Below are 72,089 nucleotides of genomic sequence, written 5' to 3'. Positions count from 1 at the left end.
GGTAAATAACATTATTTCTGCTTCAAAATAACCTCAGAGGTAGTCAAACATGGGTATAATTAACCAGAATGAGACACATTGACTTATTTTCTTATCAATTTTCTCTTCACTTCATGCATGTTTTAGACTCAAATTCTTCCTACTCCTCACTGATACTGATGGCAATTTTGGCAGAAAAAATGAGAGCAAGAGCAGTAAGTAAGAGGAGCACCAAACCAGAAAGTATCAGGAGGCAGGAGTGTCTGTCCTACCTCTGTCCTGACAGGACATGAGTGTGGCCATAAGCCAGTCAAGTCATGGCTGTAAGTTTCATTTCCTTAGCTGTAAGATGGGCTACTGGTAACAGCTCCTGTTACTGAGTCAAAGGGGTTACTTATATGTGAGAAAGCTTTGAAAAGTCTCCAATATAATGCAAATATGGGCAATTATATTAAGCAACTTCATATAGTCACATGCAACTAACTTTACCGAAGCAAACTGAAAAGGCATGAAGACACAAGAAGCCAATGGCCATTGAATCTTCTGCTAATCTTGTGAAACACAAAAAACTCCTCTAAGAAAATGCACAAACCTACAACATTTTGCAGAAAAAAAAAGTAAGGGTGTTCACAGACTTCCTGGTAGCCCATTTATGGAACATTAGAGAGCTTGTGGTCCCCATTTGGAAGCTGTCAGGTCGAAGGCAGTATCTTCGGATCTCAGTAGGCAGGACCAACCTAACCTAACGAAGAAAACCTCCCACCCACCTAGAAATTACCGAGCACCTAGAGTCGAGCCCCTTCTCCATCCTCACTGCTGTGTGTATCATGTGTATTTACACCTTACCGTTTCTTCTAGTGAAACAAAAGAACACCATCTGCCCAACCACATTCCGCTTCCAGGAAACTGAAATGAGAGCGGATGTTGTCTTTCACTGCTTGTTTTCATTTTTTCTTTATCCTTTTATGTGTACCTCTATTTTTGTTATCGCACTCTTAAAAGTAAAGATATACTTGGAGCAATTTTACCTCACATTTCTCCCTGAATTTTCCTAAGCCTGGACATCCTTAGGTGCCAGATGCCAGCCGCACAGGAGAAGTGGTGAGTACTCCTGTGGCCATTTACCAAAATAAGCTTTGAACCACCCAGTAAACACTCCCTCACACCCCTCCACAGCAAGGGCCATGTCTTATTCCCCTTCTGTCTCCATTCCATCAGTTCTTAGCAAGTAGGGGTTGAGAATTTGAGACCAGGAACAGGTCAGGAAATACTGTGGGTGAGAGGCCACAGGAGACAGTTCAACAGAACAAGGGTGCCAGGGTGTGGCCTTCAAGAGGGCCTTCCTGTGAAAAGCTTATTGACAGAGGTTCTTATGACAGAGTCCCTGAGAAGAAAGGTCCATAACAGGGCAAATAATTCCCCCAAGGCCAGAAGGACTTGGGATTCTGCCCAGATTAGAAGCTCAGTCCTACCCAGAAGAACAACAGCAAGAGATTAATTCATGAGCAGCAGGTTTAGGAATCAAAGTAGACAGGCAGTATTGCCAGAGTGCATCAGAGAATCGCCTATGAAAGACAGAAGCCACAGAACATGGATAGAACTTTGTCACTGTCCTCCATTTGTCCATGCAATGCTTTAGTAAATGAACTCCTTGGTGGATAACCACTTAAATGAGAGTCCACTGACTTATTTTCGAGGGACAATGAGCAGGAAAAAGCTGGCAGACTGTGTCTATGAAGAGAAAAATGTTCTCTTTCCATTAAGCCTCAAGGTTGAGAATTAAATTAAATAGACAGCAGAAGAAGAAAAACCCAGTTCTATAATGGTGAAAGAGCAAGACATGTGAACCCACCAAAATTAGGTCTCAAAGAGATAATATCAAAAAGAAGGCCAAGGGTTGCAAATAACAAATTTAGTCTTCTCAAAAGTCCACAGCAATGTATCTTTTTTCCCTCCAAGATGAGCAAGAATTTAATCATTCAACCAGTGGCCTGGTTCTTGGGAAACACTGCCAAAAATTAAAAATTAAATGGATCTGGGGACTGGGTCTTGCTCTTCAAATTAACTTACCTTTTAAATGACCATTTATACCTCACAGCATGTGAGCCTATTTTTACCAGCAATGGAAACTTCCTACTGCTAGGTGTTTGGGGTTACATTGATGAAGAAGACAAATTTCCTGATTTTAGGATGCTCAGAGTCTCTGACAAACTTCCAGGCTAGTGTGCTGGACTTCCCAAGATCACAGCAGATAAAGGCTGACGTTTTGTGTGCATGAGACTGTTTTTGTCCCAAGAACACCCCTTAAAATATTCAATACGTTCTTTTCTTTATTGTTGGGGAAAGCAAAGCAAAAGGCTGATAGCTCAAGAATAGAGAAGTTCAGCTTTGATAGACTCTTATTTTCTCCCTTGTTTACTGAACATATCTAGGTGAAACAAACAAACAAACAAATCAATCAGGGGCTAGATTGTATTAGCCAATGACTTTCTGGGAGAAAAAGAGGGTGCCGAACTATTTTCTGGTGTTTATGTAGCTATTAATAACAACTGCTTGGTTTTGCTAGGATTTGACTTCAAGGCAAATTAGGAAAAAAAGACATTTTTCAAGGAAGAGGACACTTTTTGTGGTAAGAGAGGTGATAAAATAAAGATTCATCTAATGTAGGGTAGCAAATAATTGACCTCCAATTCCTTTCAAATAACAATGATAGTAAATGTTTTCTCTGTGTTCAGAACTCTCCCTTCTGAGCACTTCCCAGACATTAACTCATTTAATCCACACAGCACGCCTGGGCTCCAGCCGCGACTCCACCCCACAGTGGACTCCTGGGTTGACGTGTCCAGCAAGAAATCCAGGATGCTCAGCTGTCCAGGGATATTGAACTTCCCAAGAGGATCTCCCCACAGAGATCTTTATATCCTCCTAGTTATTTTCATCAAAGTTGTATGAAAATCCATCCAAGGTGGAGGAGGGGAAGAACGAGGGCAGGAAACAGGTCTGGTTTTGTGACTACATGTGGTCTTAGCCCTAGTTTGCCTTCTTATGAAACAGGTGGGGAAAGTCACAGAATTGCAGAGCTCATGGGTGCTCATGGGTGTTGCAGGTTTGCAGGAAAGGATCCCAGAAGAAATCTCCCCAGGAGTCATGTAGCTTCTTTTCCTGGGGGCAGGTGGGTGTGCCATTTGCCACAGACAACAGTGTTTTGATTGTAAGGAAAGAACCTTTGAAAATATTTTGAATTAACTTTTTTCTGAGTAACTGTGCTTCCCCAGACCAAGTGGAGAGGTGAAAAAAGGCAGAGGTCCTAGTTCCATAGCCTCACTCGTCACATCATTCAATATCTGTCTATCCTCAAGGAGAGATTATTGAAAATTCTTTCATAGCTCATGCTCCACTCTTTTACATACATATCACACAAAACAGAACTTTTCAAAGAGTTCATCTCTAGGTCAATTGTTCACTCCTCCCTTTAAACACCATGATATACAAGAAAGCCAATGTTGTTTGAGAAATGAACGCCTAGCGCAAGAAATGCACTCTTGATAACAAAGCTCTCTTTTATCAGACTATAATTAGTGAAACTTCTTTCTGTCTTATGGAGTTACCTTGTTAGTCCCCATAAAACTCCGTTAAGTAAAGACATATCATTTTTTGTAGCATCAAGACAGGATTTCACCAATTGGAGGCTGGTTCTTCACTTTATGACTTGATTTTTTTTGGTAGCACTGTATGTATCCTCTCATTGGGTCTAAGCATTTTTTTTTTCTGGAATACTAAAGTATATTTAAATGTAAGAGAACAAGTCTCTGAACAAGAGGCTTTTTAATAGTTCAAGTTTTATATATGAAATGGTCCCAACTTTAATCCATCATTTTTATTCTAAGGAAATGTGCCTGGCAAGGACACTAGCGATTCTGGACCTAGCTAGAGGGAAGAGATATTCTAAGACACTCTAGAACTATCTTTTTTCTCCTTTCTAGAGAGCCTTGGTAAATAGTTTATATAAAATATTTTTATGTTCATTGAAATAGCAAACACCCTGTGTGACCACATTAGATAAAAATGCAGAAATGCCCAGGAGAAAACCTCCAAGCATGTGATAATATGACAAATGCCAATGACAAGTCAGGACGCATTTCAAAACCTGCTCAATCCTTCTAAAGTCCATCTGAAACCTCAGTTTGGTTTTCACTCTCATATATATGTGTATATACATACATGCACATGCACACACACACACACACATACGCTCACTCCCACTCCTTTTCCAGTAGCACAAGGGTTTGTGAACATCAAGAATTAAAGACAAAGTGACATTTCATACATCAGATGGGAAGTCCACTAGCTTATGTAATAAAGAGGGAAAAAGGTCCTTAAATTGCACTAATATACTGATTTTGTTAACCTGATTTGAATTAAAGCAAATAATCAAAATTGTGTTCAGCTCCTTCTATCAGAGGCAAACCAAAATTGGCTGTAAACTGTTTTGAACAATGCATTTCAAGCCTCAGCAGAGGGTGTCTTATGATGCAGTCAACCAACCTCCTAAATGGGGCTCTGAGCTGCATTTCTCCTTCCACTACCTGTCCAATCTGTGAGGCAGGAATAGCCCCTATAATCCAGTATGCCAGGGTCTCTTTGGGAACAAACCTACCAGGATTCAAATTCCAACTCTGCCACCCTCTCACTGTGAACCCTCGGGTATGTTTCAGAGCCCCTGAGCATCTCAGCATCCTCATGAGATATGTAGGGCATGATGTGAAAAGCTTGCTGTATAGGTGGCCTTCCATAAATGTGAGCTATTACCATCTTCAAGTTTTTATTTTCCTGGAGGGATCATAATATCAAAATATAAGTTACCTGATTCATAATATCAAAATATAAGTTACCTGATTCAGGTATACATGATTTGATTAAAATATATGCTATCTCATCAAAACGAGCTCAAATGCCACCTCCTCCAGTAAGGTGTCCCAGATGCGCAGTGAGGGGAAATCTACTCTACCCTCTTTGATGATAACAGTGGTACCATTTGCACCTCTCTTGTAGCTCTTATCCCACCTGCCTTCTTGAGTCCCGGGAGTGTTGCCAGGCTCTCAGGGCATTCCTGACAGCGTGGGCTGCACCTGCTCACCTGTGCATCCCCCCAGTCCCAGCACCGTGCTGGGCACAGATGTTCCACTCATGTGCATGTGTAACCTCGACAGCCAAGCAAAAGCAAAGCCAGCCCTGGGTGCAATGAATGGTCGGCTAATGTCCTGTGATACAGGCAAACCAGCATGTTTCTTCAGCCCGTTGAAATGTGTGCTTGTTTTCATAACTGACTTCCTGCTGGGGGTAAAGTTCTTGCAGGCAGAGTCCATGGTTGAAGCCGGGAAGGGCATTCATCTTTTGGACCCAGGGCCTTCTGTGGCTTTTTCTAATGGATGGTCACTTAATCTGCCATAGGCATCAACATTACAAACAACCACCACAGACCTCGTGTTTTCTTTCAGTTAGAGTTACAAAGAAAAAAATAACAGAACAGAAAATAGATTGTCACCTGCCATGAATATCATAAAAAAAAATATTGGTGGAGGGTGGTGGGAGAATCCTCAAATAACAACCCCAAAAAGAAATTTCAGCTTCTAGTATGAACATGATTTAAATTTTCATGAACAAATCATCTGATTCTCACAAAGGCAGCAGTGATGAAAAAAAAGTAATAAACCACGGGGGGTTGGGGGAGAATCTGTGACCCAACAGGGTCCCCCAAAGGACCCCTCTGACCAGGCTTTGGTGCATGCTCCTTGTCTCAGAGAGCACCTCCTGCACTGGGCTAATTATCTTTTAAAATTCATATCTGGAGCCACGGTCTGGCTCGTGGGATTAAGCACGGTATGCTTTGCAAATTGAAAATAAGATAGCTGTTAGGAATATACACTTGCCTCTATGATTACCGCGGCAAACAAAGGCAAAACATTAATTTACATCTATTATAATAGAGAAACAAAGCCGGAGATATTCCTCATATCGCAGGCAAGAGATGAATTTGCAAAGGTGATGTTCCCGGAAGATGAGGCGGGTGATGGGCTACAGAGGTGTGGGGCTTTAGGGACAGCATTGAGAGACCACTGAGTCCTTTGGAGGTCATTATGTCCCCTGCACTCACCTTTTAGACAAGGAAACGGGTTCAGACAGAGAAAAGACAGGGTCATTTCTACCCAGCCGGCTAGGGGCAGAAAGAACTTGATCTCTCTGAAATCCACGCTTGATTTTCTAATGAGAGGGTAGCCATTGGATTGTGGTCTTTAATCAGAAGGCTGTTAGGATCACATTGAAACTCCTAAGATAATGTATTTTACCCTACCGAGGCTTTCTTCGGTGCTTCGCATGTTTGAGCCACTGTATCTGCTGTGGTGGGTACTATTATTATTTTTCCTTTTTCACAGATGAAGATATTGACATGCCTGAGGTTAAGGCACTTCCCTACATCCAGTCAGTCAGAACACAGCAGTGCCTAAACTGTCCCACAGACACTTGATCCCAAAGCAGCTGGTGCCACGGTTCCTGGAAGACCATTCCCAGCTTCTCATTCTAGATGCTCCTCGTTGGGTCAAATCACCTGACAAAGAGCATTTACCAATCTAACAGGAAGAATTTACCTACCCCTCCTCTGGGTCTACCATCTCCCTCTTCACAAATGCCCCATGTGGCATGAGGCATTACTGCTGTGTGTTGAAGAGTCCTAGGGACCACTGAGCTGTGAGCCCCTGAGGGCAAGGACCGCCTCTCTCTACCAGAGCTGCCGTGTCTGCCCTCTGTCAGGACTTAGGGCGTGGCTCTGGAAGTGAGACTGCCCGCTTTATGGAGACTTCCCCCTGCTGCATCTTGGCAGTTCTCCTGTTGCTCATCATCCAGACCTTTCATCCTTTCATCACTACACATACATGGTGCCATATTCTACCCATGTCGAATGCCAGCTCCTCAAACACAACCTGTCCACAAGACAACACCAAGTGACTCTCACAGAAAGCACGATCTTAGAGTCTTACTGGATATTGATGAAATTCTAGTGGCTGGTTTGAGGCGGGCCTTACAGTATGGTTCTCTCATTAGGAATCAAAGTGGGTCCAGAGATAATAGTTAAAGATTGATGGTGGGTGTAGCAAGGTGAAGATTTTGAGGTGAAAATTTTCAAAGAGTTGTGGGGTGTAAACTCCAAGTTTACCGCTACTTATTGAAGAGTTAGAATAGCTTGTTATTCTTTTACATGGGTTTTCTTGGAAGTTTGTAGAATAAATAATAAAGGTGTTTACAAATTTTTTCTTCCCAAGCAAGGATTTCCTGGAATTGTGAAATCACATTGATGTAGCCAGGAAACTGGGGCGAATGGGCCTGGTTCTCCAACATGTAATTTATGTAACCTCTTATTGAATGTAATGGCGGGCAATTTCTCTGGGGATTTCTATGCCACCCAAAGGACTTTGGACTTAGGAGGGACAGAGCCTGAATTCTGGTCCCAACAATGTTACTCTCTCATTGCAAGACCTCAGTGAGTCACTGGCCCTCTCTGACCCTCAGTTTTCTCCTCTGTCCAATGAGTCTTACAGGCAAGACTACACTTCATTCCACCCCTTTATGACTAAGTTTATTTGCCTAAGGGGGAGGCTTGAGTAGTGACCTGACTTCCCAGCAGAGACAGGAAAGAGGAGGAGTGGGGTGGGGGGTGGGGGGGGCATCAGAACAGGAGGAGGTAGAGAGGCAGAAAAGGGCAGGTGTGGAAGGCTCTAGAACAGCAAGGTCACTTTACTCAGGTCTGGGATTTTTAAGTGTTTTATCTGGTAGAAATGCATACAGCATTTACAAATTGGAAATAACTCTGTAAGCTCAGATAAGATTGTCGCAGTAATATTGTAGCCAGAAACAGCTCACCACGGCTTCCTTTCAATTAACCATTTAAATCACAGCCCATACAAACCCCAACCCCCACTGCTATATAATAAAAAAAGAAAGTTAGACTAGAGCTGAAGAGTTTTGATTCATGCTGCTGAATATGGAAGATCTGCAATCTTTCTCTTGGAGCTTATAGTCTAATGTGACTCTTTGAAAGAACATTCCTTCGGCTGCTGGCAAAGATATCTTCCCCGCCGACCCTTTCCTCCTGAGCTGCATGGTGATTCATTATAGATAACCCCTCCTGATTAATTTTGTTTTGACTTTAACTTTGACATTAAAAAAAAGAAAGAAACATAAGAGGTAAAATTCTCCCCTCTAACATTCACTGTGTGACTATTTTTAGCCAGCTTTGGTGTTTGATGCAGAAAAAGGAAAAACCTAAATTTAGAAATAAATTAAATTGTTGATTGCCATCAAAAGTCCCAGCTGTCAGATTAGAAAGTCATTGTGTTAGGCCATTTGTGATAAATAATAAATCAGTGATTTCCTTGAATCCCTTATTTGAGTTCTTTTTCTCTGTCAACTGATGCATCAGTAGATGCCCAGGCTGGTGAGGCACAGGCTGGCTGATCTTCACCAAAGCCCTTTCAAAGGTGCACATTTGCAGAGGAGTCAGTGTGTTCTGGGCCCCAGCAAAGGGACTGGCCAATTATCTGTGTACCTGGATTGACAGAGGGGGCCTGGCCCAGCTGCCCAACAAGGGTTACACAAGGCTGAGCTTGGATTCTGGTTCCAACTAGTGTGGGAATCCAGTGATGTTGTTTATTTCCAGGAGGCTCAGTTTCCAAGTCTATAAAATGGTTTGAACAATGTACATTACACAGGGATGTTGTGTGGAAGTTGTGAGCACAGTATGCAACATATGTAGGTGTCAGGATTTGGAAACAGTTATAATTATAATAATTATTAGTAGTAGTGTAGACAGCTACAGTAACTCAATAGTGCAGACGCCACAGGGAATCCGCAGGGAAGTCTGAAAGTGACTTTCAAGTGTGTTCTGTCCATTTTGGCTCAAAGCAAATGACTAAACCGTCTCCCTTACATACACTAAGCTGTGCAAATGCGTGCGAGATCAAGATTCCACTCCCTTTCGTGCTACAAGGCACAGCTGTGTTCTAAATGACTCTCAAACGTCATGCTCCTGGCTAAAACTCGCAGTGGAGGACTGAAATCAAACCCTTTGAGGAAAAATTAAATGATAGAAACTGAACTGAATGTGAACCTTGGCCAGTTAAAATTAGACAGAAATGTTGGTGAGTGTCTTCCTCAATGACCCTTCCAGGCCCCTGTGTCCTCAGCCTCAGAGACACGCACGCCCTGTGTTAATTTCTCTCTTTTTTGAAGCCCTGTGGAGAGTACAGCGCCTGGACAAACGTTCAGGGAAGAGCATTTAGGGCACTGCATTGTTGGAAGAAATAAATGAAGGAAGAAGGAAAGAAGGAAAAGATCAAGGGAGTGAGGAAGGAAAGAGGAAAGGAAGGGAGGGAGTAAGGAAAGGAAGGACAGCAGAAGAAGAGGAGAGAGAGAGGAAAGAAGGAAGAAGGGAAATGTAATAAGTCTCTGTGGTATGAGCAGTTTTACAGTATAGAGCATTATTTTGCAGTTTCTAAATTATGAAGACCTGAGTGTAGACTACTCTATACATAATATTATGCATATAGAAGGCAGCTGATAAATATCTTTGATTAATTTGGGGGAAATTTTACATTTAAGTTGGGAAAATAATAGCAATTCTTACCATTACAAGCAAACTATTCTGTGTACATGTGTATACAGCAGTATGTAATTGTTTTCCTCAGGCGATTCCAAAGGTTCCTTTAATTTAATAAAATTTTAATTTTAATTGTAATTAAAATTTAATAAATAGGCCAGGTGCGATGGCTCACACCTGTAATCCCAGCACTTTGGGAGGCTGAGGCAGGCAGATTACTTGAGGTCAGGAGTTTGAGACCAGTCTAGCCAACATGGCGAAACCCCATCTCTACTAAAAATACAAAAATTTGCCGGGCGTGGTGGTGGGTGCCTGTAATTCCAGCTACTCTGGAGGCTGAGGCAGGAGGATCGCTTGAACTCTGGAGGCAGAGGTTGCGGTGAGCTGAGATCGCACCACTGCATTCCAGCCTGAGTGACAGAGCAAGACTCTGTCTTAAAACAAAACAAAACAAACAAACAAACTAAATTAATAAGTAATAAATGAAAGTAAGAGACACTGGGCTCTTTTTAAAAATTTTATTGCTTACATCGAAAGAGTATGACTTGATGAGTCAGTATATGTATGCCTGTGAAATAATCACCACAATCAAGCTAATTAACACATCTATCACTTCCCATAGTTACAATTCCTGTGTGCATGTGTGTGTGGTTAGACAATGTGGAGGGGCCTGGAACATGGAGGACATTATACTAAGTGAAATAAGCCAGACCCAGAAAGACGAAAACTGCATGACCTCATTTAAACATGGAATGTAAAATAAAGGTGTCGGTCTCTATCCGTGCTCTGCTCTGTCATCAAGTCATGCGCCTCCTTCACCATCATTGGTTCTGAGTTTCACAGAAGTCCATAAACATCCTAAGCTAGTGAAGAATGGGCCCTGGAGCTCACTGAGAACAGTGGCTTTGGCTGAAGCCACTCGGGACCCTTCCATCAGATGTGCCCACCTGAGAAATCTGGTATACTGCTCAGCTCAGCAACCTCAGGTCTCTGGTTCGGGAAGGATCTCTGAGCCTTCCTTCTCTAGACTGGGGTCGGTGGAGTGAGTTCCTCATGGACAAGTACTTTCCATAGTGGTTGACATTCTTGTCTAGGGTCACTTGGCAAATTAGGGTCAAGACTTGGTTTAGAAAAAAATTGTTCAGAATCTGTGTTTGTAAGTGGGTGGACTCTTTTGATCAGGTTGCTTCCTTTTGATTATAAAATAAGAACTTTGGGCTAGATCTCTTTGGAATATGATCACTCAGTCATGATGTCTGGATACGCACGTTTATTTCTAGGGGACCTCATAGTATATGTATCTAGGCCAACTGGAATTGGGCTAAACAGAAGTCTAGATTTGGGGGAAAGTTGGTAACCCAGATTCATTTCGTTTTCTCAAGAGGGGCAGGTTGTGCAAATCAAGCTCCTCTGGGGGTGGCCCAGAGGCTATGTCTTCAAAGATGGGGGCTGGCAACAGTCCATACAGTGTCTCTGCTTGACTGGAGCTGATGCTCATGTCAGTCTGCAATGTCGGCACCTGCTCTGTCCAGGACCAATGGACATAGGGGGGCCTCTATCCATGTCTGACAAGTGGAGAAATGAGCCTTTGCGCTTGAAGATAGCATCAAGTCCATGCTTTGCTTCTTGGTGTTAGGGCCCACTGTGGGTATCACTTGCTTGGAACAAAAAGTTTTTCTGCTTTTGATCATAGAATCAGATGTTTTGCTATAGATATGGGATGAGCCCAGAATAGTCACGCTTATTCTCAGCTCACTAAAGTCCTTTCAATTAGCTATCCTCTCTTTACCTGACTAATGTCCAGAACCGCAGTCCCCTATATATATTTAGACAGATTTGTATCAACATTGCATTGTTACACTTCACTTCCTCCTTTTTTTTAATTATGTAAAAAAACCCACATTAAGCAGAATCTAATTACTGCAATGTATATTAGAAGCAGGGCACCATCAAAATTTTATTTAAATTAATCAGGTTTTGATTTAAGATATTAAATTCAAATTAATCATGTAAAAATGGAAATGATCCTTGACGTGCTTCCAGCTGTGACTTCAGTCTGTTTTCTCGTGAGTCACTTTCGGGATGTCTTGGGGGGAACATTACAAAAATTCACGCCGGTGCTATTTCAATTAGAGTTATTTAGCAGGACAGATGTAAAGAATATGGTATAATTAAGAAGGAGTTGACGACATGGCTACAGATTTTCAGGATTAAAAGGAAAAAAAAAATACATGAACTAGAATGAAAATTGACTACTGGCCATGATGCCCAAGTTCAAGTGCAGGGAGGTTAAGCATTCATTAAAGACAGAAAGAAGATTTGCAGAACCACAGGACTTTTTCTCTGGAGCAATCTGCAGATCCCACTTTGGTTTCAACTTTGAAGTTTCATTAACAAGCCGGTACTAACTGGTATTGCAATTCTTATCATTCCTAAAATTATCTTTCCCTGTGGCAATCATGGCCTTTGACTAATTTGATTCCGGGGCCATCAGAAAGCTACGAGAGTTAAAATAGTACTTCAAGACCCATTTTAAATCCAATTGCATATGCCAGCATATATAATACTACATATAGATATCCAAATATTATTTATGCTCATGAACATATATATTAGGTGTGACTATGTCAGTAAATTCTTAAGATGATGCTACTTTTTCATATTTATATATGACAGACTACAAATTGCTTGAACATACCCCGACTCATTTTTAATAGCACTTAGGTGGAGTGAGTAATGGTCCTCTATTCATGGAGAACTAAGACTGGACTTAGAATGGTTATGTAATTTGCCCAAAGCCTCTTATCTAACTGGACACTAGAGACCAGAACCTGACCATTCTCCTGATCTTCGCACAGCAATTTGTTACTGTGATCTGTATACTCCGTAGCAGTCTCACCTGTAGGTGAATCTGGTTTTCAAGTCTTTAGAAAGCCCCAAGAGTCAGAATACAACTTCAACGGTCTGTATGGGGCACACCTGGTCAGAACAAAAATCCTGGCAAGTGTGATCACTGTGCTGGGGCCCCTCGTCTGTTTCCAGTGTTTTGGCTGAACCCCAGAGAGGGACTGGGGCAGGGGCTTTCCTACCAGAGGATGTGACTCAGTCTGGGTTTCAGAGTCTCAAATAATCAATATTTCCACGCAAAGAGCAATGCATGTGTCCTTTCTTGCATCCCCTCTGACAAACACTATGCTCTGTCATCTGGGCTCTCTGTCCTGCTCCGACCCACCTGAGCCCCACAGACCAAGGCTGTACCCCTACACCACAAGGCAGCCCACTGAGGTCTGGGGGCAAGTAGAACCTTTTCTCCACTCATGTCTTCAGGTCCCTGTTACAGAGCCTTGACTCCTCCCATCCTACCTGTGAGTTGACCCTTACCTCAGGCTGGATTCTAGTGTCTTCAGTTGTCCAGCTGCCACTAGAATGTGAGTTCCCTAAGGAAAGGAACCCAGCCTCGTTTCTCATAAATAAACCCAATTTAATAAAATGCAGAGACTGTAGTTTGTTTGTCTTTGGATGCTCCATAGGCACCAGGGGACTCAACACCCAGTAGGTACACATTAAATTGTTTAATGAGCAAAAGTGGAAGGAAGAGAAAGAATAAAATAATAAATTAGTGAATGAATGTTTCTATGACTGAGTTTATTGTGGATGTTCACTGTATATTGAAGGTGAAGGTGCCAGAGACTCTCCTCTCTCCCTTATGCCAACACACCTTAAGTGAAGATCCAATCAGGGAAATGGTCCCACACCATGGACATCAACCTGACATGTGTCTGGATTGATTTGAGAGTTGTAGAAAGGAGATGATTCATTGACGGCTTCTGCTTCCCACTCATGTGATATCAATGTATGTAATTCTTCTTTCAAAATCACGTTTCACTCTTTTTAGAAAATGAATGAGGTGGGAGGTTAAAATAATAACCCTTTTTTTTTCTTGGTGGAAAATAGTCTTTGTCAATGAAATGCTGTTGCTGATGGTTCACAAATCCATTCAACCCAAATTAAAGGCGTGTTTCAAATACTAGGAGAAAAATGGTATTTTTCTCTGGCATCTTTTTGCTTGAATTTTTCAATCTCATTTTACACTTGTATGCTAGTACCATGCAACAAGGTGAAGGGAAAGGATTTGAATTTAGATCTCACTGCTTACAGGCTGTGGGCCTTGGATGAAATGCTTGACGTCTCTGAGCCCCAGTTTCCTTAGTTGTGAGTGGTCAATTGTTTTGGGGTTCAGATTTCAACCTATCCTCATGCTGTTTCTCACCTCCTCCTAGAAGCCGGAGTTTTCAGGATTGTCACTTGTGGTAGCTGTTCCTGACTTTGGAGGCTGGGACAGTTGCTCTGTCCCTATGCCACTCCATTTGAATAAGATCCTAATAGCTGGCTGCTGCTTACAGCTTCATTCTAAGTCCCCCAGCTCTAGTAAAGCCTTGTGGAAGGCAGTTTGTTCTTTGTAGGTTTTCGTTAGAATCTCACCTTAGTAACTAACTTGAAATTTCTGTGATTTGTGTCCAACAATTTCTATTTTCTGATCCACATTTGGCTAATGACCTCTCTCTAGAAGAAAGATTGCAAAGATCAAATGGGAAAATATTAAGCTTCTCTGGCTCTTTATTCTATCATCTTGCGTACTCTTGGCTAATCTTTAAATACACCCAGCAGGTTTCTGCCGCGGGGTCTTTGCACTTTCTCTTTTTCTCTGTCTGGGAAGCTCTTTCCCGGTTAGCAACACACTTTGTCACTTCGCTCAGGACACCTCAAAGCTCCCTTGTCAGTGATCATTCTCCCCTGCCCCCAGCATTTTCTATCCCATCATCTGCCTTTATTTTTCTTCAGAGCACTTATCATCTCCTGAAATGCCGGGTCTCATTTACGTCTCTATATAATGCCTTTCCCCAGCCCACCATTAGAGCAAAGACTTCCTCTCTTGTTCACTATTGCATCCACAGTGTCTGGCAGGTGATAGATGCTCCATAAATATCTGTTGAATAATTATTTCTGTTTGAAATATAATAGAACTGTCACCCAGAAAATGCCAGCTATCCTGTGCTCTATGAATCACCTTCTCTTTGGAGAGAACCATGGGCTCAGTGGAAGAGTAGGGACCATCAGCCGCCACGTGACTTAAGCTTTATGCTCTGAGGGTAGAATGCCCTGGAGTATGCATGTGAGAAGAGACAGCCACAGAGACAGGGAGAAAGGCCTAGAGAGAGACCGACAGGGACCAAACCGCAAGGTCGTAGACAGTGACATGTAGAAGGAGGCAGGTTAGAGAGAGGCCCAATGCAGGAGAGAAACAGAGAGATCAGAGCAGAAACCAAAAAAAAAAAAAAAAAAAAAAAAAAAAAAAGAAGAAGAAACAGAGAGGAGAAAGACTAGCCACATCAGAGTGGAAACAGGGAGGCTGAGCATGCAGGCACCAGGCCCCAGTCCTTCCACCCACTGTCCGCACTTCATCCTTCCAGAGTCTGCCTCTCACCTGTGCACAGACAGATACTTCTTGCATCAGCCCCTGGCCCTTTGGAAGCCAAGCTTCATCCTATTTACTCAGCTCTTATGGTCAGAGCTGAGCTCTTTTGTGAGTGGCAACATCCCTGAGGGCTCTCCAGAGGCCTGGAAATCCTCTGTAGCACCAGGGCAGGGACAGCTAATTAATACTGAGAAGGTCTTGGTGGCTCCTTCTAATTGCCCTGACCTAGGCAGGTCTTCATGGGCTGTTACCTCCTCCCCAGCCCCAAGCTCCCAGGGGCCATGTCCCACTCCAAGCACAGGACAGCAAATTTGGAAGAGGTGAAAATTTTACTACATCTTTGTGCTTGACTCTGAAATTCATTACAAAGAATATCTGCAAATATGGACAACCTTAGAGTGTCCCAATGGCCAATACATGAATAACCTTTAAGTATATAATCTCACAGAAACCTTGCAAGGAAGCTGGTGCTGTTTTCCTCTTTGTAACTGGGCAACCTGAGGCTCTAATGAGTTCCAGTTTGGCTGAGGATGCCACAGACTTTAGTTTCATAAACGAGAATTAGGGTTGAGGTTGATCGATCTCTCTGACCCCTATAATTGCCACTACCCAAGGGTGTCTACAGGATACACCTTCAAAGTGGGACTACAGATTTGGTTTGCAGGCCCACGATCTGTTTTCAGAAAACTTTGAAACCACATGTAATTTAGAAATCAGAATGTGGTACATTTAAAATAATTAATATGTCTCATAATTACATATCGTAGAGCATCGTGCAGAGGAGTCTAGGACAGCACTTAGGGATAGAACACAATATTTTTGCAGTGAAATAAATGACTGTTCACATTACATGAGAAAAATAAAGACTATAAATAGCCTTATATTAGTTCTATCAGTTCAGGTCAGGTTTTACCACCAGATTAATGATAAAAACTACTTTTGGTTTTGCAAAACTTCTTTGGAATCATGACTATAAGATTATAGGCTGGAACAGAATAAGTCTCAAGAGAAGGTCTTTCTTCTTTTCCATAGGCAGACCACACATATGGCAACCAAGAACCACACACAGTTTCACTTTATCAATTAGGTGTTGTTCACAAGTAGGGCATGCATGGAAAGCAGAGAACATTCTTCAACCAAGTAGTTGAGGGCAGACTGCTGTCAGCCTGGCCAGGTTTAATTTGGGGTGATGCCCTCATGGGTGTGTCACCCAACCTCAATGTGCATAGCAGTCATCCTAAACTCTTCTTAGGGAGGCCCCTTGGCCTGAATAAAAGATCAGCCCAGGGGCTGATGCACAGTAAGTGTTCCCTAATGTTGCCTATGATTGCTATTACCCAGAAGAGGCTTCATGGCACTCACATTAAACCTACATTAAGTAAGCAGACACATAGACTATGGGCATTCAACAATTGGAAACTCATTTCTCCAAGCCTTTCTCTAATTAGCGTCTTTGCAATGCAGTGCATTTAATGTGAAGCAGTGTTCAGATGTGCATTTCCCACCCTCCAGCCAGTGCACAGCTCTCCACTATTAAAGCTCATGCACCACCATCTTTAGAAACACAGAGGGTAGAGTCAGGTAGAAATCACAGGAGACAGGGCTTTTTCTAGGACTTTAGTTAGGTACATCTTCTCCAAAATTCTGGAAGAATCTTTCACACCACTCAAGACAGCTCATGAGAAAAAAAAGCATCTCTTTATATTTAGACCGGCGATCTCACCGCAGGTGCCCCACTTGTGTGGGAGACAGGCTATTTTTTTTTTTCTAGGCCCCAAGAAAACTTCTCCCTCCTCCCATCTGATAGGGTTGCTGCTACTTCCTTTACAGTGCAAAGATCAGAGGGGCAGCTCCCATCCCCCACCAGTGTGGCGAAGGAAGAGGGCAAAAAACAGGCCAGGTTTTCACAAAGGAAGACCAGAAGCTGCAATGATGTAACGAAGTACAGTGCATGCCAGTTCATGGGCAGGCAGGAAGGAAGGCAATCGCAGGCTTTGAGGCAGGGCACCTGCCTTCTACTTGTCTGATTTTAGCAGCTGGAAGACAAAAAATAACTTGGGCTTCCTGCAGCGTGAGCTCCTCAGTAATCCCCTCTGAGATGGGGTGGGTATGGAGTCTCCTCATATGGAATCACAGCTCAGAAAGGATTTGCTGCCTCGGTTTTCTCATCTGTAAAGTGCGTGGCTGATGACCACTTCACAGGACTGTGAGGACGTAATAATCTTAAGTATAAGAAAGAATCTAACATATAGCAAGGGAGCAAATGAACTAAGGCTTCCTAAGCTCATGATTTTGCAATCATTTCATTTGATCCTTTCCAATCTATGGCACTTATTACTTTTATCTCCATTTGTCAATAGAGAGATGAAGACACAATATGCTCAAATGATTTGCCCAAGTCATGGGTAAAACCAAAGCCAGTGTTGGTTCTTTCTGACTCTGAACATACATTAATTAATTTCACTCATTATGCTAATTGTAAAACTGAAGCTAAAATGATAACAAAGAAACACTGATCGGTAGCTATAACAGTAAGAACGCAATTATTGTTCTGATCAAAGAGTCCATCTTTGCAAAGACTATTATTGCAAGAAAATATTAGATGTTCCTATTTTTATAAGTAAGCACCTTTCCTAGCTCAGGGTAGAGGGTCAAGAATTAACTGTTGACTTAATTTGCATCCGGACTGCAACCTTTTTGTGGGCATCTGGACCAATGTGCAAAGATGGACTTGCCCTGCAGATGGCATGACCCTGGAGCATTTCAGGTTCTCTACTTGGCTGAGTCTCTGGGCCTAGGAGGGGAAGAGGTTAACTTTTGAGACCTTTGAGAATGGGGACCTGTGTGTTTAATAGATTGGCCTGCTCCTGCCTTCTCAGGGCAAAGCGCAGCAGCTGGGCTGCCCCCCAGGCCCAGGCCTCCTGTTTTGCACAGCCTCTGAAGCCAGCGTGGCTCTGCCCTGGGAGTCTCCCGGCCACAGGTGAGGTTCCTTGGCCCCAGCAATGCCCAGGGGGCCAATCAGGCTGGGCCTGCATGAGGTAAGATGGAGAATCACCCTGTGTGCTCTGGGCTCTCTCAGAAATCTCAGCAGATCAATGTCACCGTGGCTTTAATTATCCCTCCTAGGCCTCATCCTTATTTCATGGCCTTTAATATGCCTGGTAGGCAGCTGTGGACACACAGATAAACAGCCACCCACCATGGCCTGGCCGGAGGTGGTGCCCACTGTGGCCTCCTAGGCCAAGGGACGGTGGTCTGACAGGGCCCTAGCCCTGCCCAGTGCAGAGCATTTTGACACCTAGATACTTTGAGTATCTTGCAACAGCCCTGTTGTGCAACGGAGGCTTGGCATCAGTTTGCTGAGGACCTACTGTGTGCCAGGCATTGCCCCTGAGGCTGGAAGCACTGCGGCAGGCCCCAAGTGACTTCTCTAGGCTGTTTCCTGCTGAGGTCCCTCTAGTCACAGGCTGTCCCTGTGTGCTTACAGCCTTTTGCCTAGAGCAGTGTTCTCAACCCAGGGCGATTTTGCCCCCAGGGGACATTTGACAATGCCTGGAGATATTTTCCGTTGTCACAACTGGAGGAGGGACTGCTACTGGCATCTAGTGGGTAGAGGCCAGGGCTGCTGCTCAGCACCCTACAATGCACGGGACAGCCCCCCACAAAGAAGGATCTAGCCCCAAATGTCAACAGGGCCAAGGGGGAGCAACCATGTAGCACAGACAACTTCCTTAACATGGCATATATAAGGCCGTAGAGGTCCCAGGGACTTCCTGGGCCACTCCCTGAGTCAGGGTTTCTTCTTCAACAGTTTAAATCAACCATGGGTCCCCTTGCTCCTGACCGGCCACCCACCACACAGAGCTTGCCTCTTGCTTGTCCTAGTTCCTCTATCTGGATGTTCTCATTTTTTTCGAAGGCTGACATGCACTCATCTTTAATTACACCTCGCCTTGGAAGCCCCCTGGAGTGGCCATCCCTGGCTTAGTTGTTAGCCCCGGGAATTGCATGGGTTGGTTTATGTTCCTTCCCCAATACCTATCACAGCAAACCCACAGATCACACACTGAATCCCACACATGGTTCACAGGCATAGTTAAAGTATTGGAACTTGGTTTACATTTTTAAGTAGATTAGAGATATCCAGTGACAACTCTGTAAGATGGTCTTTTTATTGTACAAATGCGCTGCTGCGTTTCTCTGCATACACAAGGACCCTGTGGCTCATGGGGAAGAACACAGGCTTTGCAGCTGTCCTCTCAGTCCCCGAGGGCACACAGCCCCCTGTGTCTGGATCAGTGATTGGGACAAGTCAGTGCTCAAGAAATACCTGTTGTGTCGATGAATCCATCGTATGTTCCTTGATGGAAAAGAAGAGTTTGAACTAGCTGACCCAGGCTGGGATCCCCTTGAAATCGGATCAGGGGTAATGGCTTTTTCATTCTTCTAACTCCTGCTCCCATCCCAAGGTTACCAAATCCACATTTGCTAATCTCGGGATTCAGGCCTTCAAGAACTGTCATTTGGTTCGAGTTATTCCCTCCCTCTCAGCTCCAAGTTTTAAATCAGTAAAATGAGAAGAATGAGAGGACCTCCCTCCAGGTGCTCATGGGAGGGATTCCTGGTGTGAGGCCCATAAAGCATTGATGCCTGTGGAGCCGGGAGTGCAGTGCTGGGAACAGACTAGGGACTGTCTCTTTCTGGAGTACAACAGGTTGGGTCCTACTTCCATGTTTTTGCATACGATTTTTCTGCCTGAGACGTCTCAAGTAAAGGAGGCAGAGGGGGGCAGGAAGAACTTCCTAGGGCACCTTCTCACTCCCCATGAAGAGTGCCTGAGGGATCTATGAACCAAATGAGAGGCAGTGGCCCCTGCTGAGGAGGCTCTGCCCCAGGTCAGCTGTGCTGCCTCCCAGACCACACAACAGGCCTCAATGACTAGGAAAGATCCTTCCAAACCTTATGTCATGCCATTGCCAAGTGGCCTGGCTGGTATCTTACCTTTTCACAAAGCACCACATCTGAGGGAGAAAGAAGAAATACCTCTCAGGTTCAAATTATAATACAGGGTTTGACACTGAGTGGGATCATCATTGGGTTGTAATTTATTTTGTTTCTTAATGGAAACTGAATCTATAATATTTTTAACTGGTCAATAAACTAATCAGTTAGATAGCTGATTGCCTATTAGACTTAGAGAAATAAGAAAAAAAAATTCACTTGTTTTGGTTTAGGAGAGATTTGAGTTTAGCTTCTCACCAATTCAACTTTAAAATATTTGAGTTTACCTAAGGGAAAATTCTTTCGAGAAAAAATTATTCAATTTTTTCCAATAAAAAATTCTGAAAAATTTGGAAAAAAAAAAAAACAGCAGCAATTTGGAAAGGACACAGAGATCTATTTATTTCAGTCTTCCGCTCACCCTCCCATCCTTTTGCTTGTCCTTCTGCACCCATTCTGGAACTCCTACACATTGGACCACGGCCAGAACGCCGCCTGTGTGGTACTCAGGGATTCACGCTGGTTCAGGACCTAATTTGCACTGATGCCTCTTTGAGGAGCTTTATGTCACCCTCATAGCAGTCCTTACAGGGAAGCATTACTTTCCCCACTTCTGCACAGATTTGCCAATTTTCCCACATTCACAGAAACTGCACCTTTCAAAGCTGGGTTTTGACCCAAGACAGTCTGACCTCAAAACTAGTGATCTTTCCTCCACAGAAACATTCATGAGGTAGCCCAAAATTACACAAGGAGCTCTCTAAGGCAGTTTGTCCATTCAGTGATGGGCTGTACTAACAGGACATTTTGAACTTTAACCTCAATTTGAAGATTGCGTTTTTCCTGGACTATGGACATTTTCCCAGAATGGGAGTTGGGGGCGTGGTGTGTCATTTCAAGCTCAGTGACAGAACTCAGGACATCTCTGACTGAACTGTGGGCAGCCCTGACTGAACTCTGGTTATCTCTGACTGAACTCAGGCTATCTCTGACTAAACTGCCTCTGACTGAACTGTGGTCATTTCTGACTGAACTCTAGCTATTTTTGACTGAAATCTGGTCATCTCTGACTGAATTCTGGCCTTCTCTGATTGCATTCTGGACAACTCTGACTGAACTTTGGTTGCCTCTGGATGAACTCTGGGTGTCTCTGACTGAACTCTGGGCAGCTCTGATTGAACTCTGGTTATTCCTGACTGAATTCTAGTTGTTTTTGACTGAACTCTGATAATCTCAGACTGAACCCTGGTTGTCTCTGACTGAATTCTGGGCATCTCTGGCTGAACTCTGATAGCTCTGATTGCACTCTGATCATTTCTGACTGAACTCTAGTTGTTTTTGACTGAATTCTGGTAGCCTTTGACTGAACTCTGAGTGTCTCTGACTGAACTCTGGTCATTTCTGACTGAATTCTGGGCATCTCTGACTAAACTCTGGGCAGCTCTGACTGAACTTGAGTCATTTTTGACTGAATTCTGATTTTTTTTTACTGAACTTTGGTCATCTCTCACTGAACCCTGGTCATCACTCACTGAACTCTGGGCATCTCTGACAACTCTGGGCATCTCTGACTGAACTCTGGTTGTCTCTGGCTGAACTCTGGGTATCTCTGACTAAACTCTGGGCAGCTCTGATTGAACTCTGGTTATTTCTGACTGAATTCTAGTTGTTTTTGACTGAACTCTGATACTCTCAGACTCTGGTTGCCTCTGACTGAATTCTGGGCAGCTCTGTCTGAACTCTGGTCATTTCTGACTGAACCCTCGGCATCTCTGACTGAACTCTGCGTGTCTCTGACTGAACTCTAGGCATCTTCAGCTTCTACTCCCTGGTGTGGTGAGCACAGGGTGTGTCCTGGAGCCATTGCTGGAGACCCAAGTAGGACTCGTTGGCCCTCTCCCATCTTTTAAAGTTCTCCACCTTCTGTATGTTTTGTTAGCGCCTTAATACCAACCCCTCACACCTTCCTGGCACCCTATGATCCAGTAACGTTCACAACTTGTTCCCACATCTAAGCTCTCCCATGAGGCCGCAGGGCAGTAGCTGTTTCCCTGCTGATAAGCCAGTAAGAAGTCTTTGAAACCCTGAGCCATTTCTTTTTCTCTTTTTATAATGGTCTGCCTCTCAAACAACTTCATCTCCAGCATTTTTCTCCTTTTTTTGGGATTTTTTAATGATTATTATTTTTAATCTGATAGAGAGGGTGGAAGCTAAAAAAAAATCTCACAAAGAAACTGTAGAAAAATCCGTCACCATCCATTTCCCCCCACCCTGGAGACCTTGCTGTTTTAGCCGCTCCAAAGAAACACTTTCAGTTGGTCACACCCTTTGCCAACAGCTGAGCTCGTGGCCTGGTCACGTTTATTGCTCGCCCTGGAACGCTCCATGTGGCGGAGGCTTTGGCGGAGCAAAACCACAAGCCACGGTGTCAACTGGCTAAACACCAACCCAGGTGACGGGGGAGGAGGCTCAGGGTAGACACCTGCATGTCCGCGCACACTGGTGGGAGGGCAGGGGCAGGAGGCCGAGTTCCGGCAGCAAGGCCACTGGGCCCTGGATCGGAAGGAGGGGTAGGGCAGCAGAGGCCAACATCAGCAGCTGGGACGTCAGCACAGCTGGGATGCTCTCCAGTAAGGGATTCCTCTCCTGATAATGGAGCCAGGGAAACTAGAAGGGCACGGCCACTGCTCCACTGTGCAGAGCGTGCATTTGTAAACATTAACCACCCTTAAAGTCGCTCTTTGAGAGAGGCCTGGATACAGAAGTGAATATTTTAAAATATTAGGGTTTATCAAGGCACTTTTTAAAGAAAGCACCTGTACAGTCCCCATGGGAGGAGAGGTGCGGTAGGCAGTGCAGCCCCTGGCCCGTGTGTGGCCAGCCCATCCTAGGTCTCCCCTTCCTAACAGTGAAGTCTCCTCTCCAGCAGAGTCACCCTAACGGTAGAGAGAGGAGAGGCAGATGGGAGCCTCCATGGTGGCATGTGATGAAAGGCAAAGCTAGACGAGGAAGACAGGAAGAAAGGAGGAAGGCACCGTAGGCAGAGGCTGATTTTTTGGGGAGTGTGGCTGGAGCTGTGAACAGTCGGTGCTCCTTCTCTGAATGAATTTTCTGGAAAATCTCCATTTAAGATCCAAAAAAAACTAGGGCTCCTTTCTGTCCTCCCCTTCAGTCTTGCTAAGTGGTGCCACCAGCAGGACCAGAGGATGACCCTGAGGGCTTCTGTTTCCGAAAGCTTAGCCCCACCCTCCTGCCACCCCAAAGCCCTGCACTCCCCTCTTTGCTCATGGTCAGCAAGTAGCCCTGACAAGTGTCCCATTTGTTTGTCAACGTTGGCTGTGAAAAATCATGGGGAAGCAAATTGCTTTTCTGTGGAAGGGGGTCAGGGATCTGATGGGAAACCCCAACTCCTGGAAACCAGCATTGGTGGGGACATCTTTGAGAAATAAAAAAGGAAATGCCTGGAAGCCCTGGGGTTGGGGCAGAAAGCCAGTGCCTCAGAGCCAGCCCCGAGAGCTCTCAGGGCGAGGCGGGGAGGAAGCTGCTGTCAGAAACACGCGGCGAGTGTGTGGCCAAAGCAGTCCATCCAACAGGTCCTCACGCATTCGAAATAATTAGGCTGACATCTGGGAATGATTTATAACCACAGTTTATTTGATCCAACACTAAAATTCCAGAGTTTGGCAAGGCGATGAGGGCCGCCGAGGCCGAAATGTGAACGTGATATTGTTAAGCTAAAGAAAATGCATCTATAAATCACATTACACATCCTTATGGGGATTGCAGATTAATGTGCTCAAGTTGACAGGGTTTTGGACTCCAAAACCAGTTTTACAAAATGGTCACAAGAAAATAAAAATCTAACTAACAAAACAAATTTGAAGAAATTGGGTGGGGATAGGAAGAAAGGGAAACTTAAGGAAGGGCCCACATCTCTGCATGTGTGAACTCTGATTGGGGAGTAAAGCCAAAAGGAGAACATCTTGGCAAGTTGGATTATAATGATGAGTAGGGTTTATTGAGCATTTACTGTATGCCAAGCACGATGGGCCTTTAAGGGGTATCTCATTTCATCCTCACAATAGTGCAGTGGCGTAAGCAGCACATTACAGCTGAGGCAACTGAAGCATAGAGAAGTGATATAATCCCCCAGGTAGCCCCCCTTGACCCTGGTGGAGACAATATTCAAACTGAGAGCCCCCGCACGCTCACCTCACAGACGGAGCAGACAGATCGAATGGAAAGGCTCCCCCATCCTGTCCTCTACACCACCTTGCAGCTGGGCCTCAGCAACTGGGTATGTAGAATGCGGATGATAACGCTCGCCATGTGGACTTGTCATTGGGATAACGTTTAATTTAATCTGATAAAAATACTGATTGACCACAGTGCTCAGTAACATGTTGGCTCTCGAGGTGTGGCAGCTTCTTCCTTGCTTTTATTCCTCCTGTAGAAAGTTAATTGAATTTTACATGACTTGCAGCCGGTGGGCAAGAGGTTGACTCACAGCAAGATGCGTGCTATTCTATGTAGGAGACAGGCCATGATGGCTATCGGGAAACAATCTGAGGCATGGTATTGTCATTCTCTGCCTAGTGGTTTGTTGGGTAATGAGGGACGTTGAGACTTCTACCTTGTGGCAAATCAGCTCAAGGCCTACCACCTGTATCCAGAAGATCATTCACTCAGGGATCAGCCAAGGTTAATCACAATGGTCCTGCCAACTGGCCCGTTTATCCGATCAGAATAGACAGGAGCTGGGAAGCAAAAATGAACATGGGTCATTCACTCAGTGCCTAGGCCACAAGGAAGATAAGCAAAGTGTCCCTTAGTCCAGGGCCAGCTCAGCCTAAGAGGGTGAGTCCTTACTTGTGTCCCAGCCTGTCTACACTGAGCTGGAGTTCCCCAATTCTCATAAACCCATGGCTGGGCATATCCACTCTAGTGATGCTGTTTGCGCTTCAGGGTGGTCCTTAGGATTTCATAAAGCACTTACCTAAAATTAGCTCATATTTTATTGCAAATAAGACCTACACATTGCCAAAAATTCAAACTACATAAAATGGATAGACAAGAAAAATTATTTTTTGTTTTGGGGATGACCACTGGTTTTTACTCATTCTTTCAGGAGTAGTCTACATGTTATCATGCATGTTTGTCTCTTTGTGTGATACGCTGTTCTGCCTCTTGCTTTTTATTCAGTTAACAATAGTTAATTTTGTTAACTCTTCTGTATCAGCACATTTAGAGTGACCTCATTTTTCTTCACGACTGCATAGGGCTCTTTTGCATGACTGGATTATCATAGGGATTCCTGTTTAGCTGAACATCCCGGCTGCTTTCAGACTTTTACCATTATAAGCAATGCAAGCAGCAAGGCCATCCAGGAAAACCAAGCCTGGTCTTAGAAGTAGGTTTCTGGTAGCAAAGCAGAGTTTCTTTCCCTATGGGCACTATGTGCCAGGTCCTGAGCCTGGGTCTGGTGATAAGGAGGTGCCTCCTGCAAGCCCTGCCTTGAGGGTGTCTGGATGCGTGGTTCAAGGGCAGCTCTTAGAAACCATAGAAACCACAACCAGCTTCCAGCCCTCAATTCCAGGCAATCTCCAGATCCCCAGGTATTGCTCCCAGCCCTCACTGCACTGCTGGTTCCATTAGGCCATCCAGAGAACACAGTGGTATTAAGGTGCTAAACAGAAGGTCTTCAGTCCATTTAAGAGATGAGAGCAGAGCTATCTCTTAGGGTTATTATGAAGATTACTAAGGGCTCAGTGTGTATCGGGGTGCTGACTTTTGTGATGGTTATCGGGGAGACTGACCTGAAAACAGATCCTGTATAATACAACTCGGTGGGTGCCATTACTCAGGGATGAGAAAAGACACGCGGGGTGTTGTTTTTGTTGTTGTTGTTGTGGGGAGTCTGTATTTTATTCTTGAAGGGTAAAGAAAGATTTCACAGAAAGTAAAAGGTTTTGAAGGATGAATAGTTTTCCCTACCTTTAAAAAAATAATACAGAGAATTTCAGGATTCCAGGTAGAGAGAATAGCATAGTCAGAAAGGTGGAGAGGACATTGTGTGTGTGTGTGTGTGTGTGTGTGTGTGTGTGTGTGTGTGTGTGTGAAAGAGAGAGAGAGAGAAATAGTGGAGAAAGTCACAAAGGGAGTTCAGATGCAGCGTCAGCCCAGGTCACCAATCCTGTTGCTCTATAACTTTGGGTGGGGCTGTGGCAGCCCCCAGGGAAGAGGGTACCAGGACAAGATAGCGCTCCCAGGCACCTTTGCTCATTACCAAGACGCTGCTGTGCCAGAAAGTTGTTTCAAAGCCTTTCCTAAACTCCTCTGTCCCCATGCCCTATGCCCTTGGCAGAATAGCACAGCACTTAACAACAGACTGCTGGTCTTAGACGTAGGGGTTCTGATGCTGGGTTCAAATCCTAGGTCTGTCCCTGGCTAGCTCTTTGACTTTCTGCAAGGTGCTTAACACGACTTTCTATCCCAGTTTCCTCATCTATAAGATGAGAGCAGAATGGCCTAATTTAATGGGTGGCTGGGAAGTCTAAATGGGCTAATCCATGTACAAAGTTTAGAATGCAAAACAAAGCCCTCCAAAATATTATGGTTACATCGCTCTTAATAGCCACTGTAAAGTCTTGTAAGCATGAGGTTCCGGGATAGAGAAGAAAGTAGGAGGATGGGCTGTGAAACAGGCAGTTGTCACATAAGTGCTCCTACAGGGCAGGGAGGAGGGGACAGGATGGTGGAGGAACCAGGGGCCACTCCCCACAGAAAGGGATTTGATGCGGCTCTTAAAGCAAGATCGGGCATTGCCAGGCCTGAGTGAGGACACCTGGGGCCAGGTTTCTTTCAAATCTTTCTGTTCTCTCCCATAAGCTGAGGAAGCCTGAGTGTTCACAGCCACCGTCTCCCCTTAACCCCGATGCTTCCCTCGCCTCAACGGGCATTTAAATAATGCAGCTTTGGCGGGAGGTGGGATGGGTCTGAGAAACTTCCTAACTCGCTGGCGCCCCTGTATGCGGGTGCCACTGCATAATGATCGGGGCTGGCTGGAAAGAAACTTGGTTCAAAATGTATGAGTTCATTTTTATGTTCTACTGAGAAAATTTATTCAGTGTGACTGCTCAGTAGCGAGTGCCGTAAAACACCTTAATCCCTGGTTGAAGAAAGGTAATGTCTTGACAGATGTGTGCCTCCTACTTTCCTCCCGGCCATGTTTCAACAACAAACCTTTATTTCTGCTTCTCGGCTGTAGCAGGCAAGAGAAAAAAATGAGGAGAGCAATAAAGCAGTCAGAAATCTCAGGAGCCAGGCGGCGATGCAATCGTAATGACAGATTTTTAATGTGGCGGGAGAGATTGACAAGGAAATGTCTTCAGAGCAAACGCTCACCAGATGGAATGCAAACGGTTTATTGGAGTAGAGAGGTGCAGCTGAACCGAAGAGAGGGCGGGTGGAAGGTGGTCTTTCTGGCTGCTGCAAGTAAACACGCCCGACACAGGGAGAGGGGGAAGAGAAAAGACACGAAAAATAGCAAGAGGAGGGAGAAAGGCACTGGGCGAGATCCCAGATAGGCCATTCTGAGAAGCGTTTGGCATCTCCTCACACCCCGAACTGGAGCCCAGCGTGAGGCCCCAAGAGGCTGATGAGACAGCAGAGGACCACATTTGGAAGCAAGAAGACCTGGATTCAAGACTGGCGTTCAACTGACAAAGTTCCATTGGATCTTGAAGCCCAGGCATTGTTCTGGAGCTTCTATTCCTTCCGACGGTGCAGATGTTTTTGTGTGGCCAACATTTTCAGCATTGACTTGATGGCAGGTCCTGCCTGGACCAGGCACTGCAGACAGTGAAGAGAGGGGAAGCTCTGTCCTTGAGCTCAATGAGATGTACACGTGTAGCATTTATCAATCAGGTCTCTGTACAAAATAATACATTTATTATTAAAATGGTATGTATGTGTGCAAATGTAAATATATGCCTGTGTATTCATTTATTTACTTATCCACGCTATCCATCCAATCCATCACTCTTTAAAATCAGTTTCCTGTATATAACTCATAATATATTTGAAGTGGCCAAAAAACGATAATATCCTCCAATTCAAAATTCTCCAAAGGCATATGATGTCATTTAAAACAGTCAGAGTAGGAAAACCATTTTATAAAATTCTGCAAAATAATCAAATATTAATAATATGTGTGAGTCCAGAGAGATAGTATTACATATAAGGGCCATCTGTTTTTAAGTATACAAAGATGTGGTATAAAAGTGCACAAGAATGGCTACGGCAAAAAATAAAATGAACATTGAATCAATCCTGAAGACCATGTGGATTATGCCAATGATCTGAGGCCCTCCAATTCGGGAATTCTTCCAATGTTATCATAACCAGCTCTGACCTTGAGCAAACCCTTTCTTTTTTGCCAGACTCGGTTTCCCCACCTTGTAAAATCAGATGCCCAGGTAACATGATTCTCACCATCTTTTTGTGACTAACATTTTATTTAGAACGCTAAGTGCAAATTTCTGCCAGTGGATATTCTCAAGGCCAATAGTAACTTTAAAACAACAAAGCAGTGAAATGACATGCAAAAGTGGAATGTGCTTTCACAATACAGAATACAATAAAAATACTTTTCTTAAATAATACATGACAGTCGAATTCATCTCTTTAGAAACATCCAATCCAACATAAAGATACCCCCTTTCAGCACTAAGAGCTACAGCCCTTCTTGTCCTCGGAAGCAAACAAATGAAACTCCACGTTTCACAGGGATGGCAAATCAAGTTGAAACCTGTTGTTACAGCCCTGCAGAAAATGCAGATCCGTAAGATTTCATGCCAGACGCTTGGTGCCAGACATCTTGCAATAAGGAGGGGAGGAAGAGGGGGACAAGAAAATAGTGGCTAAATGGAAAGACAGAATGGGAGAAAGTAAAACTGTACTTCTCGCCATCCTGACTGCATTCTTCTCTGGCACACTGGTGGTACTGATACCTGCTGAGACAAAATTCCAGGGGGAGAAACTGCACCACAAGCCCTGAGAGGTGGAAGGGATTTGTGTGTTAGGATTGGCTGGGCGCAAAGGGGCCTTTCGGATCACTTTGCGTATGACGGTATTCTCCAGCTCCATAGAGTGATGGGGGCATCAGCTTCTGAGAAAAAGAAAAAGGGATGACCAAATCAGTGTGTGATAGAAAGTTGTGTTGTATTTGCGCAGCATATATCTGGCATGTTTTCTATTCACGTTTCATCCTGCCCGGTCTCATGGTCTCAGAGGAAATTGCCCAAAGCCTCTCCTGTCTCTGTTCAGCCCAGTGTTTCTACTTTTGTCTTAAAACAAATGGCCAAATAAACAAACGATTTGTTTTTCGTAGACTACTGTTCTTCGGAGCTTCCATATTGTCCTGTTAAAATTTACTTCTTAAAAAATTGAAACCCTGCTTGGCTTGGAAAGCTGGCTGAGTAAAGACATTTTGGTCCAAAAAATAAACAAGGTGAAAGGTTTTAGAAGACAGACAAAACAGACAGCTGGATTTTTAGAGTACATACAATAGGTTTTATTGGTTATGCTAGAAAGAAAGAAGGAGAGAAAGAAAGGAAAGAAGGAAGGAAAAGAAAAAAAAAGCAATGAAATAAATTCCTCATTTGATTTTGCACCCCCTTTCCAAATTTCTGACAAGAATTTTCAATCCAAAAGCTATTATAAAAAACCTTTTCCAGCCGGGAGCAGTGGCTCATGCTTGTAATTCCAGCACTTTGGGAGGCCGAGGCGGGTGGATCACGAAGTCAGGGGTTCGAGACCAGCCTCACCAACAAGGTGAAACTCCGTCTGTACTAAAAATACAAAAATTAGCTGGGCGTGATGGCGCATGCCTGTAATCCCAGCTACTCAGTAGGCTGACGCAGGAGAATCACTTGAACCTAGGAGGCAGAGGTTGCAGCGAGCCGAGATCGCACCACCGAACTCCAGCCTGGCAACAGAGCGAAACTCTGTCCCTCCCCGCAACCCCCCCGCCCCCATAAAAAAACCTTTTCCCATTCTGTCCTTCAAGAAGGAGCAATGAACTGATGCCAGGGGGTTTGTATCAGCTCTGCTCCACTTCTGAGATGTGGCTGCAGGTTAGCCATTTGATTGACCAAAACCTCAACATGCTTGCCTATAAACTGGGCACAAGATGGGCACTATAGGATTCATGGCAGAATCACATGACAGATGTTTGTAAGTGGGATCTGTAAACCATAAAGCGCCATACAGTTATGTTCTAATAATTATCCTAAATAATTATCCTAGTATCAGTGTTGATAAGGGAGACAATGTCTAACTTGCTGCTTTCCAGGTTAATTCAGGGTGCATTTACAAATGTATAGAACTACATCGTGATCAAAATAGGCTTGAACAATTTTAGTTCAGAAATAAAGCATTTGTTATTTCTCATTGGTAAAATATAGCTCCTATGATATGCCCATTCTCACTTTCCCTTTACCTGCGCACAGGATGGAGAAGCTACTTCTATTCTAAGGAGATTAAACAATAGTTTAGTTAGCTTTGTCCTGCTTTTGTTTAGAGGTAGACTGTATCATGGAAATGCTAATCATTGTTGGTGATATTTTTACTCCTCTCCCTGCTTTCTGTCATTTTAGATACTGAGCAGGTAGCAATAGGTTGAGTATTAAACTAAAATCATAGAGAGGAAGATAGTGAGGTTGTGTTTTGAAAAAAAATGTGAAGCCAAGTCATTTTGAGTTGATTAGGGCCCAATTCTTACTTTAAGAATTGAGCAAGTCTCCTAAATTTCCTCAACTCTGAACTGAGTACTGGGCTGAAGATGAATCCTAAGGTCTTTTGCTTTTTTTCAGATCTTAGGACATAAGTCTTATATACTATGAAAAACAAAATCAGGAGAATGACCTAGCACTCATTTTCATTACTGTTTCTAGTTATTAAGAAATCAAATCTTGAGGCTTCCACAAAGTATAAATCCAATGACTTTTTTAGAAGTAGAATCAATAGCTAAGCATTGACTTGACGTATGTATGTATCAGTAATCTCTGCTTCAGTTTAGTTTTGCTTTTATTTTAAAAGTAACAAATGCAAAAAATTTAGAACAAAATCTGGAGACTTGGTGTAAATCCTCCTAACATTTTAGAAATGTGTAGCTTGCCTATTTCTGCTGATTTACACCAATGGCTTCACACTGCAGGCACTGTCATATAGCCATTTTCACTTCTTAGAACATGATTTTTTTTTCTTCTCCACATCATGAAATACACTGCAGCAACACAATATTTAGTTATATATTTTCTATCTTCCCAATTAGAACATAAACTCTAGGAGTGCAGAGATTCCTCGCCTTGTGTATTGCCGTGTCCTGATTTAGAACAGTGCCTGGAATACGGTAGGCCCTAAGTAAATATTTTGCGAAAACAGACCTACAGTATTCCATCACAGGCACACAACACCACTTGTTAGATCTTCCTGCACTATAACTGGATGTCCATGAGCATGAGACCCAGTCTATTTTGCTCTCTGCACTGTGTCAGCCCTTGGATCATGGCCTGATCCTGGGCAAGTGCTCAGTGAAACTGCTCCGTGAATGGTGAATGAACACCATCTCCCAGCATGAGACTCTACCACTTGCAAGATTTTGCTGCTATAAACAACAATGTGGTGAACATCTTTGTCATTAAATATTTGCTAACATCCCTTAATTTTTTAAGAGTAAACTCCAGGGAAGTATAATTTTTGGGTCAATGGGTGGGTATATGTTTAAGCTTTTGATGCAGATTGGAAATTTTCTTCCCAAAAAGTTTTTTTTTCTTTTCTATTTTTTAAAAATCAATTTACACTTCCACCAGCAGTATAGAAAATATCTCTTTTCCTGAAGCCTCAGCACCAGCGATGGCAGTTTTCAAAACCTTATGAACTTGATAGATAAAAAAACCATAATTCCTCAATGCCATTTTTCATTTCCTTGACTATAAGGAGATTTAACATTTTTATATATTATTTCTGTGTTTCTTTCTTTCTTTTGTGTTTTGTTTTGTTTTGTTGTTGTTGTTGTTGTTGAGATGGAGTCTTGCTCTGTCACCCAGGCTGGAGTGCAGTGGTGCAATCTTGGCTCACTGCAACTTCCATCTCCTGGGTTCAAGTGATTCTCCTGCCTCAGACTCCCGAGTAGCTGGGATTACAGGTGTGCGCCACCACACCCAGCTAATTTTTGTATTTTTTTTAGTAGAGGTGGGGCTTCACCTTGTTGGCCAGGCTGGTCTCAAACTCCTGACCTCAGGTGATCTCCCGCCTTGGCCTCTCAAAGTACTCTGGGATTACAGGCATGAGCCACCATGCCCGGCCTCAGTGTTTGTTTCTTTATTTGTTGATTTTTATTTGATTTTTTTCTTGTTAAATAAATTCAAATACATGAAACTTTTAGGGCAGTGCTTGTAATGTAGTAAACATTATATACTGTTATTAAAATTCCTATTTTATTATCTTTTCCTTTTAATCAGTTTCTTAGAACTTACATATTATGAATCATATAAACATATTTACGCATTATTATTTGACACATACATTAAAAATATTTTGTCTATTTAGTTTATTTATTTGATAAATATTTCATTTTCGTACTGTCACACTTACCCATCTTTTTGTTTTTTGCCTTCTGCCTTTGCCGTTAGCTTATTTTTTGAACCATTTAATATACTTTTCAGACTCATGCAATATTTACAGGAGGAATCAAGTTTAGGAAAAAAAAAAGTAAGTTAAATTATATTATTAAATATAATCCCTTTTTTTATGCTTTACAATTTTCAAAGCAGTTTAATATATATTTCTCTTGAGTGTTCCAATAATCCTTGCTGTGGTGGATGATGTTAATACACCCATTTTTACAGATGAGGTTATCTGAGATGTGGGTACAAAGGGAACACATATAAATTCAGCAAGGGAGCAAGGACTGGCACGTATTCTGAATTTATTTTCAGGATTCTATGCATTTTGGCTTTTTCTTCAAAAACTTGAGGAAAATGATGATGATGATGACAATGATGAGGACAACGACGATGACTAATTCTAAGTTTGATGTCAGCATTTTGGTGATCTCTGGTCACCTTACATTTCCTAAGTCCAAAGTCTACAGGCAGAGTAAGGTCATTAAGGTTTCCTGAGTGCCCCTTGTGGGCTAGGTGCTTCCATGTGCATGGTCTTAGTTCATCCCCACTGCAAACCTAGGCAGTCACAGTTGTAATTCTGGGTGTCTCTTTTCCTTTTTAATGGGCAGGAACTTCAGACTCCAAGGTGCCCCCTGTGCACCCCAGGACACAATGCTAGTAAACAATAGAGGCGTGATTCCCACCCAGACAGGGCACATACAGGACCACAGTTTCCCCCATTTACTCTGCAGCATTGAGTCTGACAACACCAGCCCCTGACTTTGAGTGGCAAATTATAGCCTGGTTGTATAATAGCTCTCCATCTTATTTATTCATTTTTTTGAATTCCTAAAAAATCATGGCAAGTAGATCAGCATGGCCCCCTGCCCCCTGCACTGTGGAAGTTTGATAATGTATGTCCTAACCGCTTAATTGATTGATTACCTCACTGCAGCTTCCTGAGGTACCAAATTTATCTCTAATAGCCAGAGTCAGGCTCTGCAGGCAACCGTGGGGGGGCCGGTGGTCCCTTGGTGTCGATTTGCTCTTAACTGGAAAGTCATTACCACTTAATACATGTAGATTGTGTTGAAAGAAAATTATGTGTAATGAAATGAGGGAAAAATTAGTGGAGTGTTATGGGCGAAAGCAGATGTTAGGGAGGAATTATGCTAGCAGAGATAATCACCTTCGTTGGTTTTGTGTGTGCTGGGGTGTTAACTGAGGGAGAGGCAGGGGGAGAGTGGAGCGAATGCATTGATCGATGCAGATTCACCCCTTAGAAGCAGCAGCAAAGAATGACACCCCCTGGACTCAGAGACTGGGCTTCCATAGCTTGTCTCAACCGTATCTGTGGCTCTTCCTCCCTGCAGTCTCCCACGATGCCTGGACACAAAACATCTACCTGCGGGTGCTGAGGAAGACAGCAGGGAGCATCCCAGGGAGGCCTCTTTCTAACTGAGGCCAGGTGATGAGTATCCTACTCTACTTTTTAGAACATTAGCTGAATCAGATACAAAACAAAACAAACAAAACATCCTCTCCCTCCTAAAACAAAACAAAACAAAAACCTAAGCAAACAACAAACCAACAACTAGAAAAAAGCTTAGCCTGAAAGAGGATAAGGCTGTTGAATCTTTTGGAAAATAGTCTTATCTCAAATGGAGGCATTTAAGTGCCTGTGCTTGTGTGAGTGATGCCAGAGAGAATAAAAACTCATTGTTTTCAGGTCTTAGGATCCTTGGGTAAAAGAGCTTGGCACACACAGCCCAAACCTCTTGCCTGATATATTTGCTGCTGAGGAAACTGAAGCTGAGAGAGAGAAAGGTCCTCGCCCACAGTCGTAGACCCAGTGAGTGGAAGCAAGGCCAGCCCCTGAGTGCAGGACAGGGGGATCTCACAACCCACACTGCTTCTTCTAGGACTCCCAGGTCTGACCCACTATGAGGTGAGGCTGCAAAACAACTGGATGTTTTTAATATCCTGGCAAGCACGCAAATACTTGCATGCATCACAGAGCCATCCAAGGTATGAATTTTAGCCTCAGTTTTCAGCAGGTGGCTCCTCCCATAGTCTGCACCAGAGTTTTTAGAAACAATTGTGTTGATTGTCTTTGCGAAAATTCCCAATGTAAGTCCCCAAGATGACTGGGAGGTAGGTTCCATCCTTTTGGTTTTCTGTAGGACTAAACAGGCTTTGTAAAACTGTAACTAGTCATCCCTAATCATGTGGGATATGGGCTCAAGGGTCAGGGATAAGCGCATTGTGTGACCATGCCAAGTTACTAACCTCTCAAGCCAGTGTCCCATTTGTTAAAGAGGTGATGGCAGTCAGACAAAAATAATACTTACAAAACACTGAGCACAATGCCTGGTGCATATGGTAAGTGCTCAATAGTTTATGTTCATTAAGTTCATTGTTCATATAAATAAGTGTTAGATTTTGCATAGAAGCATACTACATGCTAGTGTGTGTGTGTGTGTGTGTTGTGTGTGTGTGTGGAGAGAGAGCATGTGTACGCAAATCTCTCTCTCTCTCTCTATATATATATGTGTGTATATATATATATATATGCCTGTATGTGTGCCTGTATCTGTACATGTATATATCATCTTTAAGGACTCCATGGTATGCAGTTAAATGAATATATAAATATAAATAAATAAATAAATATATATATATATATAGAGAGAGAGAGAGAGAGAGAGAGAGAGAGACTCTATTGGGATTAAAATACAACAAATCATTTTAAAAGGTTACTGAACTAATGCATCAAAGCCTTTCATTAATAGGCATGTTTTAATCAGTTAATCTGAGGAATGCTACAATCTGATGTTGCAGACTCCTGTTTTGTTGTTAATGTTAAGATACCCTACTATGTGAACTTGTTGAGGGTGCCTACCCTGCACATCATAAATTACTCTGTTCTGGAAATAACTGGCAGAAAACTAAATGACCAAGAGTTTAAATAAACGAAGGCATATTACCTATACTGATAGTGTCCTTGCATGAAACCTGTTTCACTGCAGAAACCATTGCTTTGCCATCTGAACCGTCCACATAGAAATGTGGAGATTCTCCTCCATCCACTTGCAAATGTTTAAGACAAATTCACTTTGGATTTTGTTAATGGATCCCAGCATCATGGCTTCATTTAGAACCGGAAGCATTTACCAGATATCCATGATTACCAAGGAGACTACACAGTTCACTGAGGCTGTGAAGGTATGACCAGTTCCAGGATGTTTTGTTTGAGTTACAGTAATGGTCATGGTTAAGAGCAGGATTGGGCTACACCACAGAGTATGTCAGCATGATTCTTCATTTGCTAGTCATACTAGAGAAGTCATACTCAATGAGGAAAACCTGGCAAACAGAAAGAAGATTAATGAAGCACAACACACAGGCACACGCACACACGCACACACACGTGTGTGCACGCACACTCACAAACACACACACACTACCAAAACTCATCCATAATCCCCTCTTCACCCAAAATGAAGCCACTGTTAAATTGTTCTTGGTATTCTTCTGTTCTTTGCCTATAGATGTGTGTATGTGTGTGTGCCAGCTCATGCGCATGTATGTGTGCCTGTATCTGTACATGTATATACCATCTTCAAGGACTTCATGGTATGCAGTTAAATGAATACACTGTAACTGATATAACCAGTCACAATCTTAGGATGCTGCCAGTATTTTGTTATAATAATCCAACAATGAATATCTTTCTATAATGTGTAGTATATCTCTGACTATTTTCTTAGGATAAATTCCTAAAACGTAATTTCACTGCCATAGAGTAAGATCACTTTAAAGATCTGATCAATATTGCAGTTTGTAGCTTTAGAAGGGAGTCCAGGTGGAAGGAGGCACTAAGGTATCTTAGTTCCCTCTGAAAAAATACATTTGATTCTTTGCATACTGATATCATCAAGCTCAGTGGTATAGATGCCATCATTTACCCATTAAAACTAGTTATTTATCTATCACCTTATGTTATGCACATGTCATAACCTATCCCATTTTCAAACATCACAAAAGCCAACAAACTAGGTATCAAGCCATTTTACAAAATGAAGGAATAATTTTAACTAAATATTATTTATTATATTTATAAATAAGAGCAAAGTGCTGTTGACTAAGATTGCATATTGACTAAGGTTTACAATAATTATTGAAGAATTCCATCATGATTCTACTAATACAAATGCACAATATATCTAACTTGCTAGATTATTTGGAGAATTCAAATAAATCATGTATGCAGAAATGCCTGGCATATAATTAAATGAATATGCAATAACTTACATAGCCAATGGTATGTAAGTTTTGCTTCAATTATAACTATAATCACTATTGTTACAATTAACTACAAATTTCATGATCCTGGTAAGGGTTTTGGACAGACCCATGTTCCAATCCTAGCTAGAAATGTGGCTTTGGTGAAGTAGCTTTATCTCTCCAGTTCTTAATTTTCTCATCTGTAAAATGAATATAAAGATACCTGCCTCGCTGGGCTTTAGTGATGAACTAATGAGAACAGTCAAGTAAAATAGCCCAGTGCTTATCCTGGCACACAGTAGGGACTCATCACAGAAATGCAATCAGTCTTTACTTTTTAAATCCATGACTAACATCTACAGAAATTCCACTTTCAAAAGCATTAGACCCCAGATTCACAGCTGAGCAAATTTGTTAAGGGAAAGCCAACTCACTCCTCACTGGTCTCTGTGTCAATGGCTTCAAGAGGCAAGCATATTTTTTCAGAGCCCCTGAAAAACTATGATGAATGTTTCAGAGACTAAAAGATTAATTAAGTTGCTCAGTGCTGCGCCATTAAATGAAACGGCACCGTGCTAGTGGCACATTGCTGTTGTTATTTATACATACAAGAAAGAAAAATTTAGTTGATGCTTTGGGTGAGCCTGCTGTCGGTCACTCACACAGGCAGGCTGCATGTGAAGTCCAAGCTCTACCTCCCTCTCTTATTCACTTAGGGGAAGGAGCTTGCAACTTGCAACCAGCTAGGCAGGGAAGGGAAGGGCCCTGGATCTGGGTTTAGTTTTGCAGATGACCTTGCCCAAAATGTTGACAACCCCCTGTCTTCCAAGACATTATCTTTAATACCAGAACCTCAACTTTTCTTACTTCATCTGGAAACACACTTCCACATGCAAGGATTATCCATATTATCCATACATCTCACAGCATGGACATTAGAAGAGAAAGCCCTTGGATTAGAGGCTCTCAATATAAATTTAACCAAGAGGGTTTTCCTTGAATCTCAGCCTCCTCAGTGGTAAAAATGAGATGAAACAGACCTAAAAGATCTTTTTATGCTAACTAGAGGAAATAACGCGTGGATAATCTCAGGCATATGGTGGGACTTCAACAAGGGTGAATCCTTCCCTTTCTCCCTCTGAAGGCAAATTTATTCCTATCGTCTTTTTTTATGTGTTTGTTTTATCTCAATGCGGTGGGAAAACTTTGCAATACATATTCAAAACCACTTAATTATTCTTCAAACTTTATTTTGTGTATAACCCTTATTAGTTACATAAACAATCATGACTTTGAGGCGCCCTTATACCAAATGTGCCAGAACACCATAGTTCTTCGTCCTTATATTTTCTAATTTTTGAAAACAACCCTTTTTTGTCTTTCTCTTTCTGGTTGGCCTGCTAATAACCAATTCTCTGAGTAATAACACTTTTATCAGCTACTGCAGTCTCCTATCCTTTTGAGCAAGCTTAAAAAACAAGTGATCATTATAAAATTTATTGATTCTGAACTAGAGTCTCCCTTATAATTAAAGAAATTGTCTCTTGAAAAGACTGGGCTGTGCTGAGGACAGTTGAGGACTCAAATGGGCAATGCACACATAGGGGAGTTCAAGCCCTGAAGTGCGGAATCAGAATAATGACATTTAAAGTCCTTCACATTCTCAGATTGAATGACTCACAAGACCGGTTATTATACTGTAATTTATTCCAATCCTATGCCGTCAGTTGAATTTCGAATAAAGAATTCATCAGTATTTACGTGAGTGCTTAGTAAACCTCTGAGAAATATTTCATGCAAGGTGTTAGGTCACCTTGCCTATGACTGGGTTGTATCCCAACTTTTTACCCATCCCCTCTGGTTCCCACTGGAGTGAGTGTGTGTCTTTCTGGAGCACGGGGCGATCTCCAGTAGGCTTGTCCTCAGCAGGGTGTCCCAGTTATTTTAGGTGGCCTCATAGGCCTATGTCACCTCTTTCCAGATTGCTCACACATCTGCTGTTTCTTGCAGTGTCAAACAGATAAAACCATTTCTTATGTGTGCTGTAATATAAGAAAGTTAGGCAAGCACTGCTAGATGATCCCTCAACCTACAAGAGTATCTGCTGCTAATGCTTATGGTAAGGATGCCCTTACATGGTGTATCTTCATATTCGCCTCTTCTTATAGTAAGACAAAAGGAAGGCATGACCTTCCTTGCTTGACTCTAATATCCTGGCACATCATCTAAGAAGGTCCCCTAACACACTCTTGCTTAAACCATTTGCTCTTTTGCTTCATCCAGTTTGCCAAAGCAGAAGAAGACAATGTAGGTAGATTATGGATTAGATTATATGATCTGCAGTCCAACAAGACTGTAGGATTTATCATCCTGATACTTGTTAGCTATGTTACCTTGGACACAGACTTTCTTCATTTCTTTAGGTCAGTTTCTTCATCTTTAAAATGACACTATTAAAGGAAAAGATGTGTGCGTGTGTGTGTGTGTGTGAGGAGAGAGAGAGAGAGAAATGTAAAAAGCTAAATATTGATACAATTTAACCATTTTAGAAAGTACCATTTAATGCCTTTACTCCTTTACCAGTGAATCTAAAGACATACCCAAGTATTAAATAAGCTTTCTCTGGAAACACACTCTATGCTAGAAATAAGAGATTGAAAGACAGATATCTATTTTATGACCCATTACCTTATTGATCAGTGGTGGAGAAACATAATATGTAGATAACAAAATCAATTTTGTTCTTTGTACATAAATATTTACTTCCTCTCCACTTTTGCAGTTCTGAAGAGTTTATTTCCCATTTCCTTGACATTGAGGTTGATTGTATGATTTTCTTTGGCCAACGGGATGTTAAAAAAAATGTAACATTAACCTCATTTATGTAAGAGCTTTAAGAGGCAGTGAGAGTTTCAGCCAACTCCCTTATTCGTGATATCCGCCATGAACAAACAATATTCAGCAGGCAGGGGATCTTCCTTTAACCTGGGTCCCGGTATGAGAAGACCCAGAAAGCAGATCCTCATTCCACCAGAAGATTGGAGGGGAGCCTTTGAGCACAGAGCTGCAAAGCTTCAGCCTACCTAAGGCTGGCATGTAACATAGGGTAACAAATAATTGGAAGTTATCTGTTACACAGCATCATTACAGCACAGCTGACAGATACAGATAAGAACACAACAGTTACATATTATAAGCCAGGAAGTGTAAGACTATTGAAAAGTATTTAGATCTATCCTGAGGTGACAAGCAGAATTTCTTTTTTTTCTTTTTTTTTTTTCTTAAGGTGCAGTTTCACTGTTGTTGCCCAGGCTGCAGTGTAATGGCACGATTTTGGCTCACTGCAACCTCCGCCTCCCAGGTTCAAGCAATTCTCCTGCCTCAGCCTCCCAAGTAGCTGGAATTACAGGCATGCACCACCACACCCGGCTAACTTTGCACTTTTAGTAGAGACTTGCCATATTGGCCAGGCTGGTTTCAAACCCCTGACCTCAAGTAATCCACCCATCTCGGACTCCCAAAGTGCTGGGATTACCGGCATGAGCCACAGAGCCGAGCCAGGGAATTCATGGAGAGGTAACATTGGAAGTGTGGGTCAAGAATGATGGCATGAAGAGTACATTTGTTTAAATGTTGACAATATATTTGGTGAAACATCAAATATGTTATCAATGAACAGTCCACCAGTCAGCTTGGACAAAGGGCCAACTAGAAAAGTGTGTTCAATGAATAAGTCATCTCTTGCGCATTTCTCTTGAGTTTGGGCTCTGCAATGGCATAGAGATTGAGGACATCATTCTGGCCTTGACTTGCTTTGAGTTCTTTCAGGAATTCAGACATTGGTTTGTAAATCCAGAGTTTAAGCTCAATTCAATTTTGAAGAAAACATAAAATGTGACCTCAGCATCAACATGATCCATGTAGAATTTCCTAACACAAACTAATACCTATCTAGAAAATCACAAATGCATACTTTTGTTGAGGTGCTTATTCTTAGACAGGTTGTTATATGCATTTGAACATGAGGTACAATTATAATATTTCTTTATAATTCTAAGTCTCTAATGGTTTATGTTTATCAAGCTTGTTCAATGTAAATTTTTGAGATATATGTACAAGAAATTGAATGCTGGCTCTTTATTACTTGCTATTATATGACTTGGGGAAAATCATTTAACTTCTCAGAGACTCAGTAGTCTTATCCCAGAAACTGGGCAATTATTTCGTATGTAATGTTATTATTTTGAAAAGCAAATGAAACAACACCTGTAAAAGTACCTGATGTAAAAACAAGTACTTCTTATCCTACCTCTCTTCCTTTCTTGAAATACATATGGCGTGTGTGTATTTTGTATGCATTAAATACTGATATGTGTTCAAAACCCAGCCAAAAGTTAGAACTTAGGAAAAAAATGGGCTGGGCACGGTGACTCATACCTGTAATCCCAGCACTTTGGGAAGCTGAGGCGGGCAGATGACTTGAAGTCAGAAGTTCTAAACCAGCCTGGCCAACATGGTGAAACCCCATTTCTACTAAATATACAAAAATTAGCCAGGCATGGTGGCGAACGCCTGTAGTCCCAGCTACTCAGGATCGCTTGAGTCCAGGAGGTGAAGGTTGCAGTGGGCCAAGATCGCACCACCACACACCAGCCTGGGTGACACAGCAAGACTTCATGTAAAAAAAAAAAAAAAGACTCTATCTAGGTAATAAAGAAACATGTCTCTATTATCGGCCAATGTTTTCTTATTTGCAGTTCTCTCTCCTTCAAAACCTCTAACTCTGGATATAGCCCCATGCATTTCTCATAGCCTTTGTCTCATGTCAGTGATGATCACTTTAAACATAAGGGTGGGTAGCATGGTGGGCAGGTTCAGTAAACAAGCTTGCCTGGAGTATGGGTACATATCTGAAAGGCTCCTCCACAAATAAAAGAGTAGAGTAGAAGGGAAGTATAGGGCCCATGATGAAGAGTGAAATCAGCTTAAGTATCTGAAATTTGCTCTGTGGTCAATGGGCATCCACTGACCATTTTTGATTTAGACTGGTATTTTTTAGTGGCTAGTAATATTATTACCAAAAAAAGACGGATATTTGATCATTTTTGTTTGACAAAATTCTGAGATAAACAAGTAATTATTTATAGCAGGAAATCACAGCGCTTTTAATATATTAATGTCTTGATTTATTGAGTTTTGGATTTTCATGTCTCTCTCTCTCTTTTTCTCTTTCTGTCTACTTCCCTCCATGCTCTCACCTTTGTTATATAATTTTAAATAACCTTATTTAATTCTAAAAAAAAACCCTATGAGGTAGTTATCACTCGTTTATATTAATTTATTTTTATAGATGAAGAAACTAGATTATAGGAAAGTTGAATAAATTATTGCTCAAAGTCCCAGAGTTAATAAATAATGAATCTAAGGAGAGATTTTAACCACTACAACTTTAACTGCTTTCAAAATTTTCTGTTGTTTACTTTGAAACTTAAAATTATTTTATCTTGCTTGCCATCAAATAAAATTACTGCTTTGAAAATGTTCAATGTGTTTATCCTGGGATACCACTTTTGCCTGTGGTTCCCCTGGTCTCCCCAAGAATAGGCACAAACCAGCCTAAGAAACATGAGTGCTAAATGTGACTGAGATGGAACATGTCTCACTGTGGCAAGTATTTGGACCAAACTGAATGTAATTCCTTATGGAGACTCGAGTGACAGAGTCCACCTGCTACAACTGGCCAACTGTATCATAAATCCAACCATTTAATTTTTAAAAAAATGCAATTGGATGGTGACAGCCGCCACGACATTTTCTTGCAGAAGGCTTTTGATGAAAGAATTTTATCTTCTTTGCCTTGTCCATACCAAGCTCCTTATAAAGAAAGCAAGTAGACCTAATATTCAGAATTGAATCATGTGGCGTTTTTAACCAAGCACCAGATTTGTTTTAATGATTCTCTTAACAGTGATTCATCCAGGATTCTCGCCTGTGTCCCTTTTGTGCCCGAGTACAGATGTGCATCTAGAACACATTTAGTTCTATGATTTCAAAGAGTGGACGCCCACTTTATGCATATGATTAATTCTACATGCAGCTAATTATACCCACAATTGGCTAATTGTCGGTGCAATTAGCCAATTGCAGGCCCAATTGGCCACTTGTCCCATAATTTGAAGGTGCAAGTGGACAACTGAAGGAACAATTAGAGGCATGCAGAGTTTTACATATTTAAAGAGGAGGCTGGGGGAGGAAAAGCGGCTGAAAATGTGGTCCTGAATGCAAAATAAAGAAATCCATATGTATAGGTCTTTGAGAAAGAAAGTTATTGTTCACTGGACTTTTTATTCTCATGCAATTTTCAAAGTCAATATTTTTTTCCTAAAAACTTATAAAACAAACAAACAGATTTTCGAGACGACACAGCTGAAGCCAAACTTTAGATCAGTAAGAACTAACTCCTCCATCTCAAAGCCTGTGCATTTTAAGCGTTACTAGTAAAACGAACGTCTCTTGGAGGAAAATTGCAAATGTTACCAAGCTTTTGGCCAAATCCTTTTGACTTTTCTCATTTCTTCTCTAATTATTCTTAATTTTCTTCAATAAGAATTTTTTTTCCAGTAGCTACACAATCCAGGAGACGTAGAAGAAATGACTGCTTTCACTCACAGCTTTATTTATCTGGCCACCTTCAGAGATTATGATATTGTTAGAAATTATTTGCTCCAGTACAACTACCTAATTTCAAAGCCCCAAACCTATAAATACTCTCCCTTCTGTGCATGCCTCCTCCTCAGGTGTCTCACCGCAGGACACCCAGATCCAGAAGGAGCCAAAAATAGCCAGAAATGGTGTGAAAAGTGGCACATTGTAGGCACTTAGTAAACAGTGATTGAGGACGACCGCCACTCATTAGGGGTTTAGGGCTGAAAAAGAAGTTTGGAATCATCTCCCATAGCGTGGATTCGGTGGCTGCTAATGTCCTTGTGAGTTAAAATAAAACAAGATGCTATGATTCCCCTCATATCTGCAGTTGATATTTTCAGACCTTAATCTGACATAAATTGGTCACAGACTCAGAAGCAAACCCAGCAGACTTTCAGATATCAGAAATACCTGCTACAAATAAATGCATGAAAGCCCTGCAAGAGATCCCACTGCCCTCAAGTTCCCCAAATTTTGTGATCTATTAAACATGAGTCTCAAGGAGTTTTCTGACAGCAAATAATGTTATGGTCAAACATGGATGGAAACACAGGAAAAAAATAAAAAGGTCAGCAATAAAAACAAAAACAGAGACTGTGTAAGTCACATTTTAACCCAGTATATTTCACATGTAATTATCCAAGGAACCCTAACAAAATAACTAATACTATGCCACAGAATTAAAAGAGACACATGTTGGGAAATACAACTAGTTATGTTTTAGAGCTAAATCGATAAGTTAATACACACTTTTACCAAACTTGATTATCTGGTTTTCAGCTCACAGGAAAATTTTTAAATAGGTCACTTCGGGGGCTCAAGAGTGAGACTACATAAAGGGACTCTGACATAAAAATTAATTTGAAATTTGTATCACAACGCTATTCACTGGAGGGGAATAATTCATCTTTCTGGGCCTCAGTTTCCACACTTGTATAATAAAAGCATTGAATCTGATGGACACCAAAGTTCTTCCGGTCCTGGCATCCTGTGATACTCAGTGGTTGCGCCAAACAGTGCTTTACTTGATGAACATGTCTCTCCTCTCTCCACTCAAACTCCAGGGCTTGCTACCCCAGTGGTCGAAAGGTGGAATTCCTAATTCCAAATTTTCTGCATGTTAGTTTATGATCTGGGATAAGTCTCTTAACTTTTCAAACCTCAATTTCCCCGAAGAGAAACAAAGGATAATAATATCTCCAGAGAAGTCTCAGTGAGCTGAAGAAATGTGAAAGCCATTTGAAAAGTATGAAGCATTCCCTATTACTGTTTCTGTTTTTATTAAATAGGATACTAGCCATTTATAATAACTAGTAGTTATATTAATGACCTTAACACAGATTCAATTATTATTAACATTAATTGCCTTATAACTACTACTAATATGCTAATTGTGATAATGAACCGATGCCGTGCTTGATGCATTTCAGCAGCAGATTTTGTTCTGCTAAACTTGGGGTTTTGCTTGGAGGGGAGAAGAGCAGTGCTGGCCTTCGGGCCGTGCCAGGAAAATGTGTGGGCCAGATGGCAATCCAAGTTGGTCTGATAGAACATTTCTATTTCTGTGGATTCTCAAAAATGAACTGACAGGCACGAAGCAAAGTGGTGACTCATAGCCTTCAGGTCCCTGAGTTACAGCTTCTGAGCTGCAATTTCCTATTGTCCTGGCAAACTCATTTATGGGAAGATTCAATCTAGAACCTTCTATCTTCATTGCCATCATTGTCATCATTACAGTCATCACAACCACTCTTTACCAAGCACCTACTGTGTGCATGGGAGTATTATATATTATGGTCTATTAAAAAAGACTACATTGGCTAGGCACAGTGGCTCACGCCTGTAATTCCAGCACTTTGGGAGGCCGAGGTGGGTGGATCATGAGGTCAAGAGGTTGAGACCATTCTGGCCAACATAGTGAAACCCCATCTCTACTAAAAATTAAAAAAAAATACCTGGGTGTGGTGGTGTGTGCCTGTAGTCCCAGCTACTCAGGAGGCTGAGGCAGGACAATCACTTGAACCCGGGAGGTGGAGGTTGCAGTGAGCTGAGATCCTGCCACTGCACTCCTGCCTGGTAACAGAGTGAGACTCTGTCTAAAAAAAAAAAAAAAAAAAAGTCTGTGTTAATCTCTGTAATTACCTCATAATGTATACATTCCTATCTCCATTTATTCTTCAGCTGAGGATACTCTGGGTCAAATAAGCAACTTGCCCGCCAGGGCAGAGATGCTGATGGGTGGAGTTGAGATCTGAATCCCAGAAGTCTACTTTTTTTCTTCTATATGATACTATCGTTCCAATTGACAGCATCCTGAAGATTGCAATCCTCCTGCAGGCAGCCACTGTCTTGTGTGTGAGTGTGTGTGCACATGGGCATACACATATGTGTATTGTATATTTTAATTCCACTTAGCAGAGGGACTATAAACTGGCCTAGCACAGAATGTCCAATGCATAAATGCTAGCTGGCTTGAATTTACAAGTCTAAGAGATGGTCCACCATGATTTTTTTTTTACCTTCATAAACTGATAAAATATTAATGCTAGTCCCATATTCTCATTCTACAGATGTAGCTACAAGGACTTGAGCACAACAGTCATTGGCAGAACTAAGCTCAGAATCTAAACCTGACTCCCAAGTGGCCACTCGACATACCACATCTCATGGGAAAGGAGAAGTCCATTTGTTCTTAGTCACAGTTTCTCTGTAGTCTTCTCTAGTTGCTGACCATCACATGATGATTTTATGAAAGGAAGACATATCTAGATACTACAAACATCTTTTTCATTATTGTCAAGAACACGTGGAAAAGGGTAGAAGTCTGAGTTTCTCAACTTGTCTTTGGGTATGAGATTGGACTGCAGTGAGAATCACTTCTACAATAGGAGTCCTTAGAGACTTGGGGGCTTTGGATAGGCTTCAGCTGGGATGGTCATCCAATCCCCAGCCTCAAAGAAACATCACCCTACACCATCAGAGCAGAGGGGATGGACACTCAGTACAGTCATTTTAGTAGTGAGATAGTAAAATACTATTTTGTATCATATTCTTGCAAGGATTGACTTTTTTAGACACACACTGAGTTGTCTTTACCAAATGAACATTCCATTTACAAAAAGTATTATCAAATTAATAGCATAACAAGTTTTCAGGGGAGGTTTATTAGAGTCAAATACTTTAAAAGCTGTCATTAAAACAGAAGTAGTTGTTAAATTGAGGAGATAATTAGGTACCTGAAATTAATCAAAGTATGTTTTTAAAAATAAACTATATTTGACTCATTGCAAATATATTTCAGTCTTGTCCAAATTCTCTGTAATATATTTGAAATCGGCAATTTTGCAAGCAAATCTGCAAATAGCCTTTGGCCATTAAAATCTTGCTCTGCCCTTACCGCGGTGGATTCCACAAAAAAAGCACCCCAAATTAAAATTTAAGCTATAAGATACGTGGAGTCTACAGACATTGACATATAATTTATAAAGCTGATAATGCTGGATTGAATGCCTTTATGCTCAATTTCCTATTACTTTCCTCTTTCTCCCTGTATTTTTTTCTCTCTCTCTTTTTTGAATTGCCTTTAATACTATGATCATGCCAGCTTAGTGGCCTAGATGAACTTATAAGAGAGAATAACTAGATCGGTGACATGCCACCAGTAGGAAAACTGGAGTGAGTTGAGATTCATTTATTCAAAAAAATATTTTTTGAGCACCTGTAACATGGTAGGTTAGGGGATGGGGCAGTGAGCAAAGACACTGTATTGCAAAGAGGGAGAAAGTAATGGTATACAGCAAAACAAACAAGCAAACAAAACCCCAAATGAAATAGATGATATATCAGGTGGGAATAAGTCCTATAAAGCACAGAGCAGGGTAAAAGGATAAGGAGTGATGCGGGGAGCGGGAGGAGCCTGCTTGGGAGGTAAAAGTGAAAGAGATAATTCCTCCCTTGCATGGATGAATATTTTTGTGCTGTGCACTCTTTGGCACTTGTATTTCTGTTTCATTTTTAATTTTTAAATACAATTTCAGCTTTGTAAGAGCTGAGGTGATGAATGAAATACAGGTTTCTGCTGTATTTCATTCTATGGCAGACAATTCTATGGCAAAGGCAGAATGTCAGGTTTTTGTGCAAACAGGAGAGATAGCAGCAGTTCTTACTGACATTGAGCCAGCTAGACTCAGTGATCACTGTCTCCCGTCACCCCTAACCTGGAGGAAATCAGACCCCATCCAATATAGAGAGCATTAATTATGGAGAATATTAAGATCCATCCTTTCTTCATCATCTCAGCTAATTGAAGGCATATTTTCACAACCCCATTGGTAAAATGGGCTCTGCCTAAATTACGGCTTAGAGTTATTTTTCTCTCTTGGCAGAGTAACCACTTTACAAATTCTTTTTGTTTTTGCTTTTGTTTTTGAGGCAGGGTCTTGCTCTGTCACCCAGGCTGGAGTGCAGTCGTACTATCAGGGCTCACTGCAGCCTTGGCCTCCTGGGCTTAAGTGATCCTCCCAACTCAACCCCCATGAGTAGCTGGGACTACAGGCATGTGCCACCATGCCTGGCTAATTTTTTGTAGAGGTGGGTTTTGCTATGTTTCTCAGGCTGGTCTTGAACTCCTGAGGTCAAGAGATCCTCCTTCTTGCCTCCCAAAGTGCTAGGATTACAGGCATAACTCAGTATGCCTGAGCTTACAAATTTTTTATTCTCCTCTTTTCTCAGCCTTTATAGAACTCGCTGCTTCTATTCAAATGGCTTTCTCTTGTGTTCATAATTTCAATGAAGTATGATTTGATGTTAGTGCCATGAGGAGGAATAGGAAAAACAAACAAACAAACAAAAAAAAAACATGGCCCCAATGTTGTGCCAAGACCTGGGCTAGGTGTTTTGCCAACTTTTGTTGTATTCGTTAACCCACATTAACAACCACAGGAGTTAAAGAATATCTCTTTGTTCAATAATATTCCCAAGGTCACAGAGATGATGAACAAAGAGGATTCACCCTAGAGCCCCTAGAGTACGCTTGGCCTTTTAGTCCAGGGCTTTTAAATAAAGTTGTACATCTGTAATACTTTGGGCTGGTTTGTTAAACAATGCAGATTCTGAGGCTCCAGGTCCAGAAGAATCTGGTAGTCTGAATCCCTAGGTGAGCCTGGGATTCTATAAAGTTAAAAAACCACATTCCTCCTTAGTGATTCCTAAGATCCATCAAGTTTGGGAAATTTTGGTTCATGAAATATGAAGCCCAGAAGGAAAAGATACGCAAGACATATCTGGGGCTAGATCTCACATTCCTGATCAGGGTATTTAATATGAAAACTGAAACTGCTCCCCATTTCTGCCTGACCCAGCTTTACTTTTATTTTTTCCATAGCACACTGTCTTCTGACATGTTGTGCTGTGGCTTGCTGTTTAGTCTGACTCCCCAGTTACAACGTAGGTTCCACCGTTGCAAGCATCTTTGCCTTCATGTGTTTCCCTGCTATCCCAAGCACCAAGAACCAGGTCTGGCTCATGGTGGGACCTCAACAAATTATTGTTAAATTAATTAGGATCTTCCTTGACTTTCAGTTTGAGCTATTTCCACGGGGCACAGCTACCACTTCCCTCTTCCGACAAGGGTCCCTTTAAAAGCTCTCCAGAATTAGATTTCAGTGGCTGCATCTCCCTTGTTGTCAGCAGCAGTCTAGTGGTTGTGGTAAGCAATCTCCATTTCCTTGCAAAAAGCAGAAAGTGTGGGGCTTAGAGATATTGGCGCATGGGGCGCCTACTCCTCTGTCTCAGCTCCCAAAGCCTTGGTGCTCATGTCTATTACTGGGTGATGATGCCCATTGTGCTGAGGTCTCTCCCTACTTTGCTAGAATCTGAACACATGGAAATAAAGGGCATTGACGACTATTGGTGAGAGATGCTAACGGAGATGCTGGCAGTAGGCTAAGGCCAAAAGATAGCACTGCTTTATAGTCTCACAGACGTGACTTGAATCACATAGATGTCATATACCACCTGTATGATCCTGAACAAGTCTCTTTACCCCACTAAGCTTCACTTTCCTCTGTTGTCAAAAGAAAATGAGTCTCTACCTCACAGAGCTATTTAAAAGGCTAAAGTAAAATAAGGTCCATAGAACTGGCTAATAAGTCAAAATAATCATTTTTGCATTCTGTGGACCACGAAAAGATAGTGAAATGATGAAAAAAATCATATATCTTTATGTGCATAAATGTATACATAATTTAGAATTTTATATGTGCATATAATTTAAAAGTGAACTCTGATGATTTAATTGAAAAAGGGGAGATAAAATTCAATTGTAGGTGGTCTATGGCTTGAAGCTACATCTCTGGGTCTTAAGGCATTTCCCAGCACACAGTAAATATTCAACAAAGGTGTGTTGAATAGTCAGCAAAAGTCCTCATCCTAGGCCCAATACAAGTGAGAGCAATGGACACGACATAAAGTCAAGAGTGAGCAAACGCAAGAGGTTCAGGATAAGCTGAACCTGTCATATAAGCTAGAGTCCTATGTCCCAATGCAAAGATTAGAAATAGCCTCCCTTGCCCAGATCCAGTATAACCAGTACACGGCAATTAAAAGATAAAACCAGTGTCACCTTGGGTAGCATCAGTATAGACTGCTATCAGGAGGACCTCCAATACTATTACCAGCTGCAATAAAAAAGCACTTCTTTGAATGCTTTTTCTACCTAATTGTCAAAACCGAATAATATTATCAGCTTTTTTATCCTTTGAGTATTTTTCTAATAAGAAAGCACGGAGATGCATTGCAAATAAAAGCAGAAGATTTGAGGATGCAAAGCAATCATGCAAAATGACTTTCATATCAGTTTGATAAGCAGCTGAAATTTAATAACTACATCTCTCCTATGGTGCTGGATGAAAGTTTAATACTTTCTGCTTTGGCTTCTTTCTTCTGCAAGATGCTTATTCAGAACTGTAGCTTCTCTTTTATAGTCAGGAAAATGAGAGGTGCAGTGGATTAATCAAAGCCTTGAGAGGCTGGGCCCAGCCCCAGCCCAGTCCAAACCACAGTGTCTGAGAATCTAAACCAAGTCAAGCCCAAGGCTGTCCATGACCACTGGGGAAACAGGTAAAGATTTTCAAATATCTCAAAATACAGGTAAGATGTCAGTCACTGTGGAAATCACATACCTATTTAAAGCTATGAAATAAGTTTAACTCTCCAAATTATCGTTATTCTTTCTTTGGTTGAGGGTAAATTGTACAACAACAAAAAGAATAAAGAAAACCATTTGGAATTAAGCAAAAATTCCATATTTTAAAAAACGACAAATCAAACCCAAGAATATGATGACTCTGTTATACACAGGAATGTCTTCTGCAGATCAGGGTGCATCTTGTAAAGAGTGGATGAGTGAGTTAATTAATACCTGATTGCTTTGCAATTTATAGCTGGAAGAGTTCTGAGATGGTATCAAGCTCAACCTCCTCATTTTAGAGTTGGGGGAATTGAAATGTAGGAAGAATTTTGATGGTCACATTCACATGGTAGTAAGTAACTGCATGAGCACAGGTCCGATGGCACTGGACATTTGTCTCAGTAGGCCTGGCGAGACCATCAGGATCCCAAGGGTCTGCCATTCCCCACGTTGTCTACACAACCTAGGCAGGGAATTTGTTCAGTGCTCCCAGCACCCAGCTGACAACAGCCACAGCTTTCAATGAACCACTTTGAAAAGATATAAAACCTAAAAGGAGAGGGAGGAGCATTTGATTAGATGTTATCCAGACAGAATTGGGAGACCAATTCAAAACCAGTGTTCTGTACTAATGGATCTTTCCAACTCTGCGTTCCAACGGGAGCCAAGAGGGGATGGGTCTCCCAGAGCGGGGAAGTCTCGGCCCTGTTAAAGGGCCAGCCGAAATGGGGTTCCGCTGGCTTGCTCTTCTACTGCCCCCTACTGGGAGATTTTTACCAAGGAACGAAGTGGGCTACTGCTAAGTTGTTTTTCACAGTGGGGGCAACTAAAGTCAACAAGGGATTGTAACTCAGGAGTAGAAGGCAGAGATCATTTTCAAACACATAAGGCAATGTGAAAATGTACATGAGCCTCCTAAAGGTTAAAGATGAATCCTGATAACGACTCACATTACCTCCTAGGCGAATTTGTCTGAAAAAACACCAGCACGTCTTTCTGCTATTTCTGTATGTATGCATGTAGGCAGATACGTGCAGAATATTATATATTTTTAAGATAGGTATAAACAGATAGTAATACAATGAAGGAACATCTGAGCTAGTCATCAGCTCTAACTGCAGCCTTTTAAAAGAAAATGTAACTCCAGATGTCGTCTTAAGAAAATGAATCAATTAAGCAAATGAGGAATTTCCTCATAAATCAGAGGATGAGAAGCCAAAGTCCAGTCCTTGCCCAGGGGAGGAAACAGAGATGAGGGCTGCCTGGAGGTTGCCATTTTTCATGGCCAGGTAACCCAGCCGCCTCCTGCTCTCCTGAAGTCGTGTTTACCTTATTGAATGCTGGTTTGATTTGGAAAGAGTGTTCTGAATGTTCCAACCCTTTTACCCTGAAGATAATAATGCCTCAGCCTTCAGGAGTGGGACCCAGTATAAGCTGGTGTCACTATTCATGAAATAATTGAGTTTACACAAAAAGTGATTTCAGTAATAGCTGCCTTTTTATAAGTATGTACATTTTATTTAAAATTACTGACTCAAAAGGCAAGGTAGAAAAAAAAATCACCTCCAACAACTTCCTGTAATTGCGAATTATTGTGAGGGAAACAGAAGGAAAAGATTTCGAAATTATGAGCCATTATGCTCCAGAGAGAGAGAGAGAGAGAGAGAGAAGAGAGAGGGAGAGAGAGAGAGAGAGAGAGAGAGGCAGTGGGAAAAAAAAAAAGACAGCCTGGCTTCATGAAACACAGCTGACAAGCTCGACTAAATTACCCCCGGACCATTACAAAAATCACTTAATTGCCAAGCATTTTGTTAGGTCAATTGACTCTAATTGAAAAAATAACAAAAAGCTTATTATGCTGCAAATGCGGCCGTGGAAAATGAGTCTTCTGTTAGAAGGAAACAATAATTCTAAATTTCAGCTGCTGCTAACACTACAAAGTTCAGCGTTTCCTTCGGATAGAATCCGCAGTGGAGGAGAAAGTGAATATGCATCAATTGATTTTTTTTCCTTTTAGCGCTTCCCCCACACACACTTCTTGCTCTTCCTGATCTTCTCCTTCCCTGCCTCATCCTACCCCCACCCTCATCCCCGCCTTGTCCCCACATGATTAGCAGGGGCCCCCTCCACCCCCTTCCATCAGCAAATATACACCTCACTCCCATCTCCCTCCTTATCTTCCTGCAAGAAAGGGTTGGGAGACAAAGAGGGGGCCAGCAGTGTGGGGCCCTGGGTTAGGAGAGATGTCCAGTATCTGCCCTCCCCAGCCCCGGCAGGATGCTGCAGCCTCGGTAAAATGCCTCCCCCACCATTTTCTTTCCATGAGCTGCTCTTTCTCTCTCCCCTCCTGGCTGTCGCCTTATCTCCTCCCCTCCCCTTTTAAATGCAGATAATAGAATAAGGCGAACAGCTTATGTCCGCAAAATTCCTCTGAAATTGCCCCCTAACATGCATACCCAGAGCTGGCCTTGATTGACATCAAGTGCAGTAATTAAAAACCCCGCCAGCTGACATAGGTGAAGGTTTATTTATAATTACACATTTTTAGGATGGCTCGTCCAGGGTCGGTGCATTTAAAAAGATAAGTCGGCCACAGCTCTGTTACTCCCCCAATTATAGATTTGAATGGTGGGAGTTTATAATGGGGGCGGGGAATTCTGCTTTGCAAATAAAAGAATTATTTGTTCATAAAACCAGGAGGCCAGGGTACGAAAGTCTGATGGCAGAGCCTTTGTCTAGAAAGCTGTGGGAGAGAGAGAGTGTGTGTGTGTACCTGTGTGTGCCTGTGTGTGCATGGGTGTGTGCACCTGCATGTGTACCTGGGAGTGTGTGTGTCTATCTATGGGTGTGTGTGGGCCTGTATGTGTACATGTGTGGGTCTGTGTGTATGGATGCATGCACCTGTGTGTATACATGTGTGTGCCTGCATGCACATGTGGGTGTATGGAAGGGGAGTCATGCGGTGAAGCAGAAAACACCTCCCTCTCCCTGTGCTTAAACACAGAGCTGTACTCACAAATCATTTCCCTGCTTGCTTTATCTAAAATGTTAAAAATCATGCCCAGCTTCAAATCCAAGACTATCAGATCTGACATTCCTAAGAACCCACTGTGAAAGAGTATTCCTCCGTGGGAGCCCAGGGAGCTGGGACAGGAGCTTCTGGGAGGACTGTGTGGGCATAGAGTTCCTAGGAGGCAGAAGCTGCCTGCACACAGCAGGGTGTTTGACACCCATGGGGCAGTCCCCAAAAGCAGCAGCCAGCAGGTCCCCTCTCCCCAACATCCGCTTCTCATTGTTGCCTTTTTTTAGAGCTTGATATCACTTACCCAGAGGGGCAGAGCCGGCCATATCAGACTGTGCATCTCACGTGTGTGGTTTCTTGGGCCCCACAGATGGAGACAATGGCAGGAGCGGCCTTGGAGAGCCCCGAGTGTCACCTGGCGTCTTGGCAGGCAGCTGAACCTAGAAGTAAACTGAGCCAGGCAGGGAGCTACAGGTGTTAAAGGTACCAGAAAGCAAGGCTCGAAAATCAGATATGAGAGAAAAGGGGAGCAACAGGAAGCCTTTGTATAGGGGGTGCCACTGCGTTTCAGACATGCCTGGCCGGGGGGCACAGGGCACAGGGCTTGTCCAAGAAGACAGGATGCAGAACCCACTGCTGACCAGGGAGTCAAGAGCTGTGAAAGGGTCTAGGTGGGTCACCCAGAACAGTCCCTCTGCCCCAGAACGCTGCACAGAGAGATTGCCTGGAAGGAAGCAGGTCCTTCCGATTAAGTGGCAGAACCCTACTGAGAGAAATAAAAGTGAGGAATGGTGAATTCGGCACCACTTGCCAGACCAATGGGCTTCATCAATTAATCACAGCCAAATAATCACCACCTACATTAAAGAATAATACATGAAAAGGACAGGAGCCTCACTGTAACTTATTCAGAAAGGGCTGCCTCCCTAATCCCTCTGAGTCCTGACATGTTAACTGGGTAGCGACTAATTAGATGTCAAAAATTCATAAGCGCTCTTTAATATTGCATATATCTGCAGCCGACATTTCAATATGAGAGTTGTATACACAGAAGTCACTATAGCATGAAAACACAGTGGGGTAGAAGAAATAAAAGGGAACCAATAAAAACAATGTCCCTTAAAAACCCCAGAGAGTGCCAGCTTTGGAAGTGTGTACTTTCTTATTCAGAAAAGGTATCACCTTAATAAGAATTACAGGCAAAGGGGTTTCGCTGCTCTGTGCTGCGTGGACAGAAAGGGGGTGAGGAGACGAGCTTATCAAAGGCACTGCCAGGTAAATAGTAATTTATTGTGCATGCACAATGAACATTACCCAGTGTCCTGACACTGGGTGATAATGAAAGGCATGTTATTGTGGCATCCACTGAGGGAATTTCCACTCCCCCCCGCTCCCTTCTCCTCTTGTCTCTCTTGAGCAAAGAAGCCGTGATGGGTCCTGGCAGCTTCTGCCTGTTTCAAGCCATTTCACATAATATAGAAAGCACCTGAAGTTTAGTGGATTAAGTAAGTGAGTTAGTTTGCCAGCTTGGTGATATATATGTTGCTTGCATGTGAACTTATATTTCAAATGCTGGGGACTATATTTTTATGAAACAAGCCTTTTCCTGCCAGAAGAATTATAGGAATGTGATATAATACAAGGCAGTGAGATTAAAAACAATGCATCATAGCAGAGAGAAAACGCACTGTTTTATGACTTGCATCCGTTAATTGAACCTCTCAGGAATCAAGAGAAGGGCTCCGCAGGAACCTGCTGGAAAATCACTCTCTTTTTTTACTTCCATGTTTTGTTTTTTTGTTGTTGTAGTTGTTATTTTTATTTTTTATCATACACATAGATACATATATACATGCATATATATATATATACACACACATATTTATGGACACACACAGCCATGAATGACGTATGTTGCTTTCTGTCCAATACTGTACTTTTATTTTCTTTTAATGCTGCTCACATTTGACTTAGAGTGAGGAAGTTGTGTTGAAGAGCATTAAAGAAGCTATCTGAATTCAAATCATTAGGTGGACAATTGTTAGTAGCTGTGCACAAATCCCATTAGCCTTCTGGGCCTCAGTTTTCTCTTCTGCAAGACAGGTGTGGTGATGTTGTCCTTTTAGGTTGGTTAAAGCAAAGTACAGTAAAGACAACAGGAAAGCCAAGACTCCTGTGAGATTCCAAGTGCTATATAGACTTTCTGTCCTGATTATCTTGAGTTGAGACCATGGTTGGGCTGCTTTTTGCCACATATACTGTGATATTGACACACATTTATATTTTATTGTCAGGTGAATTTTGTTTTTTACTTGAATTTCTCCATCATTGCAACAATGCAGCAAGCTACACAAAAGTGATTAATGATCAGTTTCATAGTTTGAAGGAAATCCCTTTCAAAGACAGTCCGGTGCCCCATCTCTGATTACATCCATGCAGACTCAACATTTGGGCGCAATGCTGGACCCATGCCTCTCCCTGGAATGTCAACACCAAGGGGAGGTTTCCCAAGAAAGGATGAGACCTGACTTAGTTCAATGCCAGGATCAATGGTCAATCTTTATCTGATTATACAGGGTCTTTGATTTGAAATTCACTATGTTAGTTCAGGCTGAAAGAGTCCTTTATGATCAATATTTAAATCGTAATTAACTGCATTCACTTGCTATTTTTGTACGTCTGATTCTTCTTATGATGTTAAATCAGGTTCTTCCCTGGTTTCAGCATTTCATATTTCAAAACAATATTCTCTATCAAATTTGACCAGTATCTAGGAAAACAAGATCTCTCCTGGCTTTCCTGGAGTGCTGATAATGAGACCTTTCTTTCTTTCAGTTGGTTAAGATTAAAGTCCAAGTCACTTCATTCATTCATTTCATTATTCACCCACCTCATTCATTCACTCATCCATCCATTCCTGCATTCACCTTTCAAATAGTTTTGAGCACAGATCCTAGCGCCTGAAGCTATGTGTTTTCTCTTGGCAATACTGTGAAAAAAATTTATAGTCCAGTGGGTTTGGGCAACAAGTAAACAAGTGACTCAGACACTGATAGAAGTGCCAGGAGAGCAGCAGGTGCTTGTTAGGGGAGTGTCGGAGGAGGCAAAACAGGGCCACTTAATCTGGTCTAGGAAAGGAGTGGTCAGGAGAGCTCCCCAGAAATGTCAACCAGTCACTGGGGATAGAAGGACTAGTCTGAGATGAGAAATGACAGTAGGGGAATTGGCAGAGGTGAGAGGAACAGCACATGTAAGGGCTTAACTCAGGAGGTCAGTGGAGTGAATTTGTATGGTACTTGTTCTCTTTCTTCCATCCAATCATCTTCAGGAAACAGTACTTAGCATTGTTAAGGGGGAACCACTCCCTCTTGTTCTCAGCTGTAATTAATAGCAAAATTAACCCCTGTGTCTATTTTCAGGAGTAGACACTCATTGGCTTTATCGATTATTGTACCCATCCCTTTGGCCACTGTGATTGGTTCAAGGATGAGTACACAACCCAATCAGAGACAAGGAAATATGAGGTATTTATTGGGGATTCTGAGAAAGGGAAGCCTTATTTTTCTTCATAGGATCTCTCGGAACTCTTTCTTTTTCTCTGGATAGTAGTTTGTGAGGGTGTAAAGTCTGCAACAGCTACAGCCATTTTTTTTTTAATCAATGAGGAAGAATCCAGAACATCCAGAATATTGCATAGAGGGTGAAGCCAGCATCGTGAAAGGCAGTACAGAAAGGTAGGGAGAAAATGGATGCCTATCATTCACGTGGCTAGGTCTGTGGTTGGCAAGCTCAAGAGCCAGGAGACCCAGTGATTTAGTTCCAGTCCAAGTATGAGCATCGAGAGAGTCTATAGTATAAGTTTCTGTCTGAAGGCCAGCAGACTCTCAGCCCAGAAAGAGATTTGACACAGGAAAAAAAAAACCCTATGTTCCAGCTCAAGGCAGTCCGGTAGCAGACGTTCCCCATAACGTAGGACAAGGTCAGCCTTTTTATTCTATTCAGGCCTTCAACTGATTGGTTAAGGCCCACTCAAATTCAGAAGGGCAGTATGCTTTATCCAAAGCCCACCAATTTAAATGTTAATCTCATTCCAAAACAGCCTCATAAAAACACTCAGAATAATGTGTGATCAAATATCTAATTAGTCTGCAATCCAGTCAAGCTGACGCATAAAATTAACCACAACAGGCAGGAACTAGGACTTTGTGTGAGTATCCATAATGTATAATGTAGTGCCTGGTACACGGTAGGTGCTCAATAAATACTTCTGAATAAAGTTCATAAATAGCCAGTCTGGCTGGTAATTTTTAGCAAAGAAGACACAGCAATTGGATATGGTATTTACCTTTAAGAGCATAAAGTTCAATTTGATAACCCCTGGCTCGTGCACTACTTACTCCTGAGCTCTCCACTGGTGAACTTGAGCCGAAGGTTGGGTTCAGCTTCTCATCATTTCTGGTTTGGAAGGAGCTTTTCCAAGAGTTCAGAGGCTCCTTTCAAAACTGAGCCTGAGCCTCCTAGCAACCACAATCACAGGACCTGAGCAGCCAAACCCATTCTGCCTTCAGGGTTGCCGCTCTCTCCCCATGCACACACATTACAGCAGCCCCTTCCAGCCACACAGCCACTGAGCATTTCTGTAGCCTCAGTGTGCAGCTGTGCAAATAAGCACCCTTGGCTCTGAGGTATGCCATTCCCCAGGAACATGACATTGAGCACCAAATCCCAGGACTTATCCTCTGTTTTCAGCCCTCTTTCCAGAAAAGCTACATGATGTGAGTCCTGAGCTCTATCTGATTGGACTCCTTACATATCTGAACTCTTTCACTCTGGCCTCTAGTTCCAAGTCCTGCTTCCTGTGGTTTGAGTGTTGCTTGTGTGGTCAACACGCTCATGCCTGACAGTGACCCTGGAAATGACAACTATATTGAAAAGAGGAGGCTTACTTTGCGTGTACATGTAGGGGAGGAACCAGATCTGGCAAGCAGGAAAGATGATTTTGACTCAAAGTGAAGATCAAGCTATGTCCAGGGATAGTTCAGAATATGGGATCATGGGCAAGTTATATATTCAAGATCCTGAGTTTGACTTGGTCAGGCCTTGAGTCTGCTCTCCACCATGTCTTGGACAGGTAGAGATAAAAATGATCAGAGAATGAGAACAGGATGAAGGAAGCAATGATGGACAAGGAGAGAGAGTTTTGGAAGCTTGGGCTTGTGCAACAGAAAAGACTTTTTGATTGAAGGTGGGGCATGGGCAGGTTTGCTCTGCACACATGTAAGTGATGGGAGCCCCTTTATAACTTGGCTGTGTGGTCATCGGGAGGTGACTCTTCCTTATTTATTCTTATCGTCCAGAAGAGAGTGAAATCCTCCAAGTCCCCCCACCCCACCTTTCTTTTTTTTTTTTCACTTTTCTAGGCCAGTTTGGGAGAGGAGGTTCTGCTTAGATATCTATAGTGGCCCAGGTCAAAGAAAGTCAGTCATTGCAAACCTTCACTAGGTCTTTGCATATCAGAGATGCCAATCATTTCTATCCACAGTGAGCTTTAGCACAGTCAGGAATCAGGATGATTAACAACAGGACTGGCTCTGTTCTGTGGAATGATGTAAGTGGTGGATGGTGCCAAGTCCATGATACACAGAAGCAGATTACGTTACAGTTAGAGCCAATATTTTCTCAACATGAACTTAAACTGCTCTACTTCTGAGAATGATTATACATTCCTGAGATGCCACATCTGTGTAGATGTGTATGTTCATGTGTGTATGTTCACATGCTTTTATTGAGCATCGACTGTAGGATAGGCAATGTTCTGGATAAAGGTGATATGGCACATCGTCTTTACTGGGTTGAAGTTTGCCATCTGGTGAAAAAGAGATGCATTAGATAAATGATTATGAATGCACTCAACAGTCAGGATAGTAGGAAATTGTCAGATGCAGAATTGAGCTCTGAGGATCTATTGTTTCCTCTGGGCACTCATTTGAGAATTGGGACCAAGTCCCACTTGCTATGTAAAATGGGGGCAAATGTGTGTCTCAGGGGTTCAGGAAGAGCAATCAGTTTAGTGGTCACTTTGTGACTTTGTATAGATCTGCTTTATTCAGACTGATCACCCATTTTACAATTGCTGCAAGTCTTGGCTGTTGTAGGCTCAAAGCTGCACCATTCTGTAGAGAATCACCCTCTGCTGTTAGAACTCCTCACCCTAGAAATTGCATTTTCCACCCACCCACCACAACACAGGTGGCCTGCAGCTAATAGCTAACTGATGCATGGGAACAATCGTCTGCAGTCAAGTCACCAAGGGGACCAACATTGTGGTGCCATTTATACCCCGGAGCTTCTGTGGGATCAGGCATGAGTGAGTCTGCATCTGAGACTTCATCCTTGCTCAGCATCTTCACCTGCCCATTCCCTGATTTCCTCCCTCTTTTTAAAGTTTCTTTCACAGTAAATCACTTGCACAAAGATCTCCATCTCAGGCTCTGCTTCTTGGGACCACAAGCTCAGTGATGTGCAGTAGGGCAGGGTGACCTCACAAGGGATTAGCGATAACATCTTTTGCTCAGTGCTTACTTAGTTGCTAGGGCCTAAACCTATTCCTTATACATCCCAAACAATGGTCAGGGGCAAATGAATAATTTATGGTCCATATTAAATAATCCAGAAGAAGCTTCTAGTTTATCCCCGGCTGAATTCTTAAAACTCTATGGCTTTGAGCTCCGAGGGAAAGACAAGCAGATCTCAGCAGAAGCAGCTGGTTGGAAGCTGACAAAAGGAAACTAATTTGGGGTTCACCTAGGGTTAACTCACTGGAGAGACCATTGGACTTTAAGTCTTAAAGATAAAGGAGGAAATGGTCATTGGCCATGGTGATGAGGGCTACCAGAAGTCACAACTCCAAGTAGAGGCTATAAACATTCAATGGGTGACAATGGTTCTACTTTGGAGACACAACAGATGATAATTACACTCATTAGAGTAACAATTTATTACAAGCTTATAAAGTGTCATTCTATATAGAATGCATATTATATCCCTAACATCCCCCTCAAAATGCTACTGTGGCAAATGTTATTACTCTGATTTTCCAGGTGGAAAACTGCATTTCAAGGTGAGTTATCTATGTGTTGGAGATGAGCTTTAAAGCTTGGTCTAGCAGATCCCAAATCCAGCATATTTATTTGACTCCAAGTCAAAGGCCAACATTTCGACAGCAGATTGTTTCTTTTGTTTGTTTGGTTGTTTTTGTTTGTTTGGTTTTCACTAAGACACTTAATATGTATGTGACAAAGAATTACCCTTGGTGGGTGTTGCTCAGTTGTACCTGGGCAGTGCCCAAGCCAGCATTAACCAACTCCTAAAGGCAAGTATGATAACTGCTGGGCCTGAAGACTGTACCGCCTGCTCACAGCATCTCAACAAAACCACCCAGGTACAGGAACGTGAATTTAAGCGGCTTTTGTGCTTTGAATTTCCCTGATCATTCCTTCACTTTATATTTCACTTTGTATATCAGACATTCCTTGTGAAATGACGTTGAAATAATAAAGTCTAGAGAAATGGCACCCAAATTGATGGTTAAAAATTATGGCAGAGTTTGGAAATAAATTCTTACAATTTACATGAGAAATTCGGTGTTTTGTGGGGCAGGGTTAAGGGGGGACTAGACTGGCAGTCTAGTCTTGAGATACATGGGCACAGTTGTAATAAATATAGAAACATTTGCTCTCAGAGGTGTCTGTTGAGTCAAATAGACTGATGGGCAGTGGGGAAGTGAGGTGGAGGAAAAGGGAAAGAATTTCCACAGGGAGGAAGAAACGGACGTTGTGACTTCTTCAGTCATTGATACAGTCATTCTTAACATGTAAGGAACAGAGTGTCTCTTTTGCAGATAACTGTCCTTATGCTTTACGATTTCAAGACACAGTGTCTAATTGGCCTAGCGATTATAAAGTCCTGCTTACCAGGTGACCCAGTTGACTTAGACTCATCTCAATGGGGATGATGATGATGATGACAGAAATAGCAATAACAACAAAGCAGCCACAGTAATCATCGTTCCCAGTTACTGAGTGTTTGCTTTTCCACATGAGACATTAAACAGAAATGTCTGTAGACTCTGTTGCAACTGGAAAATCTCTTTGGTTTGGAAGAATCAAGAAAGAAAATATGGTAACATTTTTGAGGATATGCTCTGTGCAAGATGCTTGACACTTTATATAGGGTATGTTATCGAATACTAATAGCAGTCCCTACAAGATACAGGACATAACCCTCATGAGGAAAAAGAGGCTCAGAGGAGTTAACTGGTCACCAAAATTGCACTGCAAATTAACAGCAGGGTGTAGATTCAGGACAGGATGCATTACTACTTTCACAGGGATGGAATGGCCAATTCCTGATGGGCAGGAGCCACTTAGTAGAAATGGAGTAGAACAGACTCCTAGCTGTGTTTTCAAGATGTTGCCTGGGTCAGACTGCCTCTCTCTTCTCTTCATCCCTCCCCATGGCTGTAACGAAGATTCAGTTTTCCCCCAAGACAACTGAATTTTTATTTATAAAGCAAACTCCTAGATAGGTCATTGCAAGTAAACAACTGATAAACATTGCCCAGAGTCATTGATCCCCAATGAGCACCCCAGTGATTCCTTCTAACCCAGGAATCCAGCTCTTGTTTATATATCTAAAGGAAATTATTCAGAGGAGAAATAAACTTGAAGAAAACAGATACTTTAGAGTGCTTTCATTTATAATACATCCAAATTGAGAACAGCTCCTATATCTAACATGAAAATATCAAAAAAGAATCACCCCCTCTACCTTAAACCAAAATGCAACTTGCTGTGAAACAGAAGAATAATTCCCACTGGGATTTTATTTGGAGATAGCATGAGAAAACAAAACTAGTGCTAAGATATGAAATGAGAGCAAAACTATGATGACTTTTTAAAAGGAAGATGCAAAATTTAGATTATTGCAAAATCACCATGATTGCATTTGTTATGAGGGTCTACCTCAAAAACAGGAGAACAGAAAATCCAGTGGTTTATAAACAAAAAAATTTATGGAATAATCACAGTTAAGTAATGAGACTGTTTCAAAAACAATCTAAAATTTAATGGTTTTCCATATATTAGCAGCAATATTTAGAAAATATGGAAATCTTAATTCATTCTTTCTAGAAGCCAGAAAATATAATTTTATCTAGAAGCACTATGGATACAGTACACATATAGGAAACATTGTATAAACTTATTAATGAAAAATATAAGCATGGACTTGATTCAGGTCCCTCATGAATAGTATCCTGTGCAGTTCCAGGGTGTTTGACCTTACCATTTCCTCTTCCCCAAATGCTTTTCCTCCTGGTTTCATAATTGGTTGAGAGTTATCAAACCATCCAATCATCTCAAAGAGGATTCCCTTAGTTCCGTTCCATAGCTGCCCACTGTGATACTGTAGTTGTAATATTATATATATATATATATATATATGTATTTTGTCATCATTTTCCCCCTTTTTCCTGGCACATAGCTCCCCAAAAACCTTGGAATCTTTTAGTATCACTTAAGAGTGTCTAATTTGTATGCTAAGGAGATGACTGGTGGCTGGTGGCTCCCAGCATCCAGATGGGGCCTTGTCTGAGGTACCAGCCCTAGAACTGGGGGATCGAAATTTTCAGCCTCATCTTTGAATTCTGGGGAGGTGAGAAAAACTGAAGGTTGGGTTGATCACCTGTGGTCAATGATGTCGTCGATCATACCTATGTAATGAAGCTTTCATAAACCCCCAAAAGGACAGGATTCTGAGAACTTCCAAATTGCTGAACACTTGGAGGTACCTCTAGGGTAGCTTGCCTGGAGAGGGCATGGAAGCTCCTTGCTCTCTCTCCTCTATCTCATTCTATGCACCTTTTCTTCTGGCTGTTCATCTGTATCTTTTGGAAAATCCTTTACAATAAGCCAGTAAACATAAGCACATGTTCCCCTGCATTCTGTGAGCCACTCTAGCAAATTAATCATACCTGAGCACAGGGCTGGAGAACACTTGATTTGTAAGCAAGTTTGGCTGATGTTGTGGGTAACCTACTACCTTTCACGGGCATCTAAAGTAGGGAGCAGTCTTGTAGGTCTGAAAATTTAACCCATGGGATCTGATGCTATCTCCAAATAGATAGTGTCAGAATTAAGTTAAGTCATAGGACACCCAGTTGGTGTCTTCTGGAGAACTGATGTGTGGGAAAAAACCTACAGATGTTGTGTCAGAAGTATTGACTTTATAAGAAGAGGAACAGGTGTGCCTTTTCCCATCTCTCACACCCACTGTCAGCCGAGTCACTTTCACTCACTTTACCCTATTCTTCCCAGCACTTAGCATTATTTGAAATAATTTTATTCACTTGTTTACTTATTTATCATCCATCTTCTTAACATAAACCAGAGCTCTATGGAGCACACTTCTTTATGTTCAACTCTGTCTGGCGAAGAGTTGACACTCAACACACGTGTGTTTAATCAAATTTGAAAGTAAAAGTATGGTCTATGTAGAAAGACCACACTCTGTAAAGGTGTAATTTTTCCCCAATATAATACATTGGTTTCACTAGCTCAAAATCCAATTTCAAATAAGATAGCCTCCAGACTGGGGAATGGGAGCTTGAAAAATGATGCCAGGGATCATTTGGGAGAATAAATATATAAATAATAGGCAATGCAGACAGTTATTCTTGAGAGAAGACAAAATTGAGGGCACCTAGCCTAGCTATGTCACAAAATATTTTATATTTCTATAATAATGCAGCAACAGAGCACAGGCCTGAGTACAGAGTTCATTGGCAGGTCATGATGTATAGAACAAAAAGCAAATATAGTAACGTGATAAAGAAGTTATCGAATACTTATCAAAGATGAACTATAGTAACACATGATAGAAAAGTAATGAGAAAGCAGGCACAATTTTGGACTTGTCCCCAGGATCTGTGCTTCCTGGTACACACGCTGCATAACCACCACCACCCCCCCCAACTCCTTTGAGTGCCACCAGGACTGGTGAATGTGACGAGTTGCATCCCACTTGTTAGGTTACCATATATGACAAAGGTGAATAAGTTTCGCAAATGTAATTAAGGTTCCTAATCAGTTGACTGAGTTAATAAGAAAGGAGATCATTCTGATAGTCTTGACCTAATCAGAAGGGATCTAAAAGTGATTTAGTCCTTTCTCAAGATTCAAAATGTGAGGCTGGGCTCGATGGTTCACACCTGTAATTCTAGCACTTTGGGAGGAACAGGCAGGTGGATAACGTGAGGTCAGGAGTTTGAGACCAGCCTGGCCAACATGGTGAAACCTCATCTCTACTAAAAATACAAAACTCAGCCAGGCATGGTGGTGCGGGCTTGTAATCCAAGCTACTTGAGAGGCTGAGGCAGGAGAATCACGTGAACCTGGGAGGAAGAGGATGCAGTGAGCCGAGATTTCACCACTGCACTCCAGCCTAGGTGACAGAGCGAGGATCTGTCTCAAGGAAAAAATAAATAAATAAAGTGAGAGGGGTTATGGATGGGGTCACATGACAAGAACCTGAGTTCAGACTCTAGAGTGTAAGGGTGATCCTCAGCCCCTTAGCCCTGAGCAAGGAAATGGGGACCTGAGTCTTACAAAGGCAAGAAAATTAATTTTTCCACAACCTGAGAGAGATGGAGGCAAATCTTTCTCTAGTGGAGTTTCCAGATAAGGGCACATGCAATGACACCTTGATTCCAGACTTGTGAGGCCCTGAGCACGGGCCAGAGACACACTGTGCCTAGAATTCTGACCTACAGAATAGTGAGCTAATAGTGGCTGCTGTAGTAAGTCCTTATGTTTGTAGATCTTGCAATGCAGAAATAGAAAACTAGTGCAGCGGCAAAGGGAAGAACAGTTCAAAACATATCACTGGGATCGCTTATTAACCTCGTGAGAAACATTAGTATAGGCTTCCATAAAATACTCTGTAGTGGTAAATTCCAGAGAGATTAAATAACTAGGTAGAAAAAGTGAAACTATGTTGTCTTAGTTTGTTTGAGGTGTTCTAACAAAGTACCATCGACTGGGCAGCTTATAAACAACAGAAATTTTTCTCTCATAGTGGTGGAGGCTGGAAGTCTGAGATCAGGGTGCTAGCCTGGCTGGGTTCTGGTCAGGGTACTCTTCCTGGCCTGCAGACTACAGACTTTTCATTGTGTTCTCACGTGGGAGAAAGAGAGAGGGCTAGCTCTCTTCCCCTTCTTACAAGGGCACTAATCCCATTCATGAGGGCTCTGCATTCATGACCTAATTACCTGCCAAAGGCCCCACTTCCTAATGCCATGCTATTGGGGATTAGAATTTCAACATATGAATTTTGGGGGGGCACAAACATTTAGTCCATAACACATGTAGTGTCCAGGTGAATACTTATCTGATCTCAGGATAGAGGCATAATTTTGAAGCATGAAAATGACAGAAAAAATATCTCATACAATTCAAGAGATTTGAATGTAAAAAACAAAAAAAAAAGCCTTTTAAATGAAAATAAAAACAACACAAATCTGGGAAAATATTTGCTTCAGAGATAACAGGTAAGGATTTAGTACTTTTCTTATATAAAGAACACAGAAAAGTACATTGAATATGTATACATTTCAATGTGTATATGTGTGTATTTATGCAAATGTAAAATGAAAACATTAACAGCGAAATGTTCACATACCATTTCTGAATAATAAAATTATGAAGGACTTTTAAATTTATTCTGGAGATTATATTTCTACTCTGTTCATTTTCTAAAATGATTATTAATGTGATGAACATATAAAAATAAAAATATATAATAACATTTCAATATATTGCTACAAAGAAATAGTATGTAATATAACAGACTTTTTAATTTTCATAAATATTTGAGTGTTAATGATAAGGGGAAATATTAGAACATACATGCATGTGTATGCTGGAATTACGACTGTGTAGAAACCTCGCAAGTGTATAGATGGGTAAAGATTGGAAGACACTATGTTGTCATTAAAATAAGTTCTATCTTACAATAGTTAGAAAGGGAAGACTAAATCCCCTTTATAATGTTTTATATTTGAATTACATATGTCTCTATATCTACTATATTTGAATATGGATAGATGATTTATAATAGATTGGATAGATAGATATAGATACAGATTGATTATCACTAATGGGAAAACCCAAAATTCTAAATGCTCCAAAATCCTACACTTTTTGAGTGTTGGCCACCAGGATTGAATTAGTGGAAAATTTCACACTGACCTCATGTGACTGACCCCTTCAGCTGTAGCATGTCTTTTCCATGCATACCCAATTTCCCCCTTGCAAACACGCACACAAATAGTAATAAAACGGCATGTGTACAGGCTGGATGTGCCAATGGAAGGTTCCCCGCCATGCCCCACATGGGGCCCAGACCTATGTGTGTTACTCACTGTTTTTGTTTTCTTATTCTGTCCTCTATGGTGCAAAGACATTGTTGAAAATGTCAAAAAGTCCTGCATGATACCCATAGGGTAATGTAAATATTCCAAAATTGTTAAAATTCCCAAATCTGGAACACTTCTCATCCCAAGCATTTCAGATAAGGTAAAGTCAACTGATATAGATATAGCTATAGATGATATAGTTATAGATTACAGATAGATAGAGATGGAGAGAATACCTTGTCATTAGTTTCCTGTATTAGTTTCCTGTGGCTGCTGTGACAAAATGCCACAGAGTAGGTGACTAATACCACAGAAAGTTATTTTCTCACAGTTCTGGAGGCCGGAAGTCCAAGATCAAGGTGCCGGTAGGGCTGGTACCTTCTGCAGCCTCTCTCCTGGCCTCAGATAGCTGTCTTCTCCCTGTGTCTTCAGATCGTCTTCCTCTGTGTGTTTCTGTGTCCTTTTTAAATAAGAAAATCAGTGATACTGCATTAAGGCCCACCCCAATGACTTCATTTTAACTTAATAACCCCCTTAAAGACCCTATCTCCAAATATGGTCACAGTCTGAGGTACTGGGACTTAGTACTTCAACACAGGCTTTTTTTGGGGGGATGGGGGCATATACAATTCAGACCATAATATCAGCAAAAAAATCTCTCCTTATAAAGAGAGAACAGCTCTCAACTTAAAATGCTGTGTTAATATCTTTCTTACGCATGGCCTTAGAAAAGTTACTTAATAAAATGGGAATAACATTATCCTGTTATCTTTAATTTGGCTCTTTCAGTCTTGATTTTGTCAAAGGTGTAAATATTGTGGCCCCATGTATTATAAAGATTATCATTAGGATGATGCATGGGGAAGATCAAGCACAGTGCCTAGTGCTCAGGAAGCACTGAGGGGTGTGCATTGAGGATCTCCCCCACTCACCCTACGGCTTAGTCAGTGTTTCCCAGGTTGCTTTTTTTACACATGTTCTCTAAGAGCAGGGAGAGATAACTTGAGGCAAAACCTAAAGAGGCATTCAGCAATATTGTTTTTATATTTACTTAAAAACAACAAAACACATTGGCCGTTTCTATAACAGACCCATATTGATGACAATAAAAGTTTCAACTCATTGTGATGTCAAATTTTCTGGGAAAACAGTCCACGTTAACTTTGTGGCTTTATAAGCATAGAGCTTTATACCCTGTGTTTCTGTAAACACGCACTTTGGATGCAGACATACGCCACCAGAGAAATAAGACCCTACACTTCTCTCCAGTTCTAGAATTTCTCATAGCCTGTCCTCAAAAAGGGAGCAAGATAGAAAAATCAAACAGTAGGCTCATATTGCAAAATCACTGGGAAGACAGGAAAAAAACCCCAGAAAAACATGAAAAATGGGCAGGGAACAATGCCAGAGGACAAATAACAGATGGACAAGCAGAATTTGAAAGCAAACGCCAAAGACTAGAAGAGGCAGTAGCTAAGTTGGACAACATTGTTAGAAAAGATTGCAAAATCATCAGATTCAGCCAATGTGAACTCTTATAGGGCTCCTACCTGTAGAGCTGAAACACAGGGCATCACAACTTCCTTATGGAAATGTGTGCCCCTGCTCACTCTATCTATTGTCTTGTAATAAAACTCAGAAGGCTGGAATTCCTGCAGTATTGGAAACAGGAACCAATTTTGAAGATTAATTTGCAGTGGGGTTTTCCAGTGAGGAACTGTAAGCATTTGTTTCATCCACATGCTCATGACAACCCTAACCCAGTGCATTCATAACCTCTGTGGACCACCGATGGCCATCATAGGGACATAACAGAATCCATGCCACCAACACAGTTTTCCTATCAAACGAGACTATGCTAAACACCCACACCAGAAGTCCTTTGTTATTTTGCAATGTGGCTCATCAATATTTGTTCATATAAACAAAAAATTAGCTGTACTTAAAGTCTCTAGTAATGAATAAGTCTACCTCACTGCTGACAGATGAGCCAAGGGGATGCATCACCTCCCATGTTATTGAAGTGAAACCAGCTAGAGAAGAGCTGATGACTCACAGTTAGCTCTCAGCGAAAGTACATTGAATGGATGAATGCAGGCATACACCTTGTGCGCTGAATGTTTACCTGCACGAAGGGTGGTCTTGAGCTCCTTCCAGAATAGAGGTTAGATGGGAATCTCCCATAAAGAAAATCAATACAAATAGATGCCATAAGTGTTGGTTAGATCAGGGATTGTCAAACTCTGCTCACTGGCCAAATTTGGCCATGACCTGTTTTTATATGTCCCTCCAACTAAGAATTGCTTTTACATGTTTAAAGATCTATAAAAAGAGAAGGAGACAGAAAAAAATGACAAGAAGAATATGTAAGAGGTACCAAATAAAGCTTGCAAATCCTAAAATAGGTATTACCTGGCACCTTGTTAAAAAAAAAAATTACTTCCACTGCTCCTCCCCAAGAATTGGCTGATTCTTTGTAGAGTGGAGATTATGCATTACTTTCGAGTTTTGTCTTGTCTGCCCTGAAGGTGATGGCTTCCTGGATCACTGTGTGGAGAGGAGTTTTAAAAGCATGAGATAGTCTGTAATCCCAGCACTTTGGGGGGCCGAGGTGGGCAGATTATGAAGTCAGGAGATCGAGACCATCCTGGCCAGCATGGTGAAAACCTGACTCTACTAAAATACAAAAAAATTAGCTGGGTGTGGTGGCACGTGCCTGTAGTCCCAGCTACTTGGGAGGCTCAGGCAGGGGAATCACTTGAACCCAGGAGGCGGAGGTTGCAGTGAGCTGAGATCGCGCCACTGCACTCCAGCCTGGCAACAGAGCAAGACTCTGTCTAAAAAAAAAAAAAAAAAAAAAAGGCAGGAGATAATTGTAGAAAGTATTTATTAATGCATTTTATGTGCCTGTAACAAATAAGAGCTTTACATGTATTAACTAACTGAATCCTTACAACAACCCTTTATATGAGTACTCTCTACTCCTCTTTTTAAGAGGAGACAAATGAGCAACAGAGAAACTAAATGACTTGTCCGAAACACACAGCTAGGAAGTGGTAGGAACCAGGATTTGAATTGGGGCTATCTATAGTTGTGGATAGTTAGATATAGATGAGTCAGGGTAGGTTAATATATGCTACAATAACAAATCACTACACATTTTGTGTGGCTTTCAGTAGAGAAGGCTCATTTCTTGCTCATGCTGTGGCTCCACAGTGAGTCGGCTGTTGCCTCACAGTAGGCTGGCTGTGGCCCTACTTCACATGTGGGTCTCTGGGACCCACGCAGAGGGTGCAGCCTGTCTCTAGAACATTGCAAGCCATGCTGCAAAAGGAAAAGAGAAGGAACTCTATGTTGACTCTTAAAGCCTCTGACTAGATGTGACATATGCCCCTCTGATCAGGTGTCATCAGACGGAGCAGGTCAAGTGGCCACGCCCGATGTCAGTGGGGCTAGAAAGCATAATCCTCCTTTGGGAGGGACAGTGAATACCTGAGTCAGCATGACTGTCTGCCATGGAACGTGACAGAGGATTTCAACCTGTGTCCCCATGGCACAGGATGTTGGTTAGGAGTCCTGGAAACTGGCTGATTCTCCCTACTGTTTTTCCCTGACTCTCCAGAAATGAGAGCATGCCAGTCAGTAGTAGCATCTCATTCATCAGTCAGGGTCCCAAGTATCACCTCCCACTTCTCTCTCTTTCCATGTGTGTCTATAGTGCTTAAAATAAATAAATAAATGCATTTAAGTTAATTTCTTTAAATAAATATTACATATAACATACATTATTATATTTTAATATATATAACCTATATTAGACTTATATAATATATAATATATTGATATATTTGTATATATAATATATATATAACATGTATGTATGCATGTATTTAGTTTAAGAAATTTGCTTACTCGGTTCTGGTAGCTGGCAAGTCTGTAATCCATAGGGCAAGCCAGTAGGCTGGAGATCCATAAGAGGTAGTGTATCAGTCTTGAGTCCAAAGACTGGAAACTCAGGCAGAATTTCTATGTTGCAGTCTGGAGCCATAATTCCCTCTTTGGGAAACCTTGGTTTTTCCATTTGAAGCCTTCAACTGATTGGATGAGGCCCACCCACAGAGTGGAGGGTAAGCTGCTTTCATTAAAGTCAATGGATTATAAATGTTAATTACATCTGAAAAATGCCTTGATGGTAATATTTAGACTACTGTTTGATCAAACAACTGGGCACCAGAATCTAGCCAAGTTGCCACATATTAATAAAATCAATTGTCACATTTAAGGACCATGCTTCAATGTAAAATCCTACCAACAATGCTATCACCCTCATGATCTTTAGCTCTTTATACTATTAAGTTGACACTGATTGTGGTAGTAAATTCCCAAATGCCTTAAGGATTCAAGTACACTACAATTTATGTTTTGCCATTTGAGGTCCAGAATAAATGTTCCCAATTGGTGAATGGCTCTTCTCCATGTTATTCCGGGACCCAGGCACCTTTCATGTTGCACTACCCTACCTTTAACACAGGACTTTCAGACTTGTCTCTATCGGGCCAGTGGAATGAGGGAAACAAGAAAAATTGTTAGTGGGAGTATTTTATAGACCAGAGAGGAATTGCTACAAGGCATTTCT

General features: G+C 41.9%; 1 long non-coding RNA gene across 1 annotated transcript; it reads right to left on the bottom strand.

The window, feature by feature from the left end:
* Nucleotides 1-23,741: 23,741 nt before the first annotated feature.
* Nucleotides 23,742-54,494, bottom strand: LOC130540779 (uncharacterized). Its single transcript, XR_008954776.1, has 3 exons — nt 54,284-54,494; nt 51,189-51,506; nt 23,742-28,038 (listed from the first exon to the last, which is right to left on the bottom strand). It is a non-coding gene; the product is annotated as an uncharacterized LOC130540779 (long non-coding RNA).
* Nucleotides 54,495-72,089: the final 17,595 nt, after the last annotated feature.

The sequence above is a fragment of the Pan paniscus genome, chromosome 15 (assembly GCF_029289425.2).
Source record: "Pan paniscus chromosome 15, NHGRI_mPanPan1-v2.0_pri, whole genome shotgun sequence".
Classification (NCBI taxonomy): domain Eukaryota; kingdom Metazoa; phylum Chordata; class Mammalia; order Primates; family Hominidae; genus Pan; species Pan paniscus.
The sequence above is the reverse complement of the archived record's forward strand: the minus strand, read 5'-3'. Positions and strand labels throughout refer to the sequence as shown.